The sequence below is a fragment of the Symsagittifera roscoffensis genome, chromosome 4, assembly GCF_963678635.1.
Source record: "Symsagittifera roscoffensis chromosome 4, txSymRosc1.1, whole genome shotgun sequence".
Classification (NCBI taxonomy): domain Eukaryota; kingdom Metazoa; phylum Xenacoelomorpha; order Acoela; family Convolutidae; genus Symsagittifera; species Symsagittifera roscoffensis.
The window spans coordinates 26,961,653-27,033,741 of record NC_087065.1 but is presented as its reverse complement, the minus strand read 5'-3'; the positions used below and the strand labels follow the sequence as shown (position 1 = coordinate 27,033,741).

The following is a 72,089-nucleotide window of genomic DNA, read 5'->3' as shown; positions in this document are numbered from 1 at the left end:
AACACCAACAGAGAGTTCTACAAGTCAAACATAGCAGCTTCTGCCCGCTCATTTTTGGCTGCACTGGTGGTGCCGCACCAGCATCTACTCGGACAAGGCAGGGCATAGCTGAAAAAGTTAGTGAAAAAAGGCATGAAAGCTACTCAGAAACAATAAACTTTAAAATAAAAAGAGAGGGTCAATTAGAATGGGCCCTTCCCACATGCACAGGTTGGAAAGGGCCGGCCCAACGGTATATAAATACATCGGCAAAATTTTATGATTAAAACAAGTCGATTTTAATGCATCAAGAGAATTATTAATTGAAATCCACCCTCCTCGAATATAGCACAGATAGAATTGTCTATGTTGGATGTAATTAGAAAATTTTTGCACGCCCAAAGACAAAGAATTGCACTCCTCATAAGTGCAAAACTTGTTTTTGTTTTTATAAAGATTTTTGTGTCCGAGTATGATTCGTTCCGTTTTTCGCTTAGTTTCTCTGCTAGTTTCTAGACGGTTTTTGTAGAGCCTGGGGCTGCTCCTCCGCTACATGCAAAAAATAATGGAACAAAAATACTCTGTTGCACATCCAAACTTCTTTGTTGGTATTTTAATGTTATGACTTTCAAGATATTTGTAGGCGTCAGATAAACTTTTAGTGCAGGATTTAGCATGGGGGTTGAAAACTCTTACATCGAAAAAGGTTCGGCTGAATCGGCCTCCCCAGTGTCCATTTGTTTTGATGTCAAGTCGAGCGTCATCTTCAGTAGTGGTTGTTTTGTAGTGAAAGCTTTCGCCTTCCAATGATTGAACGATAAACTATATAATAATAGAAGAAATCTTTGTTTAAAAGTAAATTTCAAATTTCGCAACTACGTAATAATAATAATAACGTTTAATGATAACGTTTAATAATAACAACGTTCTAACGTTTTGCAACTATAAAATAATAATATGAATAACAAAAGTCTTAGGAATATAATCCAATGGTTCGCATAAAACCCAGTCATTGCATTGTTCAAAGTTTAGTTTTCAGTTATAAGTATAAGTTTTTCAGGTCTCTACAGTTGTTGCATTCGCATTAAATGTGCCAAGTGCATGTATCTGATTCGTTGTAGCAAGTTTTGAAAAACTTTGTGTGCATTCCTAGAAGTCTGTTTTTGAAGTATTCGTTGTACAGATTAGCAAGACGACATGCCCAAAACCACAAATCCGACTCGCAATTCTTCAGGCGCATTTTTTTGCAGAAGAAATTTCGTGTCAATTGAGCTCTTCGGTTTCCAACGTCAGTGATGCTTACATGGCTTCACTGTAAGAACTAAGATAAGCTTCGCGCTGCTCAGAAGCGCTATCCTTTGTATACGGGGGTGCAGATGACTGCTTAAGACTCAATTCATAGACAATTCAATTAGTGCTTTTGTAGAGGAGGGACGGTTGAAGTAAATACTTTTAATGACAATGCATTGAATGCTGACTTGACTTGATTCCCGCATTATTGTTTTTTGATGTATTTATATAATAAACTTAAAAAAATTATTTCAAATAGCAAAACAACAACTGAAGCATAAAACCAAGATAGTGAAAGAGAGCACCATATAGGAAATCTATCAGATAAAAAGGCCGGATGTTTGCAATGGCAAGATAAGAAATTCGCAGAAAGTGAGATACAAGGTGACAGAGAATTAGAGGATCATAAATTTCATCGAGAGAAGCTTGCGGGCGTAGAGTTCCGATGACACATGCTGCGTTAGACATCTGTATGCAAACTGATATTATTTGTCTAAGGAAGGCAGAAGCACGGGCTTCGTTGGTGGAATCTTGAATCAGCTTGCTGAGCTTAGAAAGAAAACGTTGGTTGTCTGGTCCTGCGCCTCCTTGTATTTCGAATGCGACAGGCTGAAACAAGTAGCCTCTGTTGAGGATTTCAGTGTATTTCATTCTTTTCGTCTCTTCTGCTGTAGTCGCTGCTTTCAGGGGCTCGAATGAGTCAATTCTACTACAGTGCCACACTGATGCGGAGTTGGATATCTTTGAGTTTCAAGCCCAAGTTGGATGATGGCAGAGCCTTCAGCCAGCTTTCCGCCATCTTTCCAGAGTAAGCTTCTATTCTATTGTGGTCTTCCAATGATTAGTTCTCAAGCATCGAGGTTTTTAGGTTCTCGAATACTGGCCAAGTCCTATTCTTTTGGGTGCTTCTATTAGTTGGTGGAAGTGCTTGTGCAGTATCACCCCAGAGTTCTTTAGCAGCTTCTTTGTCGCCTGTTGGTCCGGTACAAATGGAGATTTGGTCTGACAAAGCAGCACAAGAGCTCGCGGAGGATAGAAAACAGGAAGTCGCAAGCAATGACGCAGATGGCAGACCCAGGCCACCCATTTTAACTGGCAGAGAGGTCTGGGTGCGGGAAAAATCTGTAAGTTGAACATTGCTGATTTTTTCCAGTGTTGAGGTCAGAATGGAATCATAGTTGAAGTGTATGTCGGGGTGCATGAAGCACGGTGACGTGCGGAGCAGAAATGTCAGTTTCGGTATACTGAACGAGTTTTTCAAAAGAAAAAGCGCCGAGTGTGCCTCGATTTCGATCAGGCGTTCGCTCAGTAGCTCAAGATCTTTAGAACGTTTGGTCAATTTGTCAAGGATACATTCAGCACCCATGCCTGCACCAAGGATGCATAGGTCGTCCAATGGAGTCTCTCGTATAGCAGGGCAGATCGTGTTGAATAGTTGCAGTAATTCGAGTTTGAGCTCTTCACTCGGTGACCTAGGAAAGTTAGCTCACATTTCGAAGGCTTAACTTTCAGGCCAAGCATACGAGCGCGCTCTATCACCAGTTTCAAGTCCTCGAAAACTACCCGGAACTTATCAGCAAGCTTCCCATCGTCCAGATACCAGAAGTTAAGAGCAGAAGTCAGCGAATGAATAATCGTGTCACAGAACATGGGCGGCCCCTCCGGGTCTCCTTGTTGAGCTCCTTCATTGGAGTTCAGAATATGAGATCCAAAGAACAGATAGGAGGGTTGACTATAGGCAGAGAACGCAAAATTTTTCCGGTGAGGTTACTTTTCGCTAATGTTCTCCAGCATGTGTTGCCTTGAGATTGAGTTGAATGCCTTTTCGAAATCAATTTTGACTAGAACGTGTTCATCGCTGATGCCGGGAGAAAATAGGAGATTGCGGGTGGCATAGACTGCCGCCTCACATCCATTTTTGGCGCCGAAGCCCAGTTGAGTAGATCCATATGAACATTTTCTTTGTTTTAATTGTTTGTGATCTTTGCCAGCACATTTCGCTGCCAATCTGCGAAATTTGTTGCCGACTGCTATGGTCCGAACAACGGTAGAAGGTTTTTTGAGTGCGAACAAGGTTGCCCCGAAAAAGAAAGGTCCGATATCAATCGGTACACCACCGCTCAAGATGATATTTGTGAGCCCGGTCAGGTCTTCAATCAGTTTGTTTGATGTTTCGTTACACATTCCAATCATGTCTCTGATAACTTGAGGCCTCAATTTATCAAGCCCACCGGCTGAGCCGTTCGGGAAAGATTTTATACAAGAGTGAACCGTAGAACCCACAGTAGTGATCTCATTCTTGTTCTTCATTTCCCTGAACAGCATAGGCGAACTTGTGCCGGGGTTGTTTTTCTTCCATCTCATTTACAATTTCGGGTGTAATTTCAGGCATCGTGTCATTGCGCGAAGCTATCCATATGGAACCTCGGATATTGCCATCATCAATTTTCTCTTGTACCCTTCTCCATAGACTCTCTGTTTCCTTTTTCGGCTTTGCCTTTTCTTTTCGGCTGCTCCGGAATCTCAGCTGTGCCGGAAAAAGATCTTTTAGCTGAGTTGACTGAACTGGTGAGGTTTGTTCGGTGTTTTTCCCTCCTCTGTCAGTCGCCTTCAGACAGTGGGCGGGGATACTCATAAGCTTCAGCCAATTGAAAACTTCGTAAGGGTGTTTGGAGATATCGATGATAACTTCGCTATAGAGACAGGCTAAGTTGACTCTTGCTCCTTTCGGGACACGTTTGAGTATGGGGACTCTAGTGGAGAACAGCTTGCGGAGATAGGTGCAAGCCTCGGAATCGGGAGGGACGTTCTCTATTCTGAGATCTCCCATTAGTTGAGAAAGGCCACTAGACGTGTGCTCGGGCGCGCTAACAGTATGAGTCAAGTCCTGTGGAGGGATATCATCAGCCAAGACAACTGAATCCGGTAGGCAGCGGTTGCAGATCAAGCCTGGCTTCCAGTGTATAGAACTCGGTAGGGGAGTGTGCTTGAGGTGAACAAAGCCGCATATGCTACACCGGACTCCTCTGCCCCGTAGATGCTTTGAACACACGCTGCAGTGAGTCTGATCTAGTTCATCTTCAGTGAGCGTTGGTTTCTGTTGCTGCATTTGGCGTAGGTGTAACATTCACATATATGAAACAATTTAATAAGTTTATCACAACAATTAGGCTAAAAGCCCATACCGTCATTTATGTAATGCTGGTATGGGCCCTATCCAGCTTGTGCACGACCGTACTTAGACGGAAGGGTCCCTTTTATGATTTACCTAAAAGCCCATACCATCATTTATATAACGCTGGTATGGGCCCTATCCAGCTTGTGCACGAACGTACTTTTTTTAAATAAAAAGAAAATTACAAAAGGGGCCCCTCCGTTTAGTTACGGTAAGTGAAAAGCTGGATAGGGCCATACCAGCGATATAAAAATGCATAATATATCAGCAATGAAGTCATAAATCAGCATTAAATGCATCGTCGTAATGTTAATTTAACTTAGCCGTCCTTCCTCTACAATAGCGATTATGGAGTTGTCGATAAACTGAACTTAGCGTGGCGATCTGCACCCCCTTATACAAAGTATAGAGCTCCTCAGGAGCGCGAAACTTATTTTAGTTCTTATGTAGTTTATAGATTCTGGATAGCTTTCTTGTCTTTCTTCATTTAGTTTTTCAGCTAATCGCTGCATCGTCCGCGTGGCTGTTGGAGCAGCGCCACCGGTGCATCCAAAAATTAGCGCGCAGAAGCTACTCTGCTCTACGTTTAAAATTATTTGCTGATATTTGGAGTTCTTCAGCGTTTCGTGGTATTTGTATGCATCCTTATGCAGTTTTCGCGATGTTTTGGCATGGGGGTTGCAAATTTTCACATCAAACAAAGCGCGGCTGAATCGTAAGCCCCAGAGTCCGTTTGCCCTGATGTCAAGTCGTGCCTCATCTTCAGTTGTAGCTGCATTGTTGACAAAGCTTTCGCCTTGCAACGGCTGAAGTTTTGGCTCAATCTCGACGTTATGGCAAACCTAGTTCATGAGGTTGGCGAATGTGTCTCTAATTTCATTGAGTCTTATGTGTGTGTAACCTTCCTTTGCACAGTGAAGCGCATGTGTCAAGTTGAAATCAGCACCACATGCACATGTGAGTGGGGTTTTGGTTGGTTCCCATCCGTATCTTAAGTAAATACCAGCTCTGAACTCTGATTTATTCAGGTTGAAGTTGTATATGCTCAGTGGTAGAGCATTGAGCCAGTTAGAGGATCCCTTTTCAGGGGCCAGGTCGATTGCGTATTTATCTGTTTCATTTAAGGAGTTAATGAGGTTTGTTTTTTTTTCGATTTCTTCAATCAGTTTTCAATTTTTTGATTTTCGTACATATTTTTTCTTGCTGTGTTACTGCTGTAATAGGATCTTGAGATTCCAGTACTAGTGATGTTTCCTTAGACCATTCTAGGTAGTTTTCATGATCGGATGGCAGCTTGATGTTAAGTCCGCCCATTTTAAGGGGTAAGGAAGATATCTCACGGAACTGGGGGTTTAAAGTGTCTTTACCGACTTAATTAGGTAATAATTGTTCTTTGATAATAATTTCACTTATTTTTAAGTTTTCCATAGTGTTAGGCGTTGTCCTGGCAAGAAATGAAAGCTTTTCTTGCACGCCTTTATTATAGCAGGCATAAACGTTTTGAGGGAAGGTTTTAGCATTTTTCGTTAGTTTTTTCAAAATTTTGATTTGCTCATTCTGTTGAAATTCGAGGAACTTTTTACATTCAGATTCTGTTCCTATAACAGAACCAAGCACTCGGGCTCCTGCCTTTATAGTGATTCCTGTAATTGCGAAGATTTTTTGAGCTTCACCGAGTTTTTCATCCTTGACAATGAGTTGGCATTTGGATGCTTTCACGTGGTAGCCGAAAAACCTACCCAGTGATACAATTTTATCGCGGACGGTTCATAGATTGCTTACTTTACCGACTGCGTTTCCGTCGTCTGCGTACCATTTCTGGGTTACATCTTCTACTGATAAAAGTTTTATGAGGGGTATTATGGCTAGATCGTACATGGCCATTGCTAGTGGATCCCCCTGGGTTGTCCCTTCTTGAGAGTAGATTGTTTTTTTTTAACGAATAGTTTAGATGGATTGGAGTAGGAGTTCTTAATCGCTGTTAAAAGGGAAGTGCAGGTATTTTCGATGTTTTTTAATGCCAGTTTTCGGTTCAGCGAGTTGAAAGCGTTTTCGGCATCTATCAGTAAAACAGCATCGGCGGAAGTTTTGATGTATTGATCTCTTAGCGCGTGGATCGCATTTTTGTCCTAGGCAGAGTTGGTAGTTTGAACCGAGCGACATGAGTTCGTTTTTTAAGCATTTAGTTATTTTTCGCCCTATTATCCTACGCATAACTTCTCCTATGCCTATGGGTCTTACTCCTGAATTCTTATCTAAAGGTATTAATCTGCATGCGTTATTTGGTTCCATTAGTTCTGGATTTAGTTCTTCGGTGGCCAATTTTTTTGGCAATTTTAGCAATTGTTTTCGAAATCTCAATTGATTGTTGCCCGAAGTGTGTTAAAAGACGTCTCCATTCATTTGTATCGAGGCCAGATGGTCCATGCAATCCGTGCGATCTCATGGCTGCCTTCTTGATATGTTGACCGTTTATCTGATCAAATATCGATGGATGGAAAGGAATTGTTTCGTTTGAGACTGGTGTAATATACTTCTCATCAATTGGCTTAGATGGTGGGTGTTTCTCTATGAGAGTCTGTTCTACTGTCTTACCTTTGACAATCTCGTCGAGAGAAAGAACGCCTTTTCGATGTGTCTGTTAGTTTTGCAATTGCGCTTGATATTTTTCCAGTATTCATTAGTTTGTTGAAATGTTGTGCTTCAGTTTCAGTTTTTCTTCTACTTCCTTTCAACAAGCGCATTTGCAGCGCCTTTCCTTCGTTATATAGTCCATCCAGGTCTCCGTCTTGCCATTGCTTAAGTGGCCTTGCTATTGTTTTGGATAAAGATCCATCAATTTCGGACTTTGTTTTGCACAGTAATAAGTGTGGAAAAATCATTGCGAAGGTATTTTTGTTGTTTTCTATTAGTTAGGCTGTTCAAAATTCTATTGAGGGTTTCAATGAAGTTATAACCAACTTTATTTTTTGACAAGATCATAAAAACCGGTTTCCAGTGGACCACTTCGGTGTATATTTTCCTGGTGGTTTCTATGAGTTCTGGACAGGGGTTTGACCATGGGTCTTGTATTGTTCTAGGTTCTATAGTGGAAGACTATCCTGAGTTTTGTGAGTGTGGGGCAGTGGAAGGGTGAGGGTGCATTTGGGGGAGCGTGGTTGTAGCTAGGGTTGGGGATTGCATTCATGCTTGTCGTTAGCTGAATGAAATTGGGAGGTGCAGCGATGACAACTGAAATCGTCATAGTGATCACTGCTGCGGGCTAGGCCGCTGCATTTTACATGCATGTAGCCTAGGCATGTGAAGCACCAAACACCTCCGCCTCGCAGGCTGTTTTCACAAATAAGGCAGTGTGTTTGAGTAGCCATTTTAGGAAGGACGGCGCTGTCAAGTTAGCGAGAGAAATTATAGATTAAATTTGCAAGAAAATTTGTAAAGAAATCATTACCGTAGAACGAGAAATGGATGCCATTACGGCAGAACATTTGAGGGGTTAGATTTAGGTTGAGGTTAGGTGAAACAATAAGTGTATGGGGGTGTACAAATCTATTTATCAATTTAAACAGCACTTGATTATGAATATAAATTTTGCGGTTTACTTTGGAATTATTACAGTTCTGAATTGTTTTGGGGATGATCAGTGTCTTGAACTGAAACTTGTTAGTGACGAGGTTAATCAAGTTTTTCCACTGCTGTTCTAATTCTTGTGGATGCAGCCTGTTGTCATTGTATCCAGCAAATATTGTTACTGTATTTAGGCGCTTTGGTCTGTATTGTAAAACTATTTCAAACAGATCATGAGGCGTTGCGCCGCGGTAGGAGTGAATTGTTGATTTTACTAGAGCTGGTTTGATATATTTGGTCCTTGAAGTCCGATAACTAGTGAGAACTCAGCGATGCGTCTTGCCTGGAATCGTGGCATCAACCTGAAACACAGACAACTGGGGCGAGAAAGAAAGCTCTTTGGGGTGATTTATGAATACTTTCACTAGGGGTTTAAAATTGCTGCAAAGACGATGAAAAAAAAAGAAAGGAGTGGTACAACCTGACGTCGATTTGGTGGTCGATTCACCAGCTCACTCCTTCTTGCGTCTAGTTACACCAGGGAAACTTCACTCGCCTACAGCTGGGACGGCGAGATTTGGTAAGATAACCAGAAGAGAAAAGCCCAGCGCGCATATGATATGAAAACACACCAGCGGTAAATTTGAACAGAACTATTTAATAAGTTTATCACAACAATTAGGCTAATATCTGTGCACGACCGTACTTAGACGGAAGGGTCCCTTTTATTATTTACCTTTTTATTTTATTAAAAACACGGCTGGAAAACCATAAATATGTTTTTAGTGACAGTTATATACTAAATATATTAGAGTTGGATTGACTTTTCACTCGTCAGGTTCGACTGTGCCAATCCGTGGGAATGGCATACAAGGAAAACTGAACAAATTCCCAAACCGCCTGTTATGTGCTGATTTTTGATTTGGATGATTATTGTTTTTTTTTTATTATCTCTCAAAAGAACTCAACGCAATTGGCTAACTCTGTCAGCAGGTGCCGACCTTGGTTAACAAAAGTTGATCACAACAATACTCAATGTTTGCAACCTAACCTCAATCAGTAACACACAGCATCAACACTAAGGGACGGCACGCCTTGCCGTGCCACAAATGCGGAACACATTTAGCCTCCGTAGCTCCATCCGCCGTCTCGTTCGAGGTACAAACCATCACAACACAGAAGTTGTTATACTTTTTTGTGCAGGTATCGATAAACTTGTTACATAAATTAGCTGCCGACCAGAATTAATTCTCTTAATCACAGGTAGAACTTTTAAGCATTTGTAAGCATCCCCAGACCACACGGTCACTCTATGGCTAAAATGAACTACGTCGTTATTCATGTTTTTGAATGGTTTATTGTAGAGATATGTTAGACCATGGAGATGAACCAACATTTCATCAACTCCTAGCTCATATCCTGGCACTGGTTACATGTCAGTATTTAGACAGCCGCGTATTCATACTGGTCAGTATTTAGACAAATACTGTTTCAACCAATCAGAATCGAGACAAAGAAGAAATTAATAAATAATTATTATTTATTTTGGATTATTTATGTTTTTTCTCGATTCTGATCGGTTGAAACAGTATTTGTCTAAATACTGACCAGTATGAATACGCGGCTGTCTAAATACTGGCCGCACTCCCCTGGCACTAACAATAAAAATTATACCTTTTGAAACCGTGGTTGTTGAACTCTGGTGAGCTGTTTTTCACCTTGAGATTTTTTGAATCCTTGAGGCAAACGTTGCAGATCGAATATCTGTGCATTGGTTATCCAGTCATTTTTTCGGTCTTCGGCACCTCCAAATTAATTCAGCTTTGCTGGAAAAAAGTGGTTTCTAAATCTTATTGGACTGTACGCTTCATTATCAGAAAAAAATGTCAAAAGAAAAAAACCATTTCCACTAAATAAACCATGATTGTTATTAGATAAATATTTTGTAATAATTTTTCATGTAAATTTCTTGGTTTAAGCATTTTTAAGGAATAGTTTAAATAAATAAATAAATGTCTTAATTGAAATCAGTTAAGTACAACTGATTAACAAATACATTACAAATTGTACTTTCTCGTGGAAAGTTAATTAGAATCCGAAATTTCACTCCGGTCAAATGGTTCGCAGCAACATCAGTGATTTGTATGCCAAGTCACAGAACCGCACCGACAGCGCCTATACTCCGAGACCTCTCAGAGACCCGTCCCAATAAACATGATTGGCAAATACATTTACAAATTGTAGTTTCTCAAGAACCTGTCAGGGAAATGCCGCATATATTTTTTTGCGTTATATTTATTTAATTTTAATTGTACCTTTAATTTTAATTTTTTTGAATAGATTTACTATTTGACTTGTGTTAGTTCTAATTCTTTTTTACTTTTAAATTCGATCGTCAGCTCCCTAACTCTGATATTAGTCCGCTTGGTGACCTGTGGCTTCAGTTTTCTAATTCGCAGCGCTTCGCCGCCCATTTGCTATCTAAGCGGCGACTCGAAACCTTTCAAAAAAGCTCATGCAAGTGGATAAGTGCTTTTGACTACAAAACTGCCCTCATTGCCCTAAACATTTTGCCCATCCCAAACTACCTGCAAATATTAGGCCCTTTACTACTCTCAAAATTACTAAACGGTAACTACTAGTGTGACTGTAAGAGGTAAACTTTCTATCCATTAGATATTAGAAAACAGCAAAGTTTGACGCGTTTCGATTTTATTATCATCATCAGAACTGAAAATCAAAAAAGGGGAACTGATTATAAGTACAGACACTAAACAATGACAGAAACAAGTTACTAGCTGATATACATCATAGAAACAAGAAACAAGAAAATCACGCGCTGCTTCTGTTCACAGTTTCAGGGTCAAGTGTCGCTGCGCATACTCTTCTCTAGTTGTATGTGTCGTCGCATCATCAAAACAACCATTTGATGGGACACGAAAGGCCAGAAACCGTGGGATAAGATCGTTGTCAAGGCATGTCTTCAGGAAATCAGTTCTCTGTATGCCGTTGATCATCTTCTTCCGGGCACGGACATACTCCAAAAAACTTTTCCAGTTCCCCGTTCGTTCCAATGTCTTCTTCAAAGGTCGGTAAGAGATAAATTTTGTATCCATTAGATATTAGAAAACATCAAAGTTTGACGCGTTTCGATTTTATTATCATCATCAGAACTGAAAATCAAAAAAGGGAACTGATTATAAATACAGACACTAAACAATGACAAAAACAAGTTACTAGCTGATATACATCAGAACATAGAAACAAGAAAATCCCGCGCTGCTTCTGTTCACAGTTTCAGGGTCAAGTGTCGCTGCGCATACTCTTCTCTAGTCGTATGTGTCGTCGCATCATCAAAACAACCATTTGATGGGACACGAAAGGCCAGAAACCGTGGGATAAGATCGTTACAAGGCATGTCTTCAGGAAATCAGTTCTCTGTATGCCGTTGATCATCTTCTTCCGGGCACGGACATACTCCAAACAACTTTTCCAGTTCCCCGTTCGTTCCAATGTCTTCTTCAAAAGTCGGTAAGAGATAAATTTTGTATCCATTAGATATTAGAAAACATCAAAGTTTGACGCGTTTCGATTTTATTATCATCAGAACTGAAAATCAAAAAAGGGAACTGATTATAAATACAGACACTAAAGAATGACAGAAACAAGTTGCTAGCTGATATACATCAGAACATAGAAACAAGAAAATCCCGCGCTGCTTCTGTTCACAGTTTCAGGGTCAAGTGTCGCTGCGCATACTCTTCTCTAGTCGTATGTGTCGTCGCATCATCAAAACAACCATTTGATGGGACACGAAAGGCCAGAAACCGTGGGATAAGATCGTTACAAGGCATGTCTTCAGGAAATCAGTTCTCTGTATGCCGTTGATCATCTTCTTCCGGGCACGGACATACTCCAAAAAACTTTTCCAGTTCCCCGTTCGTTCCAATGTCTTCTTCAAAAGTCGGTAAGAGATAAATTTTGTATCCATTAGATATTAGAAAACATCAAAGTTTGACGCGTTTCGATTTTATTATCATCATCAGAACTGAAAATCAAAAAAGGGAACTGATTATAAATACAGACACTAAAGAATGACAGAAACAAGTTGCTAGCTGATATACATCAGAACATAGAAACAAGAAAATCCCGCGCTGCTTCTGTTCACAGTTTCAGGGTCAAGTGTCGCTGCGCATACTCTTCTCTAGTCGTATGTGTCCTCGCATCATCAAAACAACCATTTGATGGGACATGAAAGGCCAGAAACCGTGGGATAAGATCGTTGTCAAGGCATGTCTTCAGGAAATCAGTTCTCTGTATGCCGTTGATCATCTTCTTCCGGGCACGGACATACTCCAAAAAACTTTTCCAGTTCCCCGTTCGTTCCAATGTCTTCTTCAAAAGTCGGTAAGAGATAAATTTTGTATCCATTAGATATTAGAAAACAGCAAAGTTTGACGCGTTTCGATTTTATTATCATCATCAGAACTGAAAATCAAAAAAGGGGAATTGATTATAAGTACAGACACTAAACAATGACAGAAACAAGTTACTAGCTGATATACATCATAGAAACAAGAAACGAGAAAATCACGCGCTGCTTCTGTTCACAGTTTCAGGGTCAAGTGTCGCTGCGCATACTCTTCTCTAGTCGTATGTGTCGTCGCATCATCAAAACAACCATTTGATGGGACACGAAAGGCCAGAAACCGTGGGATAAGATCGTTGTCAAGGCATGTCTTCAGGAAATCAGTTCTCTGTATGCCGTTGATCATCTTCTTCCGGGCACGGACATACTCCAAAAAACTTTTCCAGTTCCCCGTTCGTTCCAATGTCTTCTTCAAAAGTCGGTAAGAGATAAATTTTGTATCCATTAGATATTAAAAAACATCAAAGTTTGACGCGTTTCGATTTTATTATCATCATCAGAACTGAAAATCAAAAAAGGGAACTGATTATAAATACAGACACTAAACAATGACAGAAATAAGTTGCTAGCTGATATACATCAGAACATAGAAACAAGAAAATCCCGCGCTGCTTCTGTTCACAGTTTCAGGGTCAAGTGTCGCTGCGCATACTCTTCTCTAGTCGTATGTGTCGTCGCATCATCAAAACAACCATTTGATGGGACACGAAAGGCCAGAAACCGTGGGATAAGATCGTTGTCAAGGCATGTCTTTAGGAAATCAGTTCTCTGTATGCCGTTGATCATCTTCTTCCGGGCACGGACATACTCCAAAAAACTTTTCCAGTTCCCCGTTCGTTCCAATGTCTTCTTCAAAAGTCGGTAAGAGATAAATTTTGTATCCATTAGATATTAAAAAACATCAAAGTTTGACGCGTTTCGATTTTATTATCATCATCAGAACTGAAAATCAAAAAAGGGGAACTGATTATAAGTACAGACACTAAACAATGACAGAAACAAGTTACTAGCTGATATACATCATAGAAACAAGAAACAAGAAAATCACGCGCTGCTTCTGTTCAGTTTCAGGGTCAAGTGTCGCTGCGCATACTCTTCTCTAGTCGTATGTGTCGTCGCATCATCAAAACAACCATTTGATGGGACACGAAAGGCCAGAAACCGTGGGATGAGATCGTTACAAGGCATGTCTTCAGGAAATCAGTTCTCTGTATGCCGTTGATCATCTTCTTCCGGCCACGGACATACTCCAAAAAACTTTTCCAGTTCCCCTTTCGTTCCAATGTCTTCTTCAAAAGTCGGTAAGAGATAAATTTTGTATCCATTAGATATTAGAAAACATCAAAGTTTGACGCGTTTCGATTTTAATATCATCATCAGAACTGAAAATCAAAAAAGGGAACTGATTATAAATACAGACACTAAACAATGACAGAAACAAGTTGCTAGCTGATATACATCAGAACATAGAAACAAGAAAATCCCGCGCTGCTTCTGTTCACAGTTTCAGGGTCAAGTGTCGCTGCGCATACTCTTCTCTAGTCGTATGTGTCGTCGCATCATCAAAACAACCATTTGATGGGACATGAAAGGCCAGAAACCGTGGGATAAGATCGTTGTCAAGGCATGTCTTCAGGAAATCAGTTCTCTGTATGCCGTTGATCATCTTCTTCCGGGCACGGACATACTCCAAAAAACTTTTCCAGTTCCCCGTTCGTTCCAATGTCTTCTTCAAAAGTCGGTAAGAGATAAATTTTGTATCCATTAGATATTAGAAAACATCAAAGTTTGACGCGTTTCGATTTTATTATCATCATCAGAACTGAAAATCAAAAAAGGGAACTGATTATAAATACAGACACTAAACAATGACAGAAACAAGTTGCTAGCTGATATACATCAGAACATAGAAACAAGAAAATCCCGCGCTGCTTCTGTTCACAGTTTCAGGGTCAAGTGTCGCTGCGCATACTCTTCTCTAGTCGTATGTGTCGTCGCATCATCAAAACAACCATTTGATGGGACACGAAAGGCCAGAAACCGTGGGATAAGATCGTTGTCAAGGCATGTCTTCAGGAAATCAGTTCTCTGTATGCCGTTGATCATCTTCTTCCGGGCACGGACTTACTCCAAAAAACTTTTCCAGTTCTCCGTTCGTTCCAATGTCTTCTTCAAAAGTCGGTAAGAGATAAACTTTGTATCCATTAGATATTAGAAAACATCAAAATTTGACGCATTTCGATTTTATTATCATCATCAGAACTGAAAATCAAAAAAGGAACTGATTATAAATACAGACACTAAACAATGACAGAAACAAGTTACTAGCTGATATACATCAGAACATAGAAACAAGAAAATCCCGCGCTGCTTCTGTTCACAGTTTCAGGGTCAAGTGTCGCTGCGCATACTCTTCTCTCGTATGTGTCGTCGCATCATCAAAATAACCATTTGATGGGACACGAAAGGCCAGAAACCGTGGGATAAGATCGTTGTCAAGGCATGTCTTCAGGAAATCAGTTCTCTGTATGCCGTTGATCATCTTCTTCCGGGCACGGACATACTCCAAAGAACTTTTACAGTTCCCCGTTCGTTCCAATGTCTTCTTCAAAAGTCGGTAAGAGATAAACTTTGTATCCATTAGATATTAGAAAACATCAAATTTTGACGCGTTTCGTTTTTAATATCATCATCAGAACTGAAAATCAAAAAAGGGAACTGATTATAAATACAGACACTAAACAATGAAAGAAACAAGTTACTAGCTGATATACATCAGCGTCAACATACAACGTGTCAAACTTTGATGTTTTCTAATAACTAATGTGACTTTTCTAATAACATTAACATTCGATTATGCTCAACCACGCTCAGTTATCATAGTGGTTCCTCAAAATTGTTTCAATGCTTCAAACCAACCACGACCGAGCAGAACTTCTGGACTTGTGCCGAGCAGAACTTCTAGTATCGTGCCTATGTCTTGCAAACCTGAGACATGGTAACTCAAAATCTTGCAATCCTGTCTCAAAAGGAAAACAAACCACAGAAGATCTCTACCACCGTGGATAACACCATCAACCTCAAACCTGATAAAAAGACTAAATACCTTAAGAAAACGCAAGGAAAAACAACCCACCAAGGCTGGGATAACTAAGCTCGAAAATATGGAAAATCTTGTTTGACTGCGTTTGAAGCCGTTACTTTTGAGGGTAGAAGTTTCACCAAGCTACAGAAATATGTCAAGAGTACCCGTACGACAAAGGGACCACCACCAACTTTATTCTGGGACGAAAAAACTGCCTATAATGATAGAGATATTGGAAATCTATTCAACCAGTACTTCCAGAGCGTAATCAATAAACCAAATGAAAAACCTTGCATGTTGAATCAAACCAATATTAGCGTATTTGTTTCACGGAAGAAGAAATCAAAATAACTATGGTGAACCTGAAATTGACTAAAGTCATGGGGCTCAATAAACTTGGGAACCCTATAGTGAACAAACTGACAAACAGACTCAAGAAATCTGTACACCTTCTTTTCTATGCAATTGCAAATAAATCAGCATATCCTACCATGTGGAAACGTAGCGAGATAGGTCCAATAAACAAGAACGGTGAAAAGTAATCTGTAATTAGTTATCGGCCAATAAGTCTACTCCTCTCTAACTCCAATATACTCGAAAGACTCATTTTCGATAAAATGTCAACTCATATTTTCAAACAGCTACACGAAAGCAAATTTGGTTTTCGACCAAAAAGATGGACAACTGTTCAAATGTTGAAATATCTAAATGAAGCCTCTTAGAATAAAATGAGGAAAGTCCTATCTTTGCGGCATACACTGATTTTGACAAGGTCAAACATACTTTTCTGGTCACTAAGTTATCATCTTTTGGGATTGGTGGTAGCCTGATAGTTTTTTAAAAGCTGTCTGCAAAATCGCAAGCATAGAGTTCGAATCAAAAATCAGCTCAGTACTTCGCTTGATTTTCCGAGCGGAGTTCCACAAGGTTCAATATTGGGCCCGTTACTTTTTCTTTACCTCATAAACGATCTGCCGAGTGGCTTGAAATCTTGTTGCTTTTGATATGCGGACGAATACAAGCTGTTATCAATAAATTCTAAAGATCTACAAAAAGAAATGAATCATCTCAGAAAATGGTGTTGTGATAACACCATGAGTGTAAATCTATCAAAATGTCATAACTTGATCTTCAAATCAGATTGTACATCGCATAAAGTTCATATAGATGAACACGAGCTTTCAGAGCCTGATACCGAGAAAGATCTAAGAATCATAGTATCTCACCTGGTCTGCCAACTGTGAACAGCGAGTGTCAACAGCCATAGGAGCACTTTTCCAAGTCCAGCAAAATTTGCCAAAATGGTCATCATTATCATCAAATAAAATGAATAGTGGCAACATTGTACCAATTATATCATACGGATCTGAGGTGTGGAAGCAGAACAAAACAGAACTGAGAGGCTTTGAAGATAAACAAAAGAAGGCTACCAGATGGATTCTAAACTCCTCGGCTATGCCGTAAAAGCAAAGACTTGAAAAAGTTTATTACCTCTTTCACTATATCACGAAATGCACGATCTCCTTCTCTTCCACAAAGTTGCTAACAACAACTACTTTTGTTGTGTTTACGATCACGTTATGCCCTGCGCCAAAAATACTTTTGAGACCCAAGGATCCAGAAACGCGTTCCGTATCCCAAAGCTGAAAAAAAAACAAAAGAATAAGAACATTTTTTTGTACCGAGTACCTTTTCTGGTAAACAAATTGTCAGCTTGTTTTGGTTTTGACCAGATGGCGATAAATTACTAAAGTTTGAAAGAAAAACTGACTGAAATATACTGGCAATTCTTCTATGAAAAATTTACTGAGAGCGATTTATGTATTTGGCGAGTCAACTGTCCTTGCAACTGCTGCTTAATTTCAAAAAAAATTGACATCAGATAAAAATTTCAAAACTGGGGACTTGATTCAGCCCTTGGATCTTATTCCTGAATACTGTATTATTAATTTAATTATAATATATTCAACATGACAAGACTCAAAAGAAGACTTCTCAAATTTTTCTGGACCCACTTCAAGCTCCTGTGTAATGAAAACAACTCATGCACCTGGAAGCTGTTCTCTGACTGAACTAACTGTAGATTGTTAACGGACTGAAATCATTCTTCTGTTAGGGAATCCCTTGCGGTCCGCCGCTAAATCTAAATTAAAAATCATAGGAATAATTAATATGGTTCTTGAAAGTGTACAAAAAGATTTCAAAAACTGATCTCTATTACAAGGTCTAACATTTTTGAAAGCAGTAACTGTCTCCATGGCAAAGAATTTGAAAAGTGGCGGAGGAAAAAAACTTAAGCAATCATCATTCGCAGTAAACTTCCGTTCGATTGTGGCCTTTTCACACAAGTCGAAAAGGCAAATTCAATCATTGCTTTTTCCATGAAAGGCTCCTTGAAATGACTATACCTGTACTTCTGAATGTTTTTAAAAGAGTCATCCGGCCCCACTTCGAGTTTTGCAATCAAGGTTACAGAAACGTGTAAAGTTGTTTGAAATGTTCAACGACAGGCAACGCAATTGGTTATTGGATTGCAGGAAATGAATATTATGAAAGACTACGAAAACTAAGCCTACAGTCCCTTTGAAGTCCAAAGAAGATGAAGTTCAATGGAAATTTTTGAAAATAAATTAAACCATCACGACCCTAAAGCGACAAAATTGCCTTCGATTTCTGATAATAAATTGGTGTAGTACGAAAATTTCCTCACTATTAGAGTCAAAACTGATTGAATCTCTCGCCACGAAATTTTACGAAATCGAAAACTGAAAACGCTATCAAAACAACCCGAACAAATTTCGGACGAAAAACGGAGATGAAATGAACGAAAAAAAAAGATAACGAGCTGATCAAAAGAGGCCGAATATTGCCTAATGATTAGAGCGGAATGGAAATTATTTGTGGCTAATTTTTGCCATTCTTCGAGCTACCGTGGCTCAAATGCAAAATTGCTAGATCCCAATCGACTGAACGGAGGTTCAAAGTCGTACTAGCTTTGTTTTATTTGGTGGCATTTCAGTTGCATAGCTTTGGCATTTTATAAGTATCTGTAGCTGCTTTATTGGTGGTTAGTGCTAGCTAACTTTCAAAAGCGCGTGGCTCGAGGTTGGACGTTGAAATCCGATACCTTCATTTTTCAATGCTATTTCGCTTTGTATTATTCAATGCTAAATTGTTTTAGAATAGGAATCTTAAATAAGTCGCGATGAATTTTTAAGGAAAGGTCTTAAATTTTGTTCCGGCACAAATTTACTTTTTTGCGGTTTGACTTTTTTTTAGTTTCAAGTTCATTCTCTTTGTTAAAAGGAAGGCAAACTGCACTGTCGAACAGCGAAAGTATAAAGGTCACGAAAAACGAATTTATAATCAAATTTCTTACCGAAATAAACATTTTGACTATTGATCCAGTTTTCTCAAATTGGATTTAATTTATCAAAGGTGTCAATCATAACTTAAGCTTAAAGGCCAGCTATTTTTTCTTTGATATTCGAACGTTGAGATTTTTTCGAAAAACTGTGTCCGTATTTTTTCTGGATACTTGCGTTCATACACATTTTTCCAACTTTGCTATATTAGTTAGTTTTATATAGCTGCGTTTTGTAATTTTCTTGGTTTTATTTGCGAAGTGAAGCTTCACCTCTTTGTAAAAGTCAAACAAGAATGATTGTATCAGGGCAAAGCCTTGAATCTTCCGAATATCGAAAAGTTTTTGAGGAACAATATTAAAAAACTATCATTTTTGGACAAAATCAAAGATCAAATGTAAAATAAGTTCGGTGCCTGTGTAATGAATGTATCCGAAATTGTGAAAGTTTCGTAATTTTAAGTGCCTAGAAACTTTTAAAAATTAGCCTGTGGCGCTACTAATTTTCTCAAAATAGGGTTTTTATTGTGGTCCGGAGAGCTAGGAAAATCAATTTGGGCGACCTAAAAGTAGTAGATATTTTTTGAAAATCGCACACCGAAAAATCCTGGATCCGCTCTGGCTTGTTAAAAAATCTATGTTTGTTAAAGATTCGAAAGTTCTGGCGAGAAAATGTGGACCCTTGTTTGAATTTCTGTGGAAAACTCATGGTGATATTGAACTATTGGTGCGATCTCTTTTGGCATTTAAAATTTTGAGCAGCGAAAAGATACATTGAAGTTATGGGTGACATAGATCTGTTTGAAGAGGCTCCATATGTGTCGCTAAGTTTAACTTCAGCTTGATTTATCTGCCAGGGGGTTTAAAACATTTCACGCGCTTTTCTTGATTCACAACAGAAGTTCTGTTCAAATAACAGTGGCAGTCTGAAGAGATAAAGATACTCCTTTCTTAGGCTATGCAACTAAAGTAGTTCAATATTTTCCAAGCTACTTTTCTGATCAATAAGTTACTGACTGTCCGTTTTTGCATTCATTTCAGTTGAGTTTGCAGGGACTAGTAAGTTGGGGCATAGAGAATAGCCCTCGGTGTTTTTACAAGCGAACTTGCAGTATTGGCTTGGTGTGTTGCTTGTTTTGTGGGCTGCCTTCTGCCGGTATGTTATGCGCTAAAGCGGAACCAACCGACTAGGAGATAGCGAAAAAAGCAGTGAATTATTATACCAGGAAAACCAGCGCATTGGTAATGCTAGTAGTCTATATCAAGTTGCCCGTGCATGTGTAAACGTATATTGGTAATTCTCCCTTCGTTGCACTGAATTCTATAGCCGTATTTTCTGTTTGTGTCCGTAGTGGTGTTGCGGATATTTTGGTCCGGTTATAGACATTTGATCTCGCTTTGTGCCGCTGGGACCATTCGAACCACACAAAATATAGTCATCTTTGTGTTAACCTTGCAACACATACATACCCGCTTATAGTGCCTTAATTCTCTGAAAAGTCGGTCAGACCGCTTTCTTTGATCCCTCCCCAGCCGCCCAATGATACATGCTCTTACGCTGAATTCACCAGAAAAAAAACTGGCATTGAAGATCCATTATTGAATTTCTATCCGATTCCGCGAAAAACTGGCTGCTTATTACTAACCTGTTATTGGAAGGCAAAAAGTGTAGCCTCAATTTTATTTTTTACCTACATATATTTATACTTAGTTTTACTGATTAGTATTTTGCTGTGTGATTTTCAGATGATGCAATTGGCATTATTAGGCTGATTATAATTATGATCGGTAGGATTGCGTGACTAGTTTATTGATTGATTGATCTGATCGCCTGACCATATCTCAACTAAAGGACTCCTGTTACTACAAGTCTATTTCTACCAATTTATCATCCTCGTCATGGAAAACCACGCCGCAACTCCAGAAGTTATGCCGAACAGTGCAGGTGGCGGCAAAACCAACGCCAATGGCCACGCTTCACCTGCGGTAAGTGAAATAAATACTTAGTATAGAATCTTAACATATGTGTTTTTATTCCACACATCAGTGGCTACGGCAAACCTCCGAAGTAGCAAAGTTCTGTATCACGCACCCCTACAGGCATTTAGCAACAAACATCAAGAGCAAAGATTTAATACATCTTTTTCAGGATTTTGCCACAAAATTTTCGGTCCTGTTGCGTTTTAACTCCTAAATTTTGATTCTTTAAGTTTTTCATAAGATTTCTCAAGACTCATTTTTTTTGTTAATTTTCCAAATTAATGATTTCATCTACAAAGAATTGCAATCTAAGATTGCAATAACTTGTTTTTTATTGTACATGGAAGCGTTGGGTTATTGTTTCCGCCAATTTGTTCATTCAAATACCACTTTGGTCAACCAGCGTACATGTTTTGAGCATGTTAGCATTTTAATACTCAATCTATTTACGCTCTTGCGATTGTTAACAGAGTCACATCAAATCATTTGGCTAGCAGCTGTGTTTCTGAGTATATTTTGAGCTTTATTCTTAAAATTTGAATATTGTTTTAAGCTAACGCAACTATAGTAGTCAATGATGAAATTTTGCAAATAGAAATAGTTCGAATGATTTTTTGGGCGTATAGTGCAAAAACCTATGGTTTCAATCAGGGGCGGATCTAGGATTTTCTTGAGGGGGGATTTTAAAAAAAAATGTCGACCTTTTTTTTGACCAAATTGGTTTTCCGAGAGCTCTTCGAAGCACTAAAAAAATCCTGTTTTGGCCAAAATTTCTGCGCCGCATGCAGAATTTGGAAAAAACAGGCCAAAAAGGCGTTTTTGGGCACTTTTTGGCGCGCGCTCCCCCCTTAAAATTAGTATATATTGGCGCTTTTAGAAAAATTTTAGGGTCCGTCAGCCAAAATTGGTTATCTCAAAATAGTTCAAAGGGGGACCCTTTGGGTCGGTAGGGGGTCGAACTTGTTACGAAAACTGAAACAAGTTTTTTCATTGAAAATTTCAGTTTGAAGTTTCGTCTGCAATGAAATCTCCATTTATGTTGCAGCCAGGAACTTAGATTCATACGCACAATATCTCTCTCGAGCTGAATGAAAGCTTTGCCGTGCAAGCGGTTGCTAGCTGCCAACCTCGTTCAAAATTAGCGTTCTGACGTTTAAATTGTTTTGAGTTTGTAAATGCTCGGCCTTCTAAAAGCTCGGTCTGCTAAAAAAAACCGATCTGGTAAAAGTCCAAGCCCCAAATCAAGGTATAACAAAGTATTCCGACTGTCGAGAAAAACCGTAATTAAAATTTTGATTTTTTTGCTAGTTTCGAGCGAATAAAGCGTGCGAGCAGTCTTTCAATAACTTATTTTAATAGCTTAATTTAAGCCGTGAGACTTATTTTTAATCCATTTTTTGAGTTTTTTAGTCATTTTTCTACAAAAATTGTTGTCCAATTACTAGTCTGTCAATTTACTAGTCTGTTGTTACTAGTCTGTCAAGTTACTAGTCTGCTCTAGTTTTTTGTTCAGGTCCTTTTATCGCACCACGCAGAAAAAAAAACAATACTAATTTGAAAATCTTTTCGTTGTATTTTTTAAGACCATGATCGGAACATTCTGTGCTATTTGCACAGTAACCGGTTATCCTTGTTCCTTTTTGACAGCAACTGCAAACTCAGTTTTGCTTTTTGACGTAACTTTGAGCATAAAGTTAATAATTTAGACAATTTTTATTTGGTTTTATCTCATACAAACGGAGGAGAAGTTTTAATTCAAACGGAGACGTTCTAATTCAAAAGGAAATAGTGGAAAGTTTTGTCATTTTACACCTCTTTTTGAGTCAAATACTTCTTTTTAAGAGTAATGAACTTAGAAAAGACCCTTATATAGGTCTTGCTGATTTTTTTAAAGGAAAAAGTCGTAAAATAATAATGCACTCCGGTAAATTTGCACTTTTTGAGTTCAATCTGCTGAAAGTGACGTAAATATCACTCTCCAAATACGAACGTGCAATTGGCGCGAAAATTCTTGAATGACTTCTAGTTTTGAAAGTGAAGTTTAGTTTTTAGATTTCCAGCGGAATAAAAACTTTACCTGTTGATCCAGTTTTCTCAAGTTGGGTAAATGCTATCAAAAAAGCGCCAATCATAAATTGTTCTAGAAATTCAAAAAGCTTAAAGGGCATCTACTTTTTTTCTTTGAAATTCGAATGTTGAGATTTTTTAAACAAAGTCAGTGCGTTTACTTGTGTTCATTACTCTTTTCCAATCTTCGATTGGCTATGTGGCTATTTTTCTTCGATTTATTTTTCTGGGAGTCTTTTTCATCAATTTTTTGCATCGCAAGAGCTGCATAGCTCCGCTTCGCCTGTGATGATTAAGTTATTCCCTAGTGATGATATGTTCAGACTAGATTTATTGCTTGTAAAAAAATTCTCGAATTGATTTTTTAGGCACATGATCCCGCCCATCAACTTCTGAAGGCTGCCCAGACTGGTAACATAGACAAGGTGGAGGAGCTACTGAACAACCCAGACTCCGGAATAACAGTCAACATGGCCAATAGTGTGAGTGTAGTGTCTGCAGCTACGCACATGATTATAATAAAACTTGAATAAGATACAATTAATTCAATTTGAAACGCCTTTCGTCGGATTAGTTAGAATTACAGTCTAATCCATAGCAACAAAGCTTATTCAAGGCATTAATTCGAAATGACCAGGTTTTTACTTAAATGTTTTAAAAACTAACATTCTGTATAACAAACCAGTAGAATAATCTGCATAAGGTTTTCTGGGATATCACTCTAAAATTTCGGAAACTATTGTAATCACTCCATGTAAGAGCATGATTTTTCGTGAGGATGAAGCTTTTTCTGGATGCGATTTGTATTGTTACGATTGCTGAAGGCGCAAAAGAACTTAGTATTTGGTTGCTTTTTTCACGCAAAATCAGATTCTACAAATAAACGTCAGATCGGGTCATTAATCATATTGCAGCACTTTCTGTCGTGATTCGATAATTTTTTTAAGAATTATAAAAAGTGTTCTCAATGTCGAGAAAAACCGACTTAAAGTGTTGCTTTTAGACGAATTTGGAGAAAAATTCATTTTTCAAACTTGCTCAAAAAAATTTATTATAATTTCATAAATCCCTTGTTTTTTTTTAAGTTTTTTAGCTTTTAGTTCTTCCCCTTCACTTACAAAAACTCGAGAAAAAACATTAATTTCGTTTTTGCGCAATAAAATGCTTTCGGAACCTTCTGTGCTACTTGCTCTGCAACCCATTTTTCTTGTTTAACTGTCTTCTGTGCACTATTATACAACGTGAATGAACAGAACACTTTGCTTCAAATGCTGATCTGTTTTTCGTTGTGGGTCTATTTGAACTGAAATTGTATGGTTGTTTCTGTTGAGTGTTCGTTCCTTTTATAGCCCTCAAAGGTAAAGTTTTATCAACAAAGCACTACTTCAATGTTGCTCGGACCAATTTATTTTGGTTCTGGTCAGAGTTCAGCTAATACTCCATTGATCTATGCTTGGATCCGGCAGATTACATTTATGTATTTATGTTTGCCTTTTTTCTGAATTTATTGCAATTAGAGTTCCGTTTATAAAAAAGCAGTGAAAATGGAAACTGAATTAATAGTTTTCCTGAGAGAAAGTTTTGTCAATTGAGTTTGAAATTCAGCTGTTCTCGTTACTAAACTTTTGTGTTGAGTTAGCACACAGTGACCGATGATCAGCCGGCACAAATGGCATCACATCTTTTGTGTTTTAAACTGAGCTAACTCTTGATATCCTTAAATTTGAAACCGAGTATCAATCAGCTTCAAATATATGCGCTAAATATCATTATGGTAATGGTTTGAAGTTTGAAGGATGAAGGATGAAAATTGAATGTTTCGCATGTTTTAGGGTGGACTGACGGCATTGCATTTAGCCGCTCGCAAGAACCTGCCGGAGATGTGTGCTTTTCTGCTGGACAAGGGAGCTGATCCAAGTTGCAAGTCTAATGTGAGTATTCAGATGCACATGATGTATACTTGCCTGGAGACCCCACCACAGCCATGCCACCGTGTCGTACGTACTATCGCCACTGGAATCAGACCTGCGAAACTCATTCACATCATGCATCGCAAATTGCCTCTGGATGTCTCTTGAGCAAAATTTAGCTGACAGAGAATCATCACACCATCAAAATCCAATTTAATTTTGCTGCCTTTATTCATAAGGAGCCCAATTTCTTGGCTATTTACGCTACCGATTTTACCAATCATAAAGGAAATGTTACCATCATCGTCTTGTTTTGTTTTGCCAGCATTATTCAGAAAGAAGAATTGAAATTCTGCAGCTGAAGTAAGATAAGCATTTAGGTTACTTCTTTCTCTGGCTATCTTAAAGATTCAATACAGTTGTTGGAATATAGATCCTCCGTAATCCGTGCGCGTTACTTGGTCATTGCAGCAGTTCCCAGCCTACGGCATTTAGGTGTTAAGCAAGGGCACAATGGCATGGTAGACAGAAGATGAGTAGTCCTATAATGTCTAACTGTTACATTGTGCTTTAATAACCATTAGAGTTTTAAAAAAAAGCAACGTTGGTAATTTTTCCAGTAAAATGATGTCGAATTGAACTTATTTGTGTTGTAGCGTGGCAACACAGCTCTGCACATTGCAGCACTAGCGGGTCACCTGACAGTGGTGAAACTGTTGGTGGAGAGGAAGTGTGACATTAACTCCAAGGCACAGGGATCCTTCACGCCCCTCTACATGGCCGCCCAGGAAAACCATCTAGATGTGCTCAAATACCTCTTGCACAAGGGCGCAGATGAAACTGTCACTACAGAGGTACTTAATTACGCGTGACACCAATTTTACTGTTTCAAAAAACGGCGGGTCGTTCGTTGGAATGCTCTTTAATTTGGTTTAGTTTCCCAATAATTCAAGCAAATTTCATTCAAAATTGACTTACCCTAGATAATGGCCATTCTCTTGCTTTGATTTGCTTTGATTAAAGGTCAATGAATAAAGTAGTGTGGTTTTTGTGTAATTCTTTTCCTACAAAAACTGTTCTAACAAACTTAGATGCTCACCAATTTTTCGCGGTTTGACTTGTTTTCTTTGTTCTATTCAAATTCAATGGCTTGGAGGAAGGCTCATAACGCGCTCCTTAAACTAAATGCAAATAGCGCAAAAAGCATGATTATCTTTTGGTTTCGAAAATGGTTTTTAATTTTTGGGTTTAACAATAGAATTAACTAATAATCTTATTCTTACGCTTGTGGTTAGCAAGCGTTATAAATCGGAATATAGACTTTTTTCAAGTTGACAACTTGTTAAACAAAATTACTTGAATCATTTAAGAGCTTGATTTATTAAGATACAAATTCATTGCTAAAAGGAAGGCAAATTATGCTCTCTTATTAATGAAAAATCAGCTGTTCCACTAGCGAACAGCAAAAGTGTAAAGGTCACAAAAATCATGATAGACTTCTAGAAAATACAATTTAATTTCCCAGTGAAATAAAGTTCTTATATATCCAGTTTTTTTTTCAAATTGGGTGAATTCTATCAAAAAAGTGCCAGTCATAAATTGTTCTTGAAATTCAAAGAGCTCAGAGGGCATCTATTTTTTCTCTGAAATTGGAAAATTGAAGTTCTTTTAAAAAATAATTAGTATTTTTTGTTTACTGCGTTTTGCGTTCATTGACTGTTTTCCAACTGTCTGTTGGCTATGTTTTTGAATCCGGCCAAGACTAGTTTTTTTTTTTTTAAAAACTGAAAATATTCTGTTTCAAAAAATTGTTGGTCTATTGCTTGTCACATTGTTTCATAAATAATACTTGATTCATTTTTAGTTCCATTATTTTTCAAAACTCAAAGATTCAAAACTTATAGGCCTCCATGAGTTCATTGACACTTTTACAACTGTCTGTTGGCTGTGTTAAATGAGTTTCAAATTCTCATTTATTCTGGTGAATTGTCATGCTATCTAGCTTTCGAACTGCTGCTTGCAATCACTCGTCGTCTCACGCATTTTCATTTTTTTTTTCATTTCCCTGAACTCATTAGAAGTACCAATGAGTTTTGAGTACGTTCGTTGACTTTTTGATAGCATTTTCCTAGCCAGTATGTGACTGAACTACTGCTATCGATTTGTTTTACTGATTATCTTGATTTGTTTGACTGGAGCTCTTCCAATGCTGTTGTTGGTCCGTCTTTGATACATGTCGCCTCTCAAAATTGATTTGGTGCAGAAAAATTTCTCTTAGGGCTTAATGTTGCCGATCCGACACAATCCTGGGAGTATTCCTTTGAAAAAGTACAAAAATTTATGCATTCCATTGCTAATGAAAAAGCGTTCGTCCTCATTTTTCTTGTGGTTTTTGCAAGTTATTTAAAAATTACTCCAGTATAGACTAGTGACACTTACAATGCGCAACTACCTGTGATGGAATATACATATATATTGTTTTGCATTTTATGCAAATAATAAAATAGATGGCGTTATAGTAAATGAAGCGTCGAAGAGCAAATATTTGAAGAAAAGAAAATTATGAAGTCGTTATAGCAGCGCCGTTAAGCCTTCTTCTTAAATAGTTTACATGTATACAAAATGCATTATCGGCGCACCACGCAAAGCGTTATTTTATGTTTTTTAATTCAGTGTGTTGTAGTCATGTAAAGTTCATTTCAAACAAAACGTTAAGTGTAAAATAGACAATGAAATGCAAAAACGATGCTGAATTGGTATGCTGTCTTTTTTCAGGAAGGATTTACTCCACTAGCAGTTGCGCTGCAGCAGCAGCATGCAAAAATAGTCGCCACCCTACTAGAAGCGGAGCATAGTAAGAAGGGGTACAAACTCCCCGCACTCCATGTAGCAGTTCGGAAAAACGACGAAAAGTCGACATTGCTTCTGCTGACGAAAAAATACGACCCCAATATAATGTCATCGACAAACTTCACGCCGTTACACGTGGCGGCTAGGTATGGACATTATAAAATTGCGACGCACCTGGTGAACTTTGGTGCCCATGTAGACCAGGCGGCTAAGAACAGCATAGTGCCCCTGCATGTTGCCTCGAAGTGGGGCAAGGTGGATTTGGTGGAGCTGTTTGTGAATGCAAATGCCAAGATAGATTACAAGACGAAGGATGGCCTCACGGGGTTGCACTGTGGCAGTCGAAATGGGCACGATGAGGTGGTGGATAAGCTGTTGGTGAAGGGAGCCGACTTCAAAATTAAAACAAAGGTCTCAACTTCTGAATACTAAAACAGTCTGCTTTGAATTGAGCTTGGTTATTCAGTTGAAAGAACGGCCATTTTGTTTGATCATCGAAGTGCTTATCCTGACTGCTCAAAAATTCGAAATGGATTTTAGATAGACTTATTTTTGTATCAGTTTTTGGGTGGAAAAGTTTCAATTTTAATTTGATTTCTTTCGACATAAGCAATGCAACTGTTTTCTACTAGCATAAACGTGCTGTAAGATATTTAATCGATTACTATATATTCTAGAGTGGTCTCTCGGCTCTGCATATGGCAGCCCAGGGCAACAATGAGTCGTGTGCTCGTCTCCTGTTGCATCATGGACTGCCAGTGGATGACGTCACCAAGGACCTCCTCACTCCACTCCATATCACTGCCCATTGTGGACACTTCGAGACCTGCAAGTTCGTACTAGAGAGAGGCGCCTCACCCGACGCAAGGGCTCTCGTGAGTACATTATATAAATGATCACTGAGACAAATATTAGGTATATCTCGAATTTTTTTGTATTGTTTTTGAAAACGCTTAGCAGCAATGAAATTAATAGCCAAGTACCCTTGCCTACGTACAAAAATTCCTACGGAGATATAATTTCGTCTGTATAGCTTTGTTGTAAAGTAGTTTAAATCAGTCTACCCAATTTTCTGAATAAAAAAATTATCCAATGATCTGAAAAATGCTCACTAACTGGTCACTGTTAACTAACGTTGTGGGAGCTATCTCGTATCTAATGGGATGTATCTTTTTCATGTAGAACGGTTATGCAGCTTTACATATAGCAGTGAAGAAGAGAAGAATCCGAATTATCCTGCTTCTTCTCAGAGAGTACAACGCAGACCCCAACATCCCCAACGAGAGTGGAATGACTCCTCTCCATGTTGCATGCTTCTTCGGATTCGATGACGTAAGTGCTCTTCACTTACGCTATAATCATGTTTATGAAGCTAAGATTGTATTTCCAGAAACTCAATGTCAATTTGCAATGTTTTAGTGTGCGAAACCTTTGCTTGATTGTAAAGCCAGAGCCAATGTCCAGACTAAGAACTATTTTGAGTCGCCTCTTCATTTTGCAGTCAGAGGAGGCCATTACAACTTAGCACAGATGCTCCTAGACAACGGTTAGAATCCAGTTGTTGCTGAACAAAATTAAACTAATAAATTTTGAGCATTGGATTTTTCTCGGGTTGGTTAACTTGTCTTCACGATGCGATGGTATAGCATTTTTGAACACTAAAGTTGCACAAAACAACAGTGATGGTGATGATACTGATATTCTATGAAAAGTCGACAGAAAAAAACAATCGCATTAGATCATTATGATTGTTCATAGTGGCGGTCAATTCAATGGTAATTTTTTTCATGCAGTCTATCTAAGCGAATATATTTTCTCCAGGAGCCGAAGTCAACGCCGAGGCTTTGGAAAAACTCACCCCATTGCACATAGCTTCACGAAACGGAGATTTAGACATGGTAAAACTATTGGTGAAACGAGGGGCAGATATTGAGCACGAAGCTCTAGACAACTACAGACCCATTCACATGGCGACGCGCGAGGGCCATCCACAAGTAGTGGAGTACCTTCTTCAGAACAAAGCAGAGCCGAACTGCCTTACGAAGAAACAACTGTCGCCATTGCACTTAGCAGCCAAATACGACAAACCTGAAGTCGCACAAGTGCTTTTGAAGTCCGGTGCTAATCCAGACTTAGCCGGAAAGCTTATGCTGACCCCGTTACACGTCTCAGTGCACTATTTGCACCACGATGTTTCAAATATCTTGTTAAAATGCAAAGCGTCGCCGCATAGTGTGGCTAGTAATGGCTACACGCCTCTGCACATTGCAGCCAAGAGAGATAACAGGAAAGATGCGCATAACTTGATCAGCTATGGGGCGAATGTAAACGCCACTAATGATAACGGTACAGCGCCGTTGCATTTGGCAGCGAGAGAGAAACATCTGCAAATGATCCAGTTGCTGGTCAACTCAAAAGGCGATCCTCAAATCGCAACTGCTGTGAGTTGGTTTTTCAGTTTTCACAAGTGATGTTTTTGCAAAAGAAGTATTCATTTTTAATTCTCTTCGTGCAATGACTTCACTTGGAAACAATTTATTATGATTATTATATCCTACAATATTACCATTGAGAACTTTTTTACACTGATTGTCGGAAAAAATTTGAAATGATAGAAGCTTTTGGATTGAAGCAATTTTAAATGAGCCATGCATTAATCAAAAAAAATTTTTGTGAAATATTCGGAACTATTTTTGATGGATCCACAGGGACATGCGCTGAAGTTTTTGATGGGGAGGGGGCGTTGAAATCTTTCGGTGAAATTTTTTTGGTCGGCCATTCTGAATGTTCACCCCAACGTTTATCTCTCCACCAAACCAATTTAGGGGGAAAATTGTTCACTTGGTTTGTCTAGGAGGGAAATTGTTCACATGGCTTGGTCTTTATTTCTGAACTCTACTTAATCATTCTAGAATACGTGAGAGCAAGTATTTAGTGATGTGTTTGTTGTAGTACCTGGTGACTCCGCTGCATCTGTCGGCCGAGGCAGACAGTGTGGACTGCTGTGCATGTCTGGTGGAGCAGTTCGGAGTGGCAAAAGACACCAGGACCAAGGCCGGGTTCACGCCCCTACTCACCGCAATACACCACAGTCAGTACATCCATGCTATATTGTAACCATTATTGTTTCAAAACCAGGGAGTGTTGTTTTTGTACTTTTTGTTATTAAAAGTTCCATTGGTCAACGGGGCAAAGCGATCGTAATTTTTGTTTGCTAAATTAGTGTGGGAGCTTAGGGTTTGAAAGAAAAAAAAATCGATCAGATGGATTGGCTGTGAGTAGTTTGACCGTTTGTGGAGCTTTTGGCCTATCTCGTAATTCTAAGTTTGATAAACGAGAGAAAAAAGTGAGCTGTCATTTAATGCATCTGCGAACTTCCCTTTGATAATACACGAAATCATTCTTCCATATCTTTTTCAAAGTTCTTTGACAAAACTCTTTCAAACTGTTCTGACGTCCGATTTCGTGTCATTTGGTTATAGATTTTCAGTCTATACAAATAATAAGGACGTTGGCTTTTTAGTTCCCGTATATTTCAGCTCTTTTCCCGTATATTTCAGCTATATTTCAGTTCCCGTAAGCTTGTGAGGTTATTCTCCCAAAGGCAACTACGATAAATCAACGAAAAATGAAATTAATATTTGATTGACTTGTTGGTAAATCGTCACATTTTCGCAACTGACTGATGACATGCAGTTACTGTATCACTGGAGAAGTTTTAACGAGCTAAAAAACACACACAAAAAACATTATTGATAGTGTATGTCATTTTTGTGACCCTCAAGAAGAGAGTATTTATTAGCCTGAATAAAAGATCAACTGTCAAGAGTTCAACAGCATAGTTAGTGCCTATTATCTGATAATCTTGACTTCCTTAATAATTAACTTAATGTGTGATATAAAATGAAGATAACTTTTAAAAGAGCATTGGAGAGGGTTCCAATCAATGGTGCATTGTCTGATTCCTAATCATGGCGCTTTTCATTCAGCTGTCGGATCTGTTTAACAAAAACACCTCCCCTGGTGCCGATTAACGAGTTTCCAGTCCATATAACGACTGTTACATTGATGGTGCATAATCAAGTTTTGAAGCTAGGCTAGCATCAAATTTGCCCCTTTTTTCTCAAGGCGGAGCAATTCGCTGAGAGACACCAGAATTTGAATCAATTTTCATTCTTCATTTTACTAAAAGTGTTGACATTTCCTACCGAGTATATCGAACTGATAAGTTCATTATTTGCCATACTATGTGAGTCACATCTATCAGCCGCTTAAGTGTGCTATGGCAGATGGGCGATAGAGGGTACTTGGGAGATAACGTTTCAAATTGCTACGACCTCAAAATTGTTATACTTTCATTTATTTATTACGGATTTTTAAAGCAAGTCTCCTAATGCAATATCGAATGTTTTCCAGTGGAATGTAAATTTCGGCCATAGCTTGGTGCTGGGAAAATGTTATCATTGCACTGTTGTCTGGTCTAAAATGAAATAGCATTTGCAAAATTTCTTTTGATGGTGGAACATGTGAAGCATAAAATCGATGAAAGGATTTATTGAAAGTGATTCGATGCCATTTAAAGTTACGGCTTACTACTTGTGAAAGGCCAGAGACTATTTTTCATGTAGCTTGAGCGAGCTAGATAGAGGCATGATGCATAAGATAGTGTTACGAGAAAATACTCCGAAACAGAGTCAAAAGTTAAGCGAAAAAAAATACCAGAAAAAATCGATCTGGCAAGATATAGCAGTTTCCTGGCTTAAGCGAAACGGTGAATCATCAATTTTTTCACGAAAGTTCGAAACACAAGAGTAGTCCGCGGACTGTTTTTGCTGTTCTGTTTAATTTTGCAAATAATTTTTCAAGTGCAAGTTATTGGCACAGACATGTATTAAAAATACTGAATAGTTTGTAGGTTGATAGTTTTTCGATGCTAACTTTTACATGAAGCGATATTTATTTTCCCCCCTATCTGCAAACAATGCCACGAAAAGCCAACACTCGGTTTTTCGAGCAAGTCACAGGCAGGAATTTTATCAAGATTTGATGAACGAAGTGAATACTTTTATATAGGTCGCGATGTTTTTTTCAGGAAAAGTCTTGAAATTTGTTCACAGAAAATCGGAATCCTAATCACGGCTGAAAGAGCTTTATTTTGATATCACACTTGACCCGAAAACACCCTACGTCATAATTCCTTCCCACCCCCTGGGGGTGGTCAGTCAGAAAACTAACGCGAAAATTTGTTTTCTGCCTTAGTTTCAATAATTTTTAGAAATCTTAATGGAATAATGTGATCAAGTTAACATCCTCCCCCCAAATAGACCAAGTTAAGATCCTCCACCCCAGCGCTTAATTAAAATTAAATTTGCTAAGCGCTGCATATAAAATGGTCTATTCTGATTGGCTGAAAATTCGAACTCAGAACCGAGTTAACAACCTCCCCCCTAAACGGATTTGGGCGGGGGGGGGGGGGGGGGGGGGGAATGTTGACTTGGTCCGAATAATGTTATAACCTAAGTTCACGTTCATTCCTTAAATGGAAGCCATATCATGCTCTTCTAAATTGCAGCAGAATAAAATGCTTTTCTAGTGATTCGATTTGCTCAAGTTGTGTTAATTTTGTCAAAAAAGTGTCAATTATAAAAAGTTTCTTGAATTTCTAAAAAGATTTGAGGGTAATTTTTTGAAAATAAATTTTTTGAAATTTGTTATTTTTTCGGTTGACCGTATTCGAAAATAGTCATTCATTTAAGCTTATGAAATTAATTAGTTAAGCAAGTTGATATTCCTCGGAAGATTATGGGCTTCAAAAACAACTGATGTTGCTTATACTCGAGTAGCTAACTAAAAGAACTATCCGTTGAGCCCATTTGATTCTACAAAGTACAGATTTGTGACTAAAATGACAATAGTTAGATGGTTGTCGGTCTCGTAGATCTAGTTATTGTGGCTTTGATATGCGCTTTGCTCAGTAAACTAGTTTTAGTTTGTTCATTGAGAAGCGAGCATTGATAAAAATGATCAATTCATAATACCATTCAGAATGTCATGCTCAATTAATTACGCGCGACCAAGCAGAAATGCAACTCGGACGAATTGAAAATTTTTGAAAGACGCCGGATTGCCCGCCTTGGTTATAAAATTGTCTTATTCTGAGTTTCAGCTTCTCTCCGTGCGTTGAAAGATCCGTTTGTAATTGAATGCATAATGTTTCTAAGTTTGTCAGATTATCAATTCTTCGGACACATCTGAGAACATGTGGCCGGATTCAGTTAGGTACGGTCACTGAATGTTAAGCTCCGAATTCGGTCGACCAGTACCGTTGTTTCAGCTAACGGAGTCTACTTGTAGTGGCTTCAAAGTATTTGCACTATATAATCACGCAGTGATTGTGGGTTTGTTCTGGGTTTTTGGCAAAGATAGAGTGAAGTTTGTATTATGTACAAATATTGGCTGGTGCTTAGAAGGCATAAGCTGGCAAGTTTGAAGGAAATTCATAACGAATAGCTTCTTATAACTTTTGTTAAGTATAACTCTACGCGGGGTTTCTAATTGAGCGAGCAGTTTTGTGTTGATTGCTGAAGAGATAGTGTTAAGTTGTATGGCAGTCAAAATTCTCTGTCATATCTCTCGTCGCTTACCTTCTGAAAGTAGCCATGAGGTCGCCTCACGTTTACATGAGCTGTGAATTAATTTGAGATAACTGATTTCATGCGTATAGTTCATCAAATAGAACTAACTGGCCTTTGAAGTTGAAGTTGGCTACTTCATGCTTCAATCTGGCAAATTATATTAAGTTTTTCCATCTGTGAAATTGCGACTATTTGATCCTCATAATGTAGTTTTTAATGAATATTCGTTCAAAAAAGTGTAAATTTTGAAAGGCTTTTGGCTGAAGAGGATTTGTATAGAAAATATATAGGCTGACAGTCGAAATTTAAATGATAACTCTACATAAGGTTATAACAAGATGTTTATTGGGCGCTGATGTTTTCATTTTTGCTTAGACAACATGGACGTCGTCAAGTACCTGCTGCGAGTTGGGTGCTCGGTGCACGACACGAATGAGGCAGGTCATTCGGCTCTACACATTGCGGCACACCAGGGCAACACTGCAATGGTAGATCTCCTTCTGAGAGAGGGGGCGAACCCGAATGCGAAGACTCTAAGTGGAGCGACGCCCCTGATGATTGCTCAGAAGAAGAGATACATTGCAGTCATTAATGTATTGAAACCAGTGACCGAAGTGACCGGAAACATAACCATGGTTGGTATCCCCTCTTGCTCTTTTTGTTTCAACTATCAGTTCACATCAACGTGCTGTAGCAAAACACAACGTATGTTGAATCATTTGGTATTTATTAAAACATTTTGTACCCTAAAATATTGTATGTAGTTCTATCTAATTGCGTCGTTTTCACCTTGATTTTCCTCGTAAATTAGCTTATAAGTTGCATTATTCCTGTTAAATCGATGAAGATTTGCTGAATCGTCGTTAATATTGTTGCATTAGGAGCTTTAAATAGAACTTGCACTTAGGCAAGGTACTTAGGTGTCTTTATTGTTAAATGCGGAATATTCAGGAAGTACTGATAGAAGAATTTATTGGCATTTCCATATTTAAAATTAAATAACCTAATCGAAATAGCAGTTCATTACAACCTGGTTGTATTGCAACGTTGTAAGATTCCTGATTTGAATCAATTTATCTGTATGTACTTAATTGGAGTTGAAATATTTGGCGATAATCACGATGAAAAGTAAGTTTCGTTAATTTTTCCTTCATTTTTAGGACAAGGCAATTGTAAGTAACTTTTGCAATTATTGCGTAAACAAGAAGCGGTTCAAATTTACTTCCCAAACTTTTAGTTTACTCTACTCAGCTATAATTATCTATTTCAGGAGCAAAATGTTAGTGACTTCTCATCTAAATTATCTTTTTTTGTAGTATTATAAATGTTGCAATCTGTTTCGTCGAATGTTAGCTAGAACAGTTTTTTAAATTTTATTCTGATTTTTATTTGCGTTTTAGTGATTTAATCTTTTGTACCGATTATCTCTCAAATTGATAACTTGACATCTGATATTTTTTTCACGCGCATCTTTGGTAATCCCAAAGATGTTTAATGTTATTAATTGTGTTGGCATATAAAAGCCTCTGTGCTGTTTGCGTTGATGAACCAATCGTGCTGTGGTGACAAATCTAGTTTAGTATCAATGAAGAAATGAAGACACTGTTTTAGATCGTGTTTTTTTTTTATTTGAAAGAAGTGTTTTTTTTTATTTGTTCATGCTCAAATTATTGCTTTCGGGGTTTATATTGGGTTTTTAAGATCATTGTAAGTTAATTTGACAAAGAGAAGGTAATTTCAGCTCTCTGATAACAAAGCTGCAGAGTGCGAATGCGAAAAAATGAAAAAATTATTTTTTTAAGTTTCAGAAAAAGTCAGAAAGTTGTTCACGCTCAAATTTGATTTTTATGCGGTTTTATATTATTTTTTTAAAAGTTCAAATCAAATTCATTTGCTGAAAGGCAGAAAATAACGCTCCTTTAATTAAAGTGCGAATGGGGGATTATTTCTTAGGGGGATAAAGTTTTACAAGGCAACAATTTTTTCTTTGAATGTACTTTAAAAGGATGTTTTCTTCTATCTGTTTTCTTGAATTCATCGACACTTTGTCTGTTTGCTATGTTTTTCTTTGAAAAAATAAAATAATTCTTGGCCTTCTAATTTTTTTGACGCTTTTTCGATTTTTTTTCAGCTACCTTTAAGCATGTTCTCAATTCGTCTCTGTACTCTGGCAATAAGCAAGGGTTTTTGCAATCGGGTGCTACAATTTTTTCCGCGAATAACTTTGTTAACAAGATGACAGCTATTAAGTACAGCCAATGCTAAGGATATTGATACACTACTATATTACAATTAGCGCTTTAGCTTAAAAGTATCATGGATCTGTAGCGTAGAGGTAGGGAAGGAGACCGCAATAAAATAAGAGGTTTCATACCTGGGCAGGGTCGGATTTTTTAATTATCTTTTTCTTATACTAAATAAAATGCGTCCGCTCTATAAATTGAGGCATGTTAGTTGGTAAAATTCTTTTTTCTCAAATTGACTGGTACTGCTAATGCGTTATAATTGGCTTGCGTCACTTTTGAAATTTTGTAAGTTTTACTCATTCAGTTTTTCCCAGTAGCTTTATCGGTCATATTTTTGCATGTGCATACGAAGTGCAAATTCGCCTCTGTGTTGATATTTTTTTCAAATGTTGTTTGTAAATTTACCAACTTCGATTTCAATTTATCAGCTCTTTTTGTTTTTTTCATTATTCGGCTTAAAATATTTGGGCTTTAAAAATATCGGCATAGAGGCTTCTTTTTGTACCGTTTGAGGAGCAAAAACGTTTTGTCAATTTTTTAGTTTTCGAGCTTTTCTAATGAAAACGTTTTTTTTCCGGCGCAAGGTGTCTGCTCAAGAACTATCGGCTTTGTGACCGCCTTTTAAGTTATTTTTGCTGCTTATTTCACATTGAATTGTTTTGCGTAGTGGCATATTTTCATGAACAGAATCTATTATATATTTAAATGCGGGCTTAACACTCTCGCCACGCTCAAGTTTTTTCAACCTATTATTTTTGCATGTTTAACGAAAGAATTTTTTCACGTTTAAGCTGTATCGTATTGCAATGGTTAAGAACTTTCTTCGACTTTCCAGTTGAATTCAGTGTTTCTTTAATCGAGTTTCAAATAAGCAGCCTAATAGTGGATGATGTCAGGGTTCCCCCAGGGGTGGCGAATTTGACATCCAATTATGAATGCCCAAATCCTTTTAGTGTGCGCTATAAGACGGTTTATCTAGTTTTTTCAAATTTTTTTCAGAAAACCCAAATTACAAAGAAATTAACAGAAAACTCAAAATTTCCAACCCTGCAATTGATTGCTGTAAGAGTACTCTCAAGGGTTGCAGTTCTTGCCTCACCTTGTAGTTCTCGAGATATGACGTGTTTTATGATTTTTTCCAAAATTTTAGATATAAAAAAACTAACCCGAATTGAATTTCTCAACTCAATAATGGGGTGCTGTCAGGGTAATTTCAAAGGTTTCAAACCTGGCATCCAATTATGACTGCTCAAATCATTTTGGTTTTCGAGATATGCCGTTTTTTATGATTTTTTAATTTTTTTACAGAAAACTTTTAAAACTTTAGATTTCAAAAATTCAAAAGATTTGAAACTCTCAGCCTTGTGGTAAGGTTTTGTGAGGGCATTCTCAGGAGTTCCAGGTTGCAAATTTTACGTGAAAATGCAACTGTTCAAACGCTCTTAGTTTCCGCGATGGGAGCGTATCTTATGTCTTTTTTTTAAAGTTGTCCAAAGATCTGAGATATAAAAAAATCACTATACTTAAAGTTACCATCTTTAAAGAGAGGCTCTGTCAGGGTAGTCCCAGGAGTTTTGATTTTTGCCTCGAAGTATGACTGCTCAAGTTCTTGTAGTTTTTGAGATAAAAGGTTTTTTGTGATTCAGAAATTTCATTTTTTTTTTCAAATTTGAGTTTCCCAACCCTTTACTTGGGGGCTATCAGACTTTTCTCAGGAGTTGCGAATCTTGCCTCAAAATATTAATGCTCAAGTCTTTGTAGTTTTCCAGTCGTGACGTTTTTATGTGATTTTTCATAAAATTTTCAGAAAACATATTTAATTTTTTTTTTTCAAAAAAATATGAATTTTCTAGCCGTAATTGGGCGCAGTCAGAGTTTTTCCAAGGCTTGCAAATCTTACCTCCAAGTTTTACTTCTCGAATCCTTGTAGTTTTTGAGATATGGCGTTGTTTATCGTTTTTCAGGAAAAACGCTGTAGGTTGGTACTGTGAGAGTACTCTCAGGAGTTATAGATCGTTCGTCTAAACGACCTTGCTCATTTTTTTTTAAATATGGAGATCGACGTTTTTTCGTGTCATTAAAATGAACCAAGATGTAAAAACCTTATGGTTTTTCAACGTTTGAATTAAAAAAAAACTTGAAAAAACATTTGACAAAATTTAAAATTACCGACCCTGGAATCGGGTGCTGTACACTCAAAGGATGCATATGTTACTTCCAGTGTATGCTGTTTTCTATAGTGTACTTAAAATTCCCAAGCACCGGAGATGCGTTACACGCTAGTTATAATTCAAAAATGAGGGAAAATTTTCGGTTATTTTTTCGATGTTTTTACTGCTTTCAGCTCTATGGTTGTCGGTTGTTTGTCATTTAAGTTATAGGTTATATCACAAGTCGTGCGATGCTTCATCTCTTTGTGGAAATTTTTTTAAAATTTTTTCATTTTCAAGACTCTTTCAAGGATTTTATTGCAAATTTTATACTTTTTGAGAAAAATAGTTTTTATTTTTCAGTTTCTCGGTTCATCTGCCAGCGAATTATTCATTTTATGTCGCAAGTTGTGCAAAGCTCTGCTTTTGCCCCTGTTTGCTTAGATCAAATTCTTTTCTAATTAGAAATTTTGATGTAATAGACCAAATTTAGCTCCAAAAGCAAACAAGAAATGTATCAAGAATTTCGAGTTGCTGTGCGAGTTTGACAGAATATTGCGGCCGCTGTTATCTTTGCAAAAACTCATCCAAAAGTTGAATTTTTGAAGTTTCAAAGATTTTCACTTGTGTAAGTCTTGATCACACTTGCCAGCGTTAGTGTATTAGTACGAAACTTCTTTTTTAACCTAACGCGCAAAAAAGTTCACTTATAAGAAAGTTTCACTGTATGATAGGAAATTAGCATCGGTTCTATGGCTAGGTTTTTCATTAAGTAAGCGTCCGTGATTAAGTAAGCGTCCGTGGCTGAGTGGTTAGTGCGTGAGATAAATAATCTTTTGGTCGTAGGTTCGAATCCGAGACATAGCCGAGTTTTTAGTAATTCCAGGCCTAATTCTTCGTTCCTTTTGCACTTTATAGAGCCGCGTTGTGTCGTGTTCTTGCTAGTGTTAGCGAAGCGCAGCTTCGCCTCTGTGTGATATATATTTTCAGGAAAAGGCTTAAAATGCTCTAATAACTACAGAAATGCAATACAAATAATAATTCATTATATGTTCAGTTTCTGATTTCAATTCCAGTTCTAAAAGGTAGGAAAATTGCGCTATTTAATTACTAATAAGAAAATGGCGTGAAAAAGTGATCGGTTACTAATCGCTTAAGTGGACTTTGATTCTTAGATTTCCAGCTGAAAAAAAGTTTATCCATTGATTCAGATTTTTTATTTACCAATTGATTCAGAGTTTTTATGTCTGAATACTTAATAAACGTGTTTTTAAATTGAATATCATTCCAAACAAAGTTCTGAAAATTTTGTTGTCATAGTTTTTCTGAACATTATAATTGTTTTTCGACTTAGTTGCTTTTGTTTCATTTTCTGTCTGCTAGCTTGCGATGCTGTATGTTTGTGGTATTGTAAGTGGTGTGAAGCTCCGCTTCGCCTCTGTGAAAAAATCGTTGATCTATTTTTTTGAAACTCAAAACTTGATTTTTTTTCGAAAATTAAATCTTTCATGGCCTTGTTCATTGATTTTTTCCAACTGTCTGTTCGCTAGGTTTCTTGCTTCCCGATTTTCGCAACCTCAAGGTTGTGATCATGCTTTCCGATCATATTTACACACGCAAACTAGCGAGCATAGTGTTATTATACGATTTCACTTTTTAAAAAACAAATCGCTCATGAAGCTGTTAAACCAAATCGCACGCGAAACAGAAGTTCGTTTTCGGCGTATAGAAAAATATATTTTTTCAAGGTTTTTAAAATGTGTGTTCACATGGAGCTTCGCCTCTGTCTGAAATTATTTTAGCTGTAATTTGGACTCCAAAGAATTTTTAAAAGTTGTCACAGTGTCGTGTAAAATTGTTTTGAACTTTTCCTATTTTCATATTAAATTTCACGATATTTGCTGACACTGACAACTCGATTTTGATGTCACTGATTTTATATTTTTGCAGTTTACTCTTTATTTTAGCTCTATCTTTTTCTCGTTCTGTGCCTTTCTACCTAATTATTTGCCAAAAAAACATGGTAAAAATATTTTTTTTCCACGTTTTTTCGTTGTTCCCTTATCAAGAGTCTATGAGCGTAATTCAGACTCTTTTATAAGTCGAGATAATTTTTTTTCAATCTTAAATTAATTTTTTCGCAGTTTGAATTTGGTTTCTTTCAAGTTCAGTTCATTTCCTTTGTTGAACGGAAGGCAAACTCCACTAACGAACTGCGAAATTATAAAGGTCACGAAAAGCGTGATCGACTTCTAATTTCGAAACTGGAATTCAAGTTTCAGATGCCTGTGGAGTAAGCAATTTACACCTTGGTTAATTTTATCAAAAAAGTGTCACTCATAATTTTTTCTTGAAATTCGAAGAGCTTTAAGGCTATAAATTGAAGTTTATGAAATAACTAGTCAGTGTTCCTTTTGTTTCCTTCTGTTTTCATTGACTCTTTTCCAACTGTCTGTTGGCTATGGTTCTTAAGTGTAAAATAACGAAGCGATTTTAACGTATATTGGTCTGGATGATTTTTCGTGTTTGTTTTTTTTTCAAGAAAAATTCGTTAGATTTTGTCATGCTCAAATTTGATTTTTCTCGGTTTGGCACATGATTTTTATCAAGTTATCTGCTTTTTTTAAATGAAGGCAAATTCCACGAACAGCAAAAGTGGAAAGTTCACGAAAAACGTGAATGACTTCTATCTGTTGGCTATGTCTGTTGGCTACGTGAATCACATCTAATTTCAAAAATGGGGTTTTGCTTTTTGAATTCTCAGCGGAATCAAATAAGAACCCACTAATCCAGTTTTCTCCAAATGGGAAAAATTCACCAAAAAAAGGCCAATTTTAAACAGTATTTGAACTTCAAAGAGCTGCAACGTAATATTTTTTTTCTAAATTCGCAAGTTGAAAAATGTTCAGAAATTTTTTATCAGCTTTTTTTCTGATTTTTTTTATTTGTTTTACTTTTTTCCAACTGTCTGTTGGCTATGTTTGATTTTATTTAACTAATTCGGAACATTCAGTGCTTCTTGCACATCAACTGGCTATCATTGTTACTTTTCAGAGAAGTATAGACCAATTTGAATCACGCAAGGTGACAGCATTTATGTCTGTTTAAACACGTTATGTGCTAATGAAGGATATGACAACTTTTTGAAATTCTGTTTTATTATTATGATATCATTGCTATTCGACCCTAGTGTTATTTTTCTGATTTCTGCTACCATAGTGGTAACGCGAGAAAAACGGATGTTTTTAAAACCTTCTGTTAGACACGGAATCTTTCGTAATCTAAAAGCTCGTTCAACATGTCGACTTTGACAAATACTTCACAAATAACTTGCAGAACCCAGAGAGAAGTGTTATAGTTTGTTACATTGCCTTGCTCGGAGTGAAGTGTTGGTGGTCTATTATTAAACATTGAGGGATACGGGCTCATAGTTCCCAAGAGTTCACAATTCAGGCTTCATAGTATGAGGGAACTATACCAGCACTAAATTTGTATATTTAGAGTTTGGAACCCATATATGTTTCCATATCTGTGCATAGTATTATATAGTATGTAGTCTAGTGTCTTAACCAGGAAACGGTAGATTCTCCTAAATTTTGCATGAAGTGTGCTCAGCGCCGCATGATTATGTGCCTGCAGGGTAGAATTGAACAGCTATTTCTTCCGTAAATGAGCGTTAAATGGTCCCTGTTTTTTTTGCCCAAGGATATAATAGAAATTCCTAAATACATGCTTAATTTTTGCTCGCCAGTTTAATTTCCGCTGGTAAAGGTGCTTGTGCTGCTGCTGTGGTCATCTATAATGAATCTGAAATAGAAGCATTCAGTACTTCTTTAGCAGCAGAAGTGTAGTGATTCTTTTTTTTCAAATAAAAGTTATATTGCCTATATTATATTTCAAATAATAGTCTTTGTTTTTCAGAAGCGATTGTAGTTATGTTGACGCCATTAGCTTTTTGAGCCGAGGTTTTTTTTTGCCGAAACAAGTCTGGTTAACTGCCATATGGCAATGTTTTCCTGAATATACGTCTTTTTCTGGAAACAGTTGATGTTGAAGTTTTAAAAATGAAATTTCTGGGTTATGAAATTTAGTTAATTATGTTTATCTGATTTATTTTTTTGCGCGCTATAAAAGTTGGAGGAGTAAAGTTAAATGAAATCTGCCTCTTTGAATACTTGACGTTTTTTGTTCAGCGATTTTTGTTTCAAACAATCCCAGTAATCAATCTGTTATTCATACTAAATTTCTATCTTATTCTGAATAGTCTGTCACATGGAATCCCTCGTGAAAGTTGAACCGAATATCGAAATTTGCCACCAGTCCATTAGAAATCTTGATTTGAAAAATTAGCTCGAAATTTAGTTCATTTTGGTCTATGCAAAGGACCTTTATTTGTTGCAACTTTTGTTATTCGGTTGTTCTGCCTTAAGAATCACCCCATCTATCCGAAGTGGCTCTTTTTAGTTTTGCCTCCATGTTTTTGTATTAAAATTTTTTCTCATTAAAATCGATGGTTTGAAGCCAAGCGCTTGTTCAAAAAGAATGGAAACAAAACAATGATTTTTTGACAATTATTTTTTCAACCCAAATAAAACATTACCCTGTAACTATTTTAATTTTATGAATACCTAAAAAGAGCCCTTATTATGAATGGAAAACGAGCTATCTAAAAATTTTGTTTATAATGTTTGGAAAATCGCTAAACAGAGACTCTCTTAGATTTTGATAATTGATAAAAATCTGCGATCTGCGTATATCGTGCCAGTGGTTAGTTTGTTGTAGCAGTGATTAACAGAGTTGTGTGTTGTGTTTTAGGAGATGGAGAAGGACATTGCTCAGGAGCACAAGCCGGAGTCCATTGAGACATTCAACGTCGAAGACATCGAGGAGGACGACAGTGAGTGATGGCTTCATTCTTACTTGATTTTAGTAGACCCTAAAAAGTACTAATAGTTTTGGTTGAGCTCAATTCGTTCAATTGTTCAGGCTTAACTAATAATTTTAATTAATACGGCTAAGCTGCTGAATTCGAATATGGATGACAGACAACACAATTGTGATAACATTTGAAGCTCTGTTTCATGGCAATAATATAATTAGCATGCAAAATTATTTTATTATTTGTGTATGTTAGTGCCAATGACCGCAGTGAAAACACTTATATTAACGTAGGTTTTTTTTGTTCAGCCAACAAGTTTATAATTTTTTCATGCTCACATTTTTTTCGGTTTGATTTTTGATTTCTCTTCAAGTTCAATTTTAATTCATTTGCTAAATGTAAAGCACATTAAGCTCGCCAACAACAAACTTGCAAATGGCGCAAAAAACTTTAAATACTTTTCATTTCAAAAGGTATTTTAATTCCAGAGTTCCCAGTGGAATAGAAATTTACCTTTTGACCCAAAAGTGTCAATCATAAAGGATGCCTGAAATTCAAAGAACATTAAGGCGGTATATTTTTGCGAAATTTGAAATTTGAAATTTTTGCGAAATTTGAAATTTTTCAGTTTCCTTGGGTCCGTCTGCTGGCCATGTTTGTAGTTTTAAATGGCATTGGCAAAAACGAGCTTAAAAGTTCAAAGGGGCCGGGAGTGTTTTAGGTCTATGCGCCCGCTTTTTGCTTATTTGGACAGTTTCTCTGATTATCTTATTACTTGCTTGGTGTTTCAGTTTTGTATGTATACAAATTTTGATATAATTTACTGTCACCAAAGTGGAATTGATGCTTATAGTTGTTTAATTTCAAAACTAGATTTTTTTAGAGATGATGAACGTATTTCAGATTTTTATATAGATGCTGATGGTTTTTTGTTCGTTTTTTTTTTCAGGAAAAGTCCTTAAATTTGTTCAGGCTCTACTCTGATTTACTTTTTCGCGGGTTTACCTATGGTTTTTTTTTAAGTTCAGTTTATTTCTTTTCTTAAAAGGAAGACAACTTCTACTATCGAAAAGCAAAAGTGTAAAAGTCACGAAAAACTGATCGGCTTCTAGATTCAAAAGTGGAACTTATTTTCAAGATTTTTCAAAAATTATAGTCACTATATTTTTTGAGTTGCGTACATTGACTCTTTTCAAAATGTCTGTTGGCTATGTTTTTTTCAAAATTTACCATGGCATCGAAAATCTCTCCAAAGCCATATTTTTTAAATTGGACGGCTTTTGTCAAAGATAAAATTTCATTGAAGTTGAAAGAGCTTCAATGTGATGCAATTTAATTCAGGACACTCAAAGTTTGAAAGATTGTTAATCGAGACAAACGAAAAGTTCTTGTCTCATTATCTGTCGGCTAGTTTGCGATGCGTTTTTTTTTGTATCGTATGGCAACTGGTGCAAAGCTTCGCCACGCCTCCATGTTAATTTCCTATTTTCGTGCAGTGTCCGTTTTTGTGTTTTTAAGATGCAATATGTGTTCCACGTGATCATTTCTTGTTTCCAATTTGTTGATGAGATCGATCGATCAGAACTTCTAAGATCGTTTATCACTTCAAAGAGATTTGATCATCAAAGTTTCCTTCAAATGAAGAAGTTAAATGCATCGTAATCTATTTATATCGAAAGTCCGCAAACTAAAGTAAATTTTTAGAAAATTAAGTTGGACTCAAAACTGTTCTTATGATAAAACATGGCGTATTTTTACGGTGAGTCCACTGTTTTTGACGAAATTTGAACTTTCAATGCATTTTAACCTAAAATAGTTGTTTTCGAGGGACATTTTGTGAAGCCTTTGCAAACTATCACAGCCCTGATGTCAAATGTGAAAGATATTTGACCTGAGACCTAATTTTGTGAGGCTTACAAGTTGGCCTTTTGTCAGCTTGTTTGACTAAATTATATGCGCTTTTTATGAGGCTAAATAATCTAATTTAAAGAAAGAAAGAAAGAAAGAATTTATTTCTCTAGTCAGCATTAAATACAACATTGAATATATTTATAATTTAAGTTAAATGATGCGACTTAGAGAGGATAGACAACGGGACCTAAAGGTCCTCCAGGGTCTACCCTTAAGTTGTTCAAACATAACGATTTAACACTAATATTTAATGAAAAAAAAAAAAAAACGAAATTTGAAAAAAAAAAAAAAAAAAAAAAGTTTTGAAGTAGGTTTTCTTCCGTAAGTTAAGATTTTTTGTTGGCGTTACTGAAAGAGCCCATCAACTTTAACTTAAGACAACCAGGTTCACGGTCGCAGGTGAGTTTTAAAATTGTGAGGCTTACAAGTTGGCCTTTTGTCAGCTTGTTTGACTAAATTATATGCGCTTTTTATGAGGCTAAATAATCTAATTTACGACGAGATAAAGTTTTAATTTCAAAGGCAATCATTTTTGAGGCAATCAGATGGGTCCCATTAATTGCCTACTAGGGTTTTAATTTTTTTGTCGTTTTTTAGATCGTTTTTTTTTACTCTAGCTTGCTAATAACAGCTCGCCTCTGTTATGGTTGATTCTAAAATTCTGTAATAGTACCAGTTGTGGTATTCAAGATATTTTGTTTCGAATTATGAAAAATTTGGAAATCATCATTTCAAACAAATTGACGATATTTGCTCAAGGCCTTTTTCTTGTATAAAATTACTCGGCATGCTAGGAAGCCTCTAGGCTTCGCCTCTGTGTACAAAAATGCGTGCAGCGAACACAAAAAGTGTAAAGGGCACGAAAAACGTGATTAACTTCTAATTTCGAAAATGTATTTAAACATTTCAGATTTTCCCAACGGATTAAAACTTACCTATTGATCCAAGTTCTCAAATTGAGTTAAATTATCAAAAATTGTCAATCATAAATTGCTTTCCTTGAACTTCGAAAAGCTTTGAGGCCATATATTTTTTTACTGAAATTCGAAGTTAAAAAAAAACAAGTCCGTTTTTTTTGCGTTTATAGACTCTCTTCCAAATTTTTGTTGGCTAGCTCTTCCCTCGCTTTTCTATTTTTGCGTAAATGTAAATGACTTCTAGTTTTAAAAATGACCTTGCATTTTCTGAATTCCTAGCAGAAGAAAACAAATTTTCTTTTGATACAGTTTTCTGCCAATCATAAAATACCAGTCATAAACAATTCTTGAAATTCAAAGAATTTTAAATTTTTCGGTTTCCTTGTTATACAGTTTTCAGATAATTTGGTCGCTATTTTTTCACCCATCTAGTCGAATCCAAAATATAAAGGTAGTTTCCAAGGTGTCGTAAACAGCCAAAGGAATTTTCGAGCATTTTCGGACTCAAGTCTGTTTATTGGAAAGCTAAAGAACTTAACTACGCCCTCGCTTAATTTCCCCTCAACATAATACGTTACTTGAAAAGTGATTAATTCCTATTACCAAATTTGTCTGACAAATCATATCAGTTTACAAAATTTCAATTAATATTTTTATGAGGGACACTTATGCGAGGAACGGATATTTAGGCAAAGATACTTAGCGTTCCTTTAAACATTGCGCGCAAAAACTCAAAGGCTTTGTGCCGGTTACGTGGAGTATTTGGGAACAAAATGTCTAATGAGGTCAAGTCAAACAACAGAAAAAAGGTCAAATTAGTATCGGTTATTAGTTTCTATCGGTTAAACGCTGCAAGATTTTTTTTTTGAATTGACGAATTGTTATTGATGCAAGATGAATTGTAATAAAGGAAAGATAAACCACCAATATTTTTTGCTAAAATAGTGAATTTTTTACCCCACTAGTGTACTCCCTTCAATTAGAATTTCACTGGGACCAATAAAACTTCAAAATATCAAAACCCAAGCTATGTTGCAATATATTTTATTATATGTGAAAAATGAGTGCTTGATTTAGTCAGGTTTGACGAACATTTGCCGTAATCATATGCATGAATGTGTTCTAGAATCAAGTATTCAGTAGCTCTTCTTCCGTAATTTTAGTTTGAGTGATATTTCCCCATTTTCAGGCGATTTGATGCTGGGTTTGTACATCAACATAGGGAATGTTTACTGTTGGACGACTAATGTTGTGTTATCTCCTTTAGCTCAACTAAATGTACAAGACATCACGAGTGATTCGATAAATAACCTAACGGATGTGCCAAAAAATAATAATAAGATCTCAAACCTGACTAGATCAATACTAAGATAAATATCGTCTTCAACTTAAATTGGGCTTTTTTCCTAAGAATAATGAGCAAATAAGAAGGTTCTGACACAAACAGTTCGTTGTTAATGCTTCGCCCCCATATTTTTGTTTGTTTTTAACTGTTGAATCATGTAGTACACGAGCACGGGAAGATTGGCTCTAGAGGCCGAACAATCAGAGACAAAGCGAATGTTCCGAATGCAAATTTCTAAGAGTAATGAACGTTGCGAGTACTCTTACATAGGTCTTGGTGATTTTTTTTCAGGAAACTCGTCGCGCTCAGTTTTGATTTTTTGCGGTTTGACTATTTGTTTTTTTTTTAAGTTAAGTTCATTTTCTTTGCTAAAAGAAAGACAAATTCCACTATCGGACAGCAAAAGTGTGAAGGTCGTGAAAATTGTGATCGAATTCTATTTTCGAAAGTGGAATTTAAGTATCACATGTCCCAGCGGAATTAAAATTTTACCTATTAATCCTGTTTTCTCATATTGTGTTAATTTTATCAAAAATAGAACCAATCATAAATTGTTCTTGAATTTGAAAGAGCTTTAAGGGTATATAATTTTTACTTGAAAATTCGAAAGTTGAAATTTTTTCAAAAAGTCAGTTTTTGTTTCCTTGCGTTCATTACTCTTTTCCAACTGTCAGACGGCTACGTTAAGGTATTTGCATAGATTAAGAGTGCAGTCTTTTTATATTCAGTGGGGCTTAGTACAAAGAGACTATTATATTAGATTTATTACTATTACACTGAAAAATATCTTCAGATAGAAGCTTGCTGCACTCAGATTGAAGTTTAATGAAATCTGCTACAAAAATACTGTGATCGGAACATTCTGTGCTCTGACATGACACTGTGTGAGGCTTTTCGGAATCTAATTTAAGTTATTGCTCGACATAATCGGGGCTAGAAATTAACGCTAGGTGTGGTCTGATCCCTCGTAGATTTAACTGATGCAACCATACCATATTATGGTAATGGATAACTAGCTGATGATTGTTGTGTAGTTGATGACATCAATGGTCCCTATGTGAACAATGAGGACGAGGACTGGCTCAACCAGGATGACATCATCTTCAGCACAACCACCAGCAAACTCAACACCTTCAACAACAACTCCTTCCTCAACCCCGTCAGTGTACATTTCCACGTTCTCTAAATTTTGACAATATGCTTTCATTATCAGGAGAGGGTTGTAGCCGGGAACATGAATTTGTTTTTTTTTTCACTGAACTACTTTTTTACCGAATATTCAGCCTGGTATATTATTATGCTTGCGACTATCAAGCGGTATGAAATTGGAATTTTTCGGGTTAACAACTAGAGTAACAAAATCAGTTGAATCATTTATGATGCTGCTTTGCATGCTCAATTTCATGAAAATTCAAATTTATCTACTGTATGTGTACTAAGGTACCTCAGGGTAGTTTCTGGGGGATTTGAATTTTTTAAAGTATTTTTTTTTCGGCCGAACTGGTGTCTGCTCAAAGATTGTCGGCCTTGTTTCCGCTTCATAAGTTCCAACTTCAAATGTCTTGGTTGGCATGTTTGCCTAGAATTCTTGTTTGATAAAAACAGGTATTATGAAAGGTATTATGACTATTGCTTAAATTTTTTTTTGAGACGCTGAGACGGGAAATTGTATCACTTTTTGCAAAAAAAAATAGTATTTTTTTCTCAAAAACTTCGTTACCGATTTTCAAAAACAAGGCTATGGATAGAAAGATCGACTAAATTTTTGTGTGGCTGCATGCTTTACTGGTCTCTTTTTGCTTTACCCCTTTGTCTGCAGCTTTCGAAAAAGTCTGTGAGGGAATTTTTAACCGATATTTTTGATTTTTTTTTGTTTTCTCAAAAACTAACCTAACAAATCTGAGATTTTGTTTTCAATCAATAGATTCATTTGTTTGAAGGAAAAAAAATCACGCTTCCGTATAACGAAAGTGCAAATTGGGCGAAAAAACGTGAATTACATTTAATTTCAAAGTTGACTTAAATTCTCAGAAATCCCAGCGAAATAGAAAAAGTACCTAATGAGCCAGTTTTCTCTAATTGGGCTGGGTTAATGAAAAAAAGTGCCAATCGTAAAAGATTCTTCAAAACCCTAGAGTTTCATTGTGATATAAATGTTTCGCCAAAAATCAAGTTTTAATTTTGTTTAAGAAATGCAACAATTTTTTTCCGGTTACCATGAAAGCTTTCCAGCTGTTTTTGTTTTCGTTAGAAGAGTACTGGCCTGGGTTTGTTTTGAGCTCACAGTTTTCGACGAAAGCAGACAAACGAAGTAACTCTTGTACTTTTTTCAATTATGCTTGCTTTTTCTCTGATAGCAAGCTTCGCCGCTGTGCTTAAAACGTGATTTGAAAGTTTCTGTAACAGTCTAATTTATCATTTAACTTGTGGACTATCAAGGCAAGTATTTATGTCAACTTTAATCCATACTACGTTCTCAATAAATTGCTTTTGATCAATATGGACCATCTATTTTGATGTTTTTGGCAGGACTCGCGTCCAACCAGCGGTGACATCATCGGCGGATTCGCCAGTCGACCGACGAGTGGCACCTCCAACATCTCTGGATTGACCATCTCTTCTTACAGGGAGAGGTACGAGACCTGGAACAGACTCTCAGTGACAGACTTGAACAGAATGAAAAGTGGAACCATGAGCGACGAAGGAGGCGACGATGGAATAGATCTCGCTAGATCCAGGAGGGCTGGGTAGGTGGCTTTTCTTCGTAGCATCGGGAACCTTGATTAAAATAAAAATTAAATTGAATTTTATTAAATATCACTTGCAATCAGCAAATGTTGTCAAATCGGAACATTTTTTCTCAGGTTAACAATTAGTTAAACAACATCACCGAATAATTTCGCCAGCAGACATATCTGGTCAACAGATCAATTTTGAGCATGTCTGCATTTGAAGTTCTGTTAATTTTCTATTAATTTTATTTCCATATTGGTTGTAAACGGTCTGAGTTTTATTTCCATTGTTTTTTTGCTTAAATTGTTAATTCGTGTTGAAAAGTTGCGGTTAATTTATACGGGCTTCGTCGCTTTATATTGTCCAGTTTGCCTATTTTACTATGACTGTCGAATAAGTCCCAGTTTTTCGTTCATAGCCTTTTATCACATCACGCAGAAAAAAGGACACTAATTTGAAAATACTTTGTTTGTTATTTTTCAAGACTATGGTCGGAACATTCTGTGCTAGTTGCACATTAACGAGCTATCATTGTTCTACATAGATTTTTTTTGCTTCAGAGCCACCTGGTTTCTCCTAACGACATAACTAACTTTCCTTTCTTTTCATGGCTTCAGCACAAGGTATATTATCTGTTCAAACGATATACTAGTTCGTTATTCATATAGCATCTTCGCTATATCACTATACGTCCACTATAACGATCCAACACGATTCGAGGTTCTTAAATTGTATCGTTTGTTCATCTGTTATATTGTATCTTCGTCAAATTCAAGATTGTTCGGTGAAAAAGCCACGACAGCATAATAAAGTGCCAATGGCTCAATTTTGGAATTGTTTAAAATTTATTCATGTCAAATAGTTGTGCTAATACTGCTGCCGAGTTGAATGCATGTCTAATTTAGGTTACAATACGTTTCGTTAGCTTTATCAACCTGTTGCGCCGTGTATTTATTCAGTCGTATAGGGAATAATTCAAGTTTCGGTTGATTGTGACACTTTTTACGCTTTGCAGGTTCTTTGTGTCCTTCGTGGTGACAGCGAAAGGTGTGACCCAGAGAGGAGCCAGACATTCTGGCATCAGGATCATAATTCCCCCAAGGAGGGTGGATGAGCCCACTAGGATCAAGTGCAGATACATCCGACCTGAGAAGATGGTGAAGAAATACCCCAAGGCGGAGGGAGAGGCATTCGCAGCCAGACCTCTGGAGATGGACCCGCCACATCTCAAGTTCAACGGGTAACGCGCAATTAAAAAAAATCAAGAAATTGTATTCATCTAATTCGATATGTGATATTAACTGAATGTGTTATCTAAGCTGGTTTTGTGCGTGGTAGCAGTGAGAAAGCGCCAGGTTTTTCTTTTTTTTTCTATATTTCTTGTGTTTTAGTTCCATAGTCTGTTTTGGAAAGTTTTGCCTGACAAAAAGCCATAAAATCAATATAAAAAAGGAGTCATTAACTTTTTTGGTGCGTGATATGCAGTGTTGTTGTGTGTTGTTCAGTACTGTGATTCTGGAGGTGCCCCACTTTGCGGACTTGTGCAATGGGCAGAGGGAGATAGCAGTGCTGAACTGCAGTGAGGCGGGAGTGTGGACGGAACACACGCAGGAACCCCTGGAGAAACAGATCGAGGAGGCTCTCAACATCTCCATGGCCACCGAAGGTAACCAAACACGATCAAGTGAAGTTTTGTGCTCATTTAGTTCACAGCAAGATGCATGTATTAGCTGTACGATACGCTTAGAGTGTACCCTAAATTATTCATTTAGTTATTGGCTCGAAGTGTGAACTTCCTTTTCAAAGATATGAAAACAAGTCCATTCTTAGCGGGCGAGTTTGATCTAGTGATGGACACTTCAGATAATACTTAATCATTCTTTTATGGGGTAGCGAGAGAATTTCTAAGCTGTTTTTCGAAAGCAATGAGTCCTTCATACGATGTTCATCAGACAAGATTACCTTCTTTCAGCTTTATTTAGCCTTAGTTTGACCTTATTCTATTTTGTAGCGCGAAAAAGCACCATCGGTATGTAGCTAAATCAATCCCAATAACCGGACATACTAAATGGAAATGGTTAAAATTTAATCGTCCAAAAGTTGTCATACAAGGTTGACCTGATTGGTATTCTAAAAATATTTCTTCATAACCTTTAAAATTGACGACGCGCTTTCATAGCGTGTTTATGATATTAATTGATACAGAGCTTCATCGTCCTGTGATTTTCATGAAGTCGTATAAGTCCATCATCATCTTAGAATTATCTAGCGCGACTCTTTTTCACTGCGAAGCTGAATGTTTTTTCAAGAAAGTTTTTACTTTTTGGGCTATTTTAGATCAGATCGCCCAAGAAGATTTACAGACTCCTCGAATCTGTCGAGTAATCATGCGAGAGTTCCCAAAGGTGATGCTTCTGATCTCGCGAATAAAGAAAGACGTTAGTCCCATCGGGCCCAAAGGAGGCCTACTTTCTTCATCTGTTCATGCACATGTACAATTGTCCTTCCCCGAAGAGGCTCTCAAAAAGACCATTGAAATCGGACTCCAAGTGTACAAGATGCCGACTGATTTGGTCAGAAGGATTTGTGGGTCCAAGTTCAGATGCAGTCCAGTGGTTACTGTCGAGCCTCAAAGAAGACGCTTTCATCAAGTTTTCACAGTGTACCTTCCCCACCCTTCAAGTGACTACCCAGCGTGGCCCGCGGGAACGAAGACAGAATTGAGAGTCCTTAGAAGCGTCCAGGCCAAGACAGATCCCTCGGTCTTTGAAGACAAAACAGAGTCGTTTGTTTTGAACAAGCCAGACAAAGATGGCAGAATCGCGTTCACGACTATGATCTCAGGGCGATATTGGGTCATCGAGTACGCAATGCCCGAAAATACGAGCTCAGAGTCAGCCGAGGGTAAGATGGTGTTGGACAGGAATCTGAAGATGGCCGCTGAGCTCTACCGAGAAGTGAGTTGTTAAAATTAGAATTACCGGCGTTGCAAAAATAGGTCAATTTCTATCCTTTTAGCTGAGAAGATTTTATTTTAACTCATCTCCGCCTTAACAGATTTCATTCAATTTTTTCAACGATGAGCGTCGCTCGTGTATATCTGTTTTTTTTGGCGCCAGGATTCCATTTTTTCATTCTAGAAAGTATACCGAATTTAAGTGGTATCCTGAGAATTTATTTATTTATTTATTTATTTATATAGGCGATGATCGTGCCCTACCAGGCCAAGTTTTTCGTATTTGGGAAGCGTCATGACGAGCAGCAGGCTCTTGTGAGGGCGTTCCTGATGTTAGACGACAAACATGACCCCTGTCTGGAGAACCAGCTCAACTTCTCCCTAATCTCCAAGAGCAGAGACATCTCGGTGCTGGACATGGCGAGGACATTTGTGGAGATGACCCATGGAAACCTGCAGGCGGCCTCCTCCGGAATAGAAAAGCAGCCGGACACAGTCTTCGTGCCTTTCAGGTCAGACACGCTCAGCAGTTAAAACATACTCTGCAGTACGTCGCGGAGGGCTGAAAATTGCCGGGGGTGGTTAGACATTTTTTAAACGAAAAAGGCGTTTTTCAGTTTTTCATTGCCGGGGCTTCAAAATTATCAGGGAGTCCCACAACTTTGTATTAATTTTGATAAACAAAATGGTAAAATTGAGCCAAAAATTTTCTTGAACATAAAAGTGGCATAAAATTTCCGTTATTTAAACCAGGCAAAAATTGTTTTGCGTTGAATTTTTTTTTATTTGGAGCTCTCAAAAATGGCATAATTTTCTAAAACTTTGGGTATAAATTTTATGGTATAAAATTTCGGTGGGGTCCATTCAGATACCCGGTCCCCCCAATCACCAATTTGGAGGGGTCAATATTCTAGGGGGGAGGGGTCTATCGGTCTATGAAGAAGTCGATTTGTGCTGCGAGTAGTCATGGCATTAGATTCTGTCAATGTTTATTTAATGCGCTTGTAAGTTTGCGTTGTTGAGCACTCTTGGACACGTATTTATACACGTATTTGACCGGGCTTTTAGAAGTTGCTGAGTTGAAAATTCTTTTTTTTGCCTTCAACAATTTCTTTGAAAGTGATCGCAATTCATTGTTCTGACTACTTGAAAAATCAATCTCGTAAACGATTCATGTGGAACCATCTTAAATCCTTTTCAGCCTTTTAGAATCCTATTGCAAAAAGATTTTTTATTCTAATTAAATATAACCATATTCCAAAAAGATTTTTTACTCGTAATTAAATATTATGGAAGCTATTTTTAACCCGTGAACTTTAGTTTCAATATGCTCCCCATTCTACTCGAAAAATGAGCAAACTTCAAATTTTGAAAAGTATTATTTTTAGATGGAAAAAATTCAGGAGGATTTTTTTTTGTGGAAAAAATCTGAGCTATTTTTATGCAACCATTCTGATTTCGCTGAAAAGCAAGAGGCTACTCTGTCAATCTTGCATGAATCTTTCATACAATTTTTGTAGGGGACAATGGTTAACAAAAAGCAATGATTTTTGCTTAGACATTGTCAGTGGCGCCTCTTGTTAACCAAGCAAAAATCATGAAAGTTCGAAGTTTTTTCTATCAATAATATGGATAAGTATTAACTCAAGATCTTTATTTAGGTCAAGCGTCTAGACAGATTGTCTTGAAGTTTTGAGAAACATTTTCAATTTCGAGATTTGAGTGATTAACGCCAAAATTTGAAATTCCCAAACCTATTATGGGGAGCTGTCAGGATACTCTCAGGAGTCGCAAATATTGCCTTCCAATATGTCTGTTCAAATCATTTAAGCTTCCGAGATATGACGTTTTTTTTTATTTTTTGAAGAACTTTCGAAAACTATATATTGGTGAAAGGCTGTCAGTGTACTTTCAGGGATGGAAATTCTTGCTTCCAAATATGGCTGATCAACCACTTCTAGCTTTCGAGTTATGACGTTTTTGTTATTTTTTCATAAGTTTTTTCAAAAAACTTAAATTTCAAAAACTGATCAAAATTTGACACTCAACTAATTTTTTTTTTGCAAAAATCTTAAATTGCAATTTTTCATTGCTTCAATGTCTTAATAAGAAAAGTTTTCCGAAACGGTTCCGGTAAACAAGTATGATAGTTGGTTCCTATAATTTAAAATGGGTCCCTGAATTTTTTTAGTCCTTAAAATGTTCGAAAACATGGTTCGCGTTTGCTTACTTGTATTTTCGAAAATTTCATAAAATTTTCCTGGCTCAACTTTCAAACTTGCTTTTTCCTAGGACCCAACTATCTGATTCTTTTTACCTATTCCGCCAAAATTTTCTAATTTTGCGATTTTGTAGTTTCCAATGTATAAAAGCAGAGAACAAAACACTGATAGCACTCTTTAGGTTTGGGTAACACAGCTGATCTGTATTTTAGCCGACTTCTAACAAGGCCAAATTTTGAGCAGCTGTGAAGGTGGTCTTTTTTCTGGAGCTATTTTCTGTGTTTTTACGGGGTAAAACTTTTCAGTATATTTGAAATAAGTTTGAATATTTTACCAAACATTGAAAACATTCTACATATTTGGCCAAATCGGCTTATTTGAAGTCAACTTGAAGTTGTAAACGAAACTTTTTGAGATGGTACTGAAACTTGATAGGCTAATTCTATCCAATCAGACTGAAGCAAAATAGTTTCACTTCAAGATGTTGAAATATTGATTTTTGGGCGGAATAATTAAAAAGACCCAGCTATCTTACTTGTTCCACGGTCCAAGCTAAAATACATTTGATATTTCAAAGGTTCATTGTTTTCTGCAAGTCGATTGATTAATGAAGGCGTGCTTGCTAGTTTCAAATTGAATGTGTGTGAGGTGTGTTTAGAGAGAACCGTATCATGTTCTTTGTGCAAGTGCGTGACGATGAGCAGGCGCCAGTTGGCACCGTGGATTTCTATCCCCAGCCAAGGGGAGTGATCATGAAGAGGACGGACGAGGAGAAAGAGAAGCTGAGATTGTGCAGACTCACCATCACCCTCCCAGACTACGTCAAGGTCAGAGCATGAAATAATAGTCGTTAATAGTTTCCTGAACTAATCAGCTATTCAAGTTTCCTGAATCGTCTTATTTACATGCTAGCCATGATATATACTCACATGTAGTAGAAACAATTCCTTTCATGAACTTATTTTTTACGCTATGTCAAGGTCATGTGTAGATAATAAATATTGACTGTTGCGCGTAAACAAGAAAGGACGATTGAATGGAGACCTGCTTGTGCTCATTTACGTGCTTATACTCTATTCATGCTCTTCGCGTTTTTAATAATGCGGAGACCTGCACCATAAGTAGCTTTGCTCCAGTGTACATTCGCGGAGCGGGAAGGAATACTTGAAGTTAAATTATCTGTGCTGCATATCTCATTCTGATTCTTTTTATATGGACAAACACGACTTAACTCATGAACCAATTGGGAATGTTTGGTTGAAAAAGCGATGTTGGATGATGATAAATTTTGTTTGTAGTCTGAAGACAAAGCTGGAACAATCAACTTTGCATCCACCGATATCCTGAAGAAGAACCCAACACTGTGTGACCCCAACCTCAGTCCCAACAGTTCACACGAGAGGGCAATGCTCAGACTGGTCAAAGTAGCCAGCCTGCTGGGTGAAGACTGGCACATGCTGGCCGAGACTCTGAAGATCGAGGCTAATGTGGTCGGAATTTTCTGTGAACAACAGGACGCCAGCCAGAGAGGCATCGCGATGTTGAGGCACTGGGCGGAGAAAGAGGGCCAAGATGCAAGTGGGTTTGCTTTGACCAGAGCTCTGCAGATGATTGGCCGGGAAGACATAGTTAAAGAGGCGATGGGCCCCAGCTTCAAATTACCCTCGGACAGAAACATGGAGGAGATTGAAGCTTATGTTGGCAGATTTCAAACGGCAAAGTTCGACCCCATGGGTAAGTGTAGTTTCTCATTGCTTGGAATATTCTAAATTGGCTCTTTAATCTAAAATATCTTGACAGTCTTTTTCAAGAAACTTGAAGTTAATTTGTTTTAGGCAAACCACTCGAAAGTCTGAAGGTCGATTCTTCGCAAGTCGTACAGAATGGACTCCCATCTCCAGTGTTTAACGTAAGTCGCCACATAATAAGATCACTGATGCTGCTTTTTCGACTGACTCTTTGTAGACTAACTGGCTAATAGCTGCGCACTACTGTTTTGAAATCATTAACAGTTAATTATTTTGTAATCTTGCTAACATTTTGAGTGTTGTCTGGTTTTCCAATTGCGAGTCATTTTAGCCCTCAAGCCCTCCTACAACTCCGTCCCGTTCCCGAAATCCCACTAACCTTTTAACCTCAACCCCTAGTGTCGCGGCAGATGCTCATGAAGACGAAAAGGAACCCGACGTTCCCGATAAACGACACAGTGTAGACCTCCGAGTTGGATCTCTTCTGGCTTATGAGTCAGTTGATCTTGAGAAAACTGTTGACTTTAGAGACGGACCTGCAGCTCCCACGGCGAATATTTTCAAGCTCGAAGATTTACCCGAGCATGAACATGCGTTGAATGGAAGTGTGGAAACTGAAACCGAAGTCTCACAGTCGCTAGGCGAAAGTACGGCTATAGACCTGCGTCATGTTAAAGATGAAACGGTATCTTCGTCGCCTCTGACTATCCAGACTCCGGATGAACAGTTGGTCTCACTGCCTCCCTCCACCACCGAAGAGACAACTCCGGCATCGCCGCAAACTTTCGAAAGCGATAACGTGCCAGGTAAATAAGAATTGTCACTTCATCTTTCTTCGGTTTCAAACGAAATGTTCATTTTTTTCCAAAAAATTATGAGCATCATATTATTCTTGTAGAATAAATTTGTCGTAGAAAAAAGTAGTATATATCCTGGCATTTCGTTTGAAGCGTTTGATTTTCTGTGATCATGATTGAGCTATGACTGTATCATTTCATAGCTGATATCATGTTATCACCAAACGAGACCAACGAAAAAGAAAGCGAACCTGAGACTGAAACTATCAAATCTCTAGAAGTATCTGAAACTCAGTCGGACTTGGTTGAACCTCAAAATGCGACAGACGAATTTACAGTTAAGGAACATAAATCGAGTGCAGAAGAAAACTTAGAGAACAAAAATTACGAAAAAGAAAATGAGGATCGTGATACTGAAATTAACGAAAAAGAAGATGCTGAAAATGATAACGAGTCTTCGCCCGAAACCGAACAGGAAAACGAAACAGTTGAAAAGACGGAAGATGACGATGAAGCCTCGACTACCGAAGAAGATGAGTCGCATCTCTTGGGTCCCAAAAGTACTAACCTAGTTAGCGATTATAACCGAGCTGTGAGTTAACTAATTTAATTTGAAAAATTAATCTCTAATTGCATATCATTACTTAAAATGAAATTTTTTCGAACATCAAATAGACTTCATATAGATTTATAAATCAAAATGATGTTCAAAAGTCAGTTATTACCAAAATAACACTTATTACCAAGTGAGTTACGGTTGAGTTAGTAAGTGTCAATAAACAAAGAGACAAGGAAAAAGAAGTCCAATGTGTGCGCAATTGTTGTTTGCTCAAATGTATTGATTTTTTTCTGGTTACTTTAAATTCTTTTGTCAAATGGAAGGCAAATAACGATCAAATGACGCGAAAAAATATGATCGAATTAATTCAAAAATAGATGTTAGTTTGTAAATTTCCCCACGGAATAAAATTTACTCATTTATCCATTTTTCTCAAAGTGGGTGAGTTTTATCCGAAAAGAGTCAAACAAATTATTTTTGGAAATAAAAGAGTTTAAGGTGATTTGAAAACTGTTCAGAATATCTCAATTTGATAACTCATAAGAACTCATAATTTGAAAAATGTTCAGAATATAATGTTTTTCTGTTTCCTTGAGCTCATTGACACTTTCCCGACTGTCTTTAGGCTATGTTACGAAAAAAAGAATGAAGTCATGAAAACTGTAATAATTATCGGAATATTCTAGATGGAGGTTCGTGATGAGTCAGACTATAAACTTACAATATATGCAGTTGGCATTGAAACTTATGACACTTAAAGTGGGAGAGGAGAGGTCTGACTTATTCAAGTCAGGAATCCAGTCCGCTCTCGATTTTTCATCCCAACGACCTCCCCAAGTCCACTGCCGGGTACTATCGACGACTAACTTTAACCTTGACTTTAACCTTAACTTGTATCAGTGTCGTCATCAGAAATATTGCTTACTGAAATTTCATGTTCTGCAAACTTTCATGACTTTTGGCTGAGGTTGCTTTTTGAATGTCTAGGTGAAGTACGGAACAAGTCCGCGTTTAACTAGACAATTGGATCATTTTTACAATTAGTTCTAGAGGTATGCAGCAATTTTTAAGACCAAAGATTGAAAGTACGATGTTTTATCAGTGGAAATAGAATGAGTCATTACCTAGAGTTTTACCCACAGACTGATTGTCGTTAATAATTAAAATGTTTTTAAAATAGGTGTTCATGTAACTTTTACTAGATTGTCGCGTCTATATGGTAAAAAGTCTTTTGATGATTTAGGTCTATCAGTAATTTAACCAGATAAATCTATCTGAAGCGATTTATAGTTCTCTATTTGAAAAATAAGAACGCATTGATTATAAAACAGTGCTGTTGCTGGATCACGCACATATCTATAAGATTTCGCACCAGCATTTTTTGAATTTGATTGCGACATCATCCTTTATTCAACATGAAATGGCATTTGTGTCATTTTGCTTATATACTTAATTTGAATAGTTTTTTAAGTTCTATGCTTCCACCGTGGCTGCTTTGTGTGCTGATTGATTCATGTGTGTTGGTGTGTATATTTCAGCATGCTGATGATCTCTCTAGCCCTACTTCTCCTACTTCAGACAACTTCTCCCTCTCGCTGAACTCCTCGTCGTCCATAAAGCCCACCTCTGAATCAGAAGCAACGCACCATTCCCAACACGACAAGTCCCCCTCCTCTCCTCTTACGCCCTCCTCGTCGTCCCCACCTCCACTCGCACCCGAAGCACAACCGGATGACACTACCAACTAGCAGTCAGTGAGGCATCACTAATTCGAACACAGATTATGTAGACAAAATCAGATCGACCGCCCTCCCGTACGGATGGACAGATTATTTATTCATGAAAGTAAGACGGCTGCTAAAATACTGAAGTCACTTTACTCCTAGATAGTTTCTGATTATGACGGGAAATTTCGGTTATGCCATACTAAAACAAATTGATCATAGAGATTTCCGATTTAATGGAAAATCAAAATGTTGCACAAGTGAAGCAAATTTATATGACCGATGTTTACACAAGCATAGCTTGTGTTATAGTATGAACTTTCTTTTTTTTTCAACCTAAGTCGCAAATATTGTTGCGATTCAATTGTTGCGACAAAATGTTCATTTTGAAAGTGTTCATTTTGATCCAGCGTTAAAGTACAGCCAATGCTAAAGATGGTAACACAGACTATTATATGACAAATAGCAATTTAGCTTCCAGTTATCATGGTTCTGTAGCGTAGAGGTAGGGAAGGAGACCAGCAGCAAAATAAGAGGGTTCGAACCTGGGTAGGGTCGGATGTTTTTAATGAACTTTTTCATATACTAATTAAACTGTGTCTGCTCTATAAATTGAGGCATATTAGTTGGTTCATTTCTTTTTTCAAATTGATTGTTACTGCCAATGCGTCATAGTTGGCTTGCGTCACTTAGCAACTATGTAGACTCATAATTGGCGTGCGTCACTTGAGAAATTTTGTAGACTCGAAGTTTTACACATTCAATTTTTCCCAGTAGCGTTATCGGTCCTATTTTTGCTGTGTATGCGAAGTGCCTCTGTGTTTAGATTTTAATATGGTAAATTCATAGATTTCACATGAAGATTGAAACTTTAATTTCGAGTAACCCAATTTAAAAAGTCGTGAATAGTGCGATGGCCGGTATTTGGCGTTCGAAGACTGTTTTAAGGCTATGTCTTGCATGATGCTGAATAATCTATACTATATTTAAATGCTAGTGACACGTATCTTGCGATGTCTAAGCGTTATTTGCAACAGGTAAGGGCTTAACGTATCTATGCGTGGTTAAGCTATATCGTATATTGCAATGCGTAAGAATTTTTTTCGATTTTCCAGTTTGAATCTAGTGTTTATTTCACCGAGTTAAAAGTTAGCAACACAAAAGGGTATGTTGTCAGAGTTTCCCCAGGGGTTGCGAGTTTGGTCTCCAATTGAGAATGCCCAAATCTTTTTAGTGTACGAGATAAGACGATTTTTTGTGATTTTTTTTTCAGTTTTTCAGAAAACTCAACTTATATAATAATTTTAAAAAATTTATTATTCTCAACCTGTAGTTTTCTGTATTTTCAGGGGTTGGTAATTGTGCCTCCAAATATAACTGCTCAATTTGCTGTGTTTTTCGAGATATGACATTTTTTACGAGTTTTTTAAAAGTATTTCAGAAAACTTAAATTTAGTTTTTTCCTTCAAATTTTGAAATTCCCAGCCCTTTAGCTGGGGGCTGCCAGAGTAGTCGAGGGGGTTGAGAACTTGAATTTAAAATCCCATTAAATTTTTTTGTCAACATGTGAAATTACGAACCCTGTTATTGGGTAGTGTCAGAGTACACTCAAAAGTTTTTGTATATAGTTTTTTCAGTATATGTGGTTTTTTATGAGTTCTCGAAAATTCGAAGCACCGGAGGTGCGTTACACGCTAGTTGTAGTTTTAATGGGTGGCGTTTTAACATGAAATTACAAATGCTGTTCGAATTTAGGTTGACCCTGAAGCTGCAGCACCGAATGACAGACAGTTCCTGGTCAAGTTGGCGATAATAAAACTGTTCAAAACTGAATTATATTTTTACAAATAAATTCGAATCAATTGCTCCTAATATCATACAATTAACGTTGCGAAGTGCTTCATGCTTATTTGAATGAAACATTTGTTTTTAACATAGATATAGGTAGTGCAAAGGTGTTTGACGTCCCGTGGGTTTAATGTTAGGTCCATTTAGTAAATGTGAATTACTTTGAATGCTAGTGAGTTCACCGCAGATTGCTAGTTTCTCTCAACTAGGATCCTCAACCTTTCCAAATATAGCTGATGAAAGTAAAAACTGGCTCAACTAATCGAAGTGCTACAGATGTTTCTTATAAAACTTATTACGGATAAAAAATTTGACGCGTATTTATATCGAATAAATTAATTTTGTTTTCTACATCTGGCATTTGGGGGCTAATTATTATTTCACGTTAATAAAACTCAATGTAATCGGACTTAGTCGTCGGCTTTTGGCGTGTATGATGTGGCGCAAATACACGTTATTGTTGTTGTCGTTTTGTATCAGTTCTGGTGAATTAAATTACTATTCTGCTTTCTTTATCTCCTGAAAACAAAATTCAATTGCGAGGCGAAGTCCTTCTTCCTTCAACCAATCTAAATTAATAATTTTGCAGTTTTGGTTTTGCATGGCTACCTGTATCATTTCAATACCGTCCCTTTATTAAACGTACCATCATAACTTCCGATTTTACCCATCAGAATAAGGTACGAAAAATATCGAAGTTATGATGTTTAGTTTCATGCATTCAATTTTTCGAGGGCCTTGTTAAATTTTCCACACTCTATTTTTCCACTTGGGTTTCCATACTGGAGGGGTTCTTCTATGCGTTGGTAATCTGTTAAGAAGTTAAATTATTGAGCTTTGAACCTGTTTCTTTGGTATAAGTCACTGTCAATACATTCAATTTACACTAAAAAATATCAAGTTGACAATGGCTTCAATCTCAATCTAGCATATTTTAATGATATTCATGGTTTTATAAAAGCAAATGTCGACAATGCTTTATAAAGAATTTAATTTTTCATAGTTTCCGTCTTCAAAACATAATATTCTGAAAATGCGAGGCTGATATCATTTCCAGGGTTTTCGCTGCACCACAGGTAATGGATTTTTTATGCTGGAAAACATGTTTATGCTTGAAAACATGGATAGAATATTAACATCGCCTAGGTAAATTTGATTTTTTAAGTTCGTAAAGTTATTTAAAAAATTCGGTTTCAACTTAAAGTTGGGCATTTTTTTACAAAATGAAATCTATACTTGTTTACAGTCAATGAACATAGTTCAGACTTATATAGGTGCTGTATTTTTTTCGTTTAGCGGTTTGACTATTACATTTTATTGGTTTGACTAGAGTTCTTTTTGGGTTAAGCTCATTTCCATAGTTAAAAGGAAGACAAACCCCACTATCGAAATATAAAGGTAACGAAAAACGTGATCGACTTCTAATTTTAAAATGGAATTTTATTATATTTCTCAGCGAAACAAAAAATTCGCATTATCGATCCAGTTTTCTCAAACTGGTTTAAATTTATCGCAGAAACGTTAGCATAATTGGTTGTATTAATTCAAAGAGGTTTTGGGATAACTGTTTTTTTTTGAAATCCGAGAGCTCCAATTTTTTTCCCAAAAGCGTAGTTTTTTCTTTTCACTTGCGTTCAGTAACTCTTTCCAACTGTCTGTTGGGAATGTTATTTTTCAGGCTCACTTGAACATTTTCGCGGTCTGATTTTTAAGTTCTTATCAATTCTGTTCTTAAATGGATAACAAACTCCAAGATAGAACAGCAACAAAGATGAAGTCGCAAAAAACATGACCGTCTTTTAGTTTTAAGCGTTGATTTAACTTAACAGAAATCTCGGCGGATTAAAGAATCAAGCTAGTTAAAGTTTTTTGAATTAGGTTAATTAATTCGAAAAAAATGCCAATGTGATATGCGTTGCGATATCAAATTGAAAACAAGTTGGAATTCAATACTGTATTCTGAATATTGAATTTAGATTTTCTCTTTTCTTTGTTTTCTTATGTACTGAGAGATAGATCATTGTTAAGTACTCTGATCTCTCACTTAGTCTCAGTGTCATCACTTATGTATGACCTTGAGCGTACCATAAAATAATGATTTAACACCAGAGGTTGGCTGTACATACGTATAATAAATACTGCTACTGCAGTAGCGGTATGACACACCCCCCTCGGTGAAAGAAATAAATTATACAACATCAGTAGGATAATTTATTTAAAAGAGTTCAATTTACTCAGTTCGGAAGAAAGTCTTTTAGATGGATTATGTAAATTTCAGTTTTCCTCCAGCTCAATTTCCCAACTCGGGTTCCAATCTATTCCTTCATCTAAAGTAGCATATCCGAATTTTCGCATAAATAAATGTCTTTCGAGTCGTCGCACTTTTGACTCCAAAGGTCTGTCGTCCCGATCTTTGAAATCTCTCAGTTGGTTTCTGTATTCTTTAAGTGCCTCCTTTAACAGACCTCTTCCTGTAAGATTTTCGGATATTTCTTTGATTGAATGTTTTATCGGATCTCCGAATCGTTTGGGTTCTTTGTTCTTTGTTTGTCTAGAACTTCGTCGAACACCTGACTCTTCCGCACTTGATTCGTCCGAGAATCCTTGTGGTGGTTCGAAGTTTGTATCCAATTCTGAGCCTTTTTGAGGATTTTCTCTAAGTTCATCCGCAACTCGCTGCACCCCTCTTTTTAACAGTTGGTCCGCGTACTTCTCCCAGTCAGACGGTGCCAAATTTCTATTGTGGAACGTCTCCACTATATCTTCCAAAGGGGTGTGCGCGTCAATGCCCTTCAGTTTCGGACGCTGTTTGGTTTTCGGCGTAGAGCTCGACTGGATTTTGGTATCTGCTGTGACCGAATCCGGCTTAGATATTGCTTGCTCTTGTTCCGAGTTGACTGTAGTCGCAGTTTGGTTTGCGTTGGTCCCCTGTTGTTGCTTGCTTCGACTTTTCTTCTCTTTTCCGCTCTTTTCCGGCTTGTTCGTGTTTGTTTCCTCTGCTGATTTTGGTCCCGCCAGGTTTGGTTTTGCTCTTTTTATTGCAAGATTCAGTCCTCCCCCGGCTTCTGTGTCCTTAGAAGTGACTATTGTTTGGCTCTTCTGAAAGCGCTCTGTTGGGTTCAATTCATTTGCAATTTCCATTTCTCCTTGGAGTTCATCCTCCGATTCCAGCTCCTCTAGTAGTTCTGGAGAACTGACTCGCTTGAACTTTTTTGTAGGTTCCGACGATGGACTTTTAATTGTGCTTCTCTGTTTTTCTTGTGTAAGTACGGTTTTTGATTGAGCTATGTCCGATTTTCTATAGATCGAACCGGCCGATGTCTTAATTGTTGATTCCGTTTCTGAAGCTATTTTCCCCTTTAGTGGTCTGGTTAGGGCTTGTCCGCTTTTCCTTAGAGGGTCCTTTCTAAGTATTGTCTTGGGTGGTGACTTGCATTGGTTTTCTACTTTATCTTCCACAAATCCTTTTTCCCAAGAGTAAATCATTTCTTTTCGAAGATCGGGATTGAGTTGACCTGTCTCGTCCACTAATTTTTTGATGTCATTTTTAGCTGCATCCCTTCTTTCGTAGTTCCATCGGGCGTTTGCCTCCAACAATTCCTTTAGGGCTTTGGCTCTTTCTTTATCTCTGTCCGATGTTATTTGCTGCTTGTGCAGTGGGCTTGTATCCCTGCTCAGTTGTCCCTTGCGCACTATCTTGAGATTCTCTCTCGACTGATCAATCCTCCGTTTCATTTGAGATGCAGTCAGTGCTGAGCGTTCCAAGTGTTGTTTGTCTAAAGAATCAGAATTATTTAAAAACCTATCCCTCACAATTTTAAATTCTGTTTTTGGTAGTCTGCCGAAATGTGCTTGGAACGGGGATACTTGAATTGTTTTCTGCTTGTTCCATCGTAAATCTCGCATTATAATACTGAGACATAATTTGATTGATTTATTATTTTCATCGAGCATCATCACTCCCAGTCTTCTTTTTTTTGTTTGAATTGTACGTTCAACCAACCCACAACCTCTGTGATCCCCCACCGGACAGAATTTTTGTTCGATATTAAGTTCCGAACAAAATTTTTTTAGAGTTTTTCCCTTAAAGCCTGAAAATTGATCCGAGCGAATTGATTCAGGGACTCCATGTGTGTCGATATATGATCTCAAGAATTTTACTGTGCTCTTTCCACTTGTGGATTTTGTAACCTTCACTGAAGGAAATTTTGAGAATCGATCAATAGCTACTAAAAGATAGATTTTTTTTCCTTTCTGATTTTCTATAGGCCCCGCGTAGTCTAGTTGTACCTCCTGTCCCGGCTGCGTGAGCAGTGGTGGTGGTTTTGACGAATTTTTCGAAATAAGGTATTTAACATTCTTACCATATCTGGTACAACTACGGCACTCCTCTGCCAAATTCACGATGTCCTTATTCATGTGTGGCCACCACAGATATTGCGCTGCTCCCAACATCGCTTCCTGTCCTGGGTGTCCCCGATGTATTCGTTTGAGGACAGCTTGTCGTAGTTGAACTGGTACCGCTAGCCGATTATTCACCAAGATGCAGTCGTCCTGAACTGCCATCTGCGACCACAACGGATTTGTATAGGGTCCCATCAATTCGAATCCTTGTTTGTCCCCTCTCTCTACCACTCTCCTGAGGCGGTCCATCCACGTGTCTTCTGTGGTCAGTTCTGCTAGTAAGTTTTTGTCGAACAGTTTTGCGAGGTTGTCCAGAGTCTCTACTTGTTGCTGCTTTTGCAGTCTTGATTTTCCTAGACCCTTTGGCGGTTGAATTGAGCACACTTCCTCCTCACTCTCCGCCTCTTCTGTGGTTGTAAGGTCGACTTCTATTACATTCACCTCACTGAGTTTTCGTTCTGTCGATGCGATCGGTTTTGACGATGTTGGACTTGATTCGTCTTCCAAATTGTCCCTGACTTCTTGAGTATCGGCCACCAGTTCTCGATTTTCCTGAACATTGTTTTCTCCACCTATTAGCTGCCAGAATGAGAGCAGTCTTTGGTCCGCTATTCGTTGTTGTTCCGGTTCCAGCGACCATTTTACTCGTTGTGCTTGACGTGTTTCGCTATCTGAGCTGTCCCTATTTTTTCTGCCTCCTCGTATAATTTTTCTCGTCCGTTGTACTGTCTCTGTGATCTCCTCCTCTCCCGAGAGTTCGTTATTGGTGGAAAATGATCGGTTCCACTTTGGGTCCATTAGGCTTTCTTCACGTTCCTCATTCCGCCAATCTTGTGGTGAGCTGGACCACCAGTCGTATGTTCTGTTTGCATTTTCTGACATCTCGATTCTTGAGTCTGTTTTTTCTATTTTTTTCGGTACTGGTCGTTTTTTTATTTTGCAATTATTTAAGACTGACTGTTTACTGGGTTGATTTGACTGGGTTGTGTTCAACTGTTTTTGCAGTCGTGGAAACTGTTTTCTCTCGTTCCGGTCGAGCTTTGTTCGGTTTTGACCGTTTTGGTTGCTATAGCAACCATTACTTGATGACTGTTTCCTAACATTCCTTCTAGAACATTCTAGAACGTTTTCGTTCCGGTTGAGCGACCTTGAATCTTTAAGCCTACTGTTCCAGCAGTCGAACGCTTCATGAAAGGAGTTTATTGTCGCTACTACAAACTTTTCGTCTAATTCTGATTCGGGCCAGGGATCATTGAAAGGATCACGCGATAAATAATCAACTATGCCCATGTCCCTCCCCGGAATGTGAACTATGTTGAACTGATACGGCAGTAACCGGTCAACCCACCGGGTTAAGCGTGATTGGTAGGTCTTGTTCGATTGATTAACATCCAATGCTGTTGTAAGCGCTTTATGGTCAGTTGCGATGGTAAATGGTTTCCCCAGAAGGTAGTGTTTATATCTATCTACTGCCCAAACAACTGCCAATAATTCCAACTCATTTGTTGAATATTTTTTTTCTTGAGCATTTAGGTATCGGGATGCGAACGAAATTGGGACCCACAACCCTTCATCATTTTGTTGTTCTAAAGTGGACCCTAGTCCATCATGGCTAGCATCGCATTTAACTCGTGTTTCCCGATTTGCATCGTAATAATGCACTTTCGTAATATTCGCCACAGCTCCTTTTATAGCATTAAATGCTTCTGTGTGAACATCCCCCCACTCGATTTTTTTCACCGGGAGTTTCATGTTTTTTAACTTTTTCTTTTGATTTTCTTCTTTAAGAAGTGGTCTTAATTTTTCTGTCAGACTTGCTACGTTAGGTATAAATTTAGCTAAATGGTTTATGCTTCCTAGAAATGACCTTAGTTGTTTTAGGGATTTCGGCGGGTTCAAGTTTACTACCGCTTCCGTTTTAGTGATCTTCGGTCTAACCCCTTCTTCTGAGAGATGATGACCCCACCAATTCACTTCTTGTTTGAAAAATTCGCATTTTGATAGTTTCAGTGCCAAGTTTTCCGCATCCAATTTCTTTAATACTGCTTCTACTAGGTTGGCATGTTCGATTTCACTTCCCTTTGACACAATAAGTATGTCATCCAGAAAACAGAACGTGTTTTTAGCGTGATTGATGGTTCTATCCATAGCCTTTTGAAATTCAGCTGGCATATCTGCTAGTCCGTAGAATCCTGTCAAGAATCTGTAAGTTCCTGTTGCTTTTCCGCCCACAATGTTAAAGTTGCATTGCCTAGCTGTATCCGCAGCCAATTTTAGTTGACTGTACGCATATTTCAAATCTAACACCGAAAAATATAGCGTACCCTTTTTGTTTTCAGTTACAATCTGGCTTACCCCATCAATAAGTTCATCTACATTCGGCATTTGGTATTTGTTTTTGAACAATTGTCTATTGATTGGTTTCGCGTCCATTGCCAATTTTATTGAGTCGTCCTTCTTTACTGTTATCACAATCGGGGCGATAAAGCAATCACTTGTACACTTATCAAGTTTTGTTATATGACCTTGTGTCAATAACTTCTCGATTTCTTTTTCGACTTTATCTTGTATATGAATTGGGATTCTTCTCCCCTTTTCTTGTATCGGACATAGTGGGTATTTGAATTTTGAACTGACGATGTGGTTTTTAGAAATGCCTTGCCTTTCAAATAAGTTCTTAAATTTATTTAAAAATTTTTCTTTCCAACCTTCCGACTGCTCGCACATGAGCACGTCAAACCTGGTGAGTTCTTTTGGCGCTGTTCTTTGTGTAGTCACTATTCCCACTTGTCCTTGCAAGTCTAATCCCATGATGCATCTAGTTTTTCTTTCTGATACCAGAAAGGTTGCGCCCTTAACTTCCCAGCCCGCTGACCTCAGATTGGTTTTTAGGGCTCCCAGGATACTGATCGGTTGTTTGTTGTAGTCCACAAATTTTGTTTGCAAGTTCAATTTGTCAGACGGTATGAATCTCACTTTGTTTGATTTTTCCATGATTTCTTTCGTCGTTGCCCAGTTAAGAAATGAAACAGGACTACCAGTATCCACTGTTAGCTGAATAATCTGGTTATCTATTCGTACCATAGCCTTTAGTGACTTTACTCGGTTCAATGTTGGATCTCGAATAGAGTCTATTTTCTGAACTCTAACCACGTTTCCGTTTGTTTCTTTTCTCATCTCATTTATTCGATCTTTCACATATTTTGAAACTCGTTCATTTTCCGGTTGTTGAGTTTGTATCAACATGACTTCAAATTCACTACATGATCCAACACCTTCACTGATCTGGTCGCATTCCACTGTCGATTCTTCCGAATTTTCCGCAATTTCACTTACTTGTTGTGATCTGCACATTTTAGCGAAATGATTTGGTTTACCACAGTTTTTACAGTCCTTTCCCATCGCTGGACAATTTTTTAGGTGTCCTTGTTCAAACGTCCTTCCACATCTATTACATGGTTTTGTTTTCGTGTTTTGATTTTTGTTATTATTCTGTCTGTTATTATTTTCTCTTCTATTTGGAGTTTTGGTTTCCCCCCCCCAAATTTCGAACTGCCATTACAGGTTCCTGTTTTATTCTTACACCCGATGTGTAATTGCTGCTTGATCCTCCTGCAGCCGCAGCATTAGTCTTTTGAAATGCCATTGTAGTTAACTTGCTATGTTCGAATTTTATAGCCCTTTTTAGAACTTCCTCTGGATCCAGAGTTTCGAATGTCAACGTGTCCTGTAATGTCATGTTCTTCATCTTCGAGATGAACAAGTCTCGCACTATTTCATTTTCCAATGTTCCTAGTTCTGATCGGGCTGCTTGAGCAGTTAACGCTGCGTGGAATGATTCAAGAGATTCTCCAGATTCTTGCATTCTCGTAAATAACTTGTATCTCTCGTATGTTACACATTTCACTTTTTGAAACGAGACTTCTGCCAACTCTGTTATTTCTCTGAACGTCATTTTCGATATTTCTGCGTGCGGATTCTTTTGTAGGAATCTTTTCTTTCCCTCAGTGCCCAAAGATAGAAATAGTCGTGACACCAGTTTCTTTTGTACTTCGTTGTAGAAGACATTGTGTCCGACTCGTGGGCCTCTTGTTCTTTTCTCTTCGTTCTCCAATGCTACTCTGTCTCTAGCTAGTTTATCTCTAAGAATTCTAGCGTTCCTCGCATCCTCGTTCTCCCCATCCCTGGGCGTTTCCGGGCGTGGTGGTGGTTCCTCTAATATGTCTTTTGGTTCTTCCAAAATAATCTCTGGGTTCACATTTTCTTTGACCGTAACCGCCATGAGAAATTGTTCGAACCAAATTTTAAATTGCCATGGAGGGTCTAGATTCGCTGATGCCCAAAATACCGGGATTCCCATATCCGTTCTGTTGTCTTGAGCTGCGAATCCTGCTGGCTGCGCCATGTGATATGCGTTGCGATATCAAATTGAAAACAAGTTGGAATTCAATACTGTATTCTGAATATTGAATTTAGATTTTCTCTTTTCTTTGTTTTCTTATGTACTGAGAGATAGATCATTGTTAAGTACTCTGATCTCTCACTTAGTCTCAGTGTCATCACTTATGTATGACCTTGAGCGTACCATAAAATAATGATTTAACACCAGAGGTTGGCTGTACATACGTATAATAAATACTGCTACTGCAGTAGCGGTATGACAGCCAATAACAAATTGTTGTTGAAACTGTTCTTTATCGACCGAATAAGAATATTAAAGGTATATTTTTTGGTTCCCCCCTTTTTAACTCTAAACAACTTAACACCCTACCATTTCACTCCCTACTTTTTGTTGCCTTAGCAATATAACATCGCTACATTTTAAAACAATTTCTATGACTTAACACCGTTTTAATCCAAATGAAAAGAAAACTTACTTCAAAGGGGATTTCGGTAACCATCAAAGAATTAAGGATTGAATCCCGAAATGCCATCCCTCGACAGCATTTGTTGTTCGAGCAATCCCCATCACGGCCGCATCTGGCTGGTTTCAAAGGGAGGGTGGGAATGAAACTTCACGGTTTGGCACCAAGCTTTTTATATAAGTAGAGCCGAAGTACATACACAACTCGTCAATTTTCTCTATTTTCTCGGGTTCTAAGCAATTTCTGTCGCATACATTTTGAATTTCTTGAACAATCATGTCATAGGAATCGCCGATCTTTTCTTTTTTTTTTAAATGCAAGGGATGGCAGCATTTTTAAAGCCAGCGCTAATTCTTGATTTGTTTCGTAGGTCACTTTCAGACCCAATTCATTAATTTTTCTCTGGGAGAGATGAAAAAAACAACCCGATAAATGTGCTTCGGGGAATGTTTTTTGG

General features: G+C 37.5%; 2 protein-coding genes across 8 annotated transcripts in view; one reads left to right on the top strand and one right to left on the bottom strand.

The window, feature by feature from the left end:
• LOC134844117 (c-Myc-binding protein-like) overlaps positions 1-4,440 on the bottom strand; it is a 493,244-nt gene extending 488,804 nt beyond the window's left edge. The window contains exon 1 of the mRNA XM_063860614.1: positions 4,413-4,440. The gene's annotated coding sequence lies outside the window, so the exon portion shown is untranslated. The remainder of the gene's footprint in view (positions 1-4,412) is intronic.
• A 16,192-nt stretch (positions 4,441-20,632) lies between these two features.
• LOC134844113 (ankyrin-3-like) lies at positions 20,633-63,370 on the top strand. Of its 7 annotated transcripts, XM_063860599.1 has the most exons (27): positions 20,633-20,872; positions 23,302-23,415; positions 24,766-24,864; positions 25,500-25,697; positions 27,619-28,104; positions 28,371-28,568; positions 28,876-29,025; positions 29,113-29,239; positions 29,515-30,134; positions 30,646-30,784; positions 34,704-34,963; positions 43,540-43,621; positions 47,621-47,635; positions 48,811-48,935; positions 50,306-50,523; positions 51,525-51,749; positions 52,015-52,175; positions 52,521-52,538; positions 52,847-53,466; positions 53,712-53,977; positions 56,346-56,514; positions 56,986-57,421; positions 57,523-57,596; positions 57,767-58,241; positions 58,436-58,824; positions 60,330-60,636; positions 62,271-63,370. In XM_063860599.1, the coding sequence occupies exons 1-26, from the start codon at positions 20,786-20,788 to the stop codon at positions 60,537-60,539; spliced, it is 5,961 nt and encodes a 1,986-aa protein (XP_063716669.1). In that variant the 5' UTR covers positions 20,633-20,785; the 3' UTR covers positions 60,540-60,636; positions 62,271-63,370. The 7 variants fall into 7 exon arrangements, with proteins under 7 accessions (XP_063716669.1, XP_063716670.1, XP_063716671.1 ...); XM_063860600.1 differs by lacking the exon at positions 47,621-47,635; XM_063860601.1 differs by lacking the exon at positions 52,521-52,538.
• The last annotated feature ends 8,719 nt before the right edge of the window (positions 63,371-72,089 follow it).

Coding starts and splice junctions, on each gene's coding strand:
- LOC134844113 (XM_063860599.1), top strand. CDS start 20,786: ATGGAAAACCACGCCGCAACTCCAGAAGTTATGCCGAACAGTGCAGGT. Junction 48,936..50,305: donor ACAACTCCTTCCTCAACCCC/GTCAGTGTACAT, acceptor TGTTTTTGGCAG/GACTCGCGTCCAACCAGCGG. Junction 53,467..53,711: donor CCGCTGAGCTCTACCGAGAA/GTGAGTTGTTAA, acceptor TTATTTATATAG/GCGATGATCGTGCCCTACCA.